The sequence below is a fragment of the Magnolia sinica genome, chromosome 16, assembly GCF_029962835.1.
Source record: "Magnolia sinica isolate HGM2019 chromosome 16, MsV1, whole genome shotgun sequence".
NCBI lineage: Eukaryota > Viridiplantae > Streptophyta > Magnoliopsida > Magnoliales > Magnoliaceae > Magnolia > Magnolia sinica.
The window spans coordinates 70,624,053-70,696,141 of record NC_080588.1 but is presented as its reverse complement, the minus strand read 5'-3'; the positions used below and the strand labels follow the sequence as shown (position 1 = coordinate 70,696,141).

General features: G+C 41.5%; 4 protein-coding genes across 4 annotated transcripts in view; 2 read left to right on the top strand and 2 right to left on the bottom strand.

Annotated features, from left to right (window-relative positions):
- Positions 1–4,931: 4,931 nt before the first annotated feature.
- On the bottom strand, positions 4,932–10,685 carry LOC131229014 (cold-regulated 413 plasma membrane protein 2-like). The gene is made up of 4 exons (XM_058224867.1): positions 10,336–10,685; positions 6,851–6,958; positions 6,682–6,752; positions 4,932–5,324 (listed from the first exon to the last, which is right to left on the bottom strand). The coding sequence occupies exons 1-4, from the start codon at positions 10,500–10,502 to the stop codon at positions 5,071–5,073; spliced, it is 600 nt and encodes a 199-aa protein (XP_058080850.1). The 5' UTR covers positions 10,503–10,685; the 3' UTR covers positions 4,932–5,070.
- A 5,337-nt stretch (positions 10,686–16,022) lies between these two features.
- LOC131229131 (pentatricopeptide repeat-containing protein At4g32450, mitochondrial-like) lies at positions 16,023–18,949 on the top strand. Its single transcript, XM_058225005.1, has one exon. It carries the CDS (start codon positions 16,136–16,138, stop codon positions 18,629–18,631), a length of 2,496 nt encoding a protein of 831 aa, XP_058080988.1. The 5' UTR covers positions 16,023–16,135; the 3' UTR covers positions 18,632–18,949.
- Positions 18,950–31,299: 12,350 nt separating this feature from the next.
- On the bottom strand, positions 31,300–34,784 carry LOC131229169 (BTB/POZ domain-containing protein At5g66560). The gene is made up of 4 exons (XM_058225059.1): positions 34,349–34,784; positions 34,174–34,243; positions 32,779–34,077; positions 31,300–32,056 (listed from the first exon to the last, which is right to left on the bottom strand). Exons 1-4 carry the CDS (start codon positions 34,384–34,386, stop codon positions 31,493–31,495), a joined length of 1,971 nt encoding a protein of 656 aa, XP_058081042.1. The 5' UTR covers positions 34,387–34,784; the 3' UTR covers positions 31,300–31,492.
- Positions 34,785–65,203: 30,419 nt separating this feature from the next.
- LOC131229216 (thioredoxin-like protein HCF164, chloroplastic) overlaps positions 65,204–72,089 on the top strand; it is a 9,053-nt gene continuing 2,167 nt past the window's right edge. Inside the window, exons 1-2 of the mRNA XM_058225109.1 lie at positions 65,204–65,433; positions 68,356–68,583. Of these exons, the coding sequence (XP_058081092.1) occupies positions 65,257–65,433; positions 68,356–68,583 (405 nt within the window). The 5' untranslated portion in view covers positions 65,204–65,256. The remainder of the gene's footprint in view (positions 65,434–68,355; positions 68,584–72,089) is intronic.

The window sequence follows — 72,089 nt, the reverse complement described above, 5'->3', positions numbered from 1 at the left end:
CATATGGACTCGTCCGTTCCACTAATTATTTCAGGGAATGATCTGAAAAAGTTTTTCTAGCTTGTTTAGGGAATGGTCTTAAAAAAAATAAGTAGATCGAAATCTCAATTAGACCACAACAGCAATGCCTGACATAATTTTTATTTGCCGTTCAACTTATTGTTAAAGTCAAATAGACGGATGAAAGGAAAACACAAATACTAGCTTGAACCAAAACTTTTGTAGCCTATAATAAGGTTTCAATCATTAATTATTATAATTTACTCTCATGTGGTATACCCGAGATTTGGAATTGCTTCATTTGTGAGCCCATTCCATAAAATGAACTGAAAAAAACATATGATGTAGGGATGAATATGATGAGATCGAGCACCGTCCCCCTCAAGAGGGTAACTGTTCAGAATTCACGGAACTTCTTTCGACTCCTCACAGACGCTTTTTGAATCCATGAGAAAGAAAACAAACAAAATAAAAAATAAATTCTATAAAATTCAAAATTAATTAACGAATCAAATAAATGAGTTCACAACTCTTTAAATAGGAATATCAAGCAATAAGAGAGAAATCAGAAGCAAACTATAACTAAAACTCCTAAAAATTTATAACTTACTATAAATAGTAAATTTACTTTTTATAGTAAGTTTTCTATGGGCTTAACCATATTATTCTCCTAATTATTCTAAGCACTTTTTATGTTGGACACAACTCTTAAAGTCCAATGGATGAAGAATTATAACCAAACTAAAACTTACTATTTATAATAAAAACGAAATTAAATATGGAATTCAACCGTCGATATGATGGAATCTCGCAAATTAGGCGTGGGCAACCCAATTACGTCGGGTTGGTTGGCTTAGGTAGCTCGTCCTACCCCAAAATCACATATGATACATTGAGTAATTCATTCTGATTTGCGAGATATGTCTGCTTTAAGGGTCCGACAATCTTGATAACTTCTACCTTTGATGGGGCCTTCAGTTCGCTAAAGTAACTTAGTCCTACTCCAAAATCATATATGGTATATTGAGTAATTCATTTTGATTTGTGAGATATGTCGGTTAGACAGTCTTGATAACTTCTACCTTTGACGGGCCTTCTCTTAATCCATCTTGGACATAAAAGTGTCTGAGACCCGCTATACATCAATGTATAAAGAGCATAGATGTACAACACATCAATCAAGGCAGGCCCAAGGTAATAACTCATTGATTAAGCTGTGTATCCATACTCCCCAGCTCGAAAGATGGTGGCTTCTCACTTACAAGTGTATGGCAGGCCAAAGAAATGATACCACATGACGGTTGGAGTTGCTTTGGCTTGGCCTAGCCGAATGGAGAGGAAGAACCACATCCAAGCCATTGATTCTGATGGGCTGCCCCCTACATTCGTGCGTCGTGACCCATCGATTGGGGTCAAGGATATGAGAAATGCCATGTGTACTCACGTCATGGTGGAATTGTGGCACACGGGTTTGATACGTCGATCCACTCGTTAGACGGCCGTAGTCACCTCTGAGAAATCAGGATGATCTGATCATCAAACAGGCTACACTTGCACGGAGTATTAGTGTAGTTGGTCAGTTACTCTCAGCCGTTCATTGGTTTAGTTCAAGTGTGGCCATCAAGATGATTGTGTTTGCGTGATTTTGACGAACGGGAGATCCTATAAAATGACAAGCGTTTCATATCAATCAGTCCATATGATGGGCGGCTCCTTCTCGAACATGCACCGTACCTCAACCACAAAATGCACTCCAGCTGAAGCAAATATCCAACGGTCGTGATCTCCCAATTTCGCCCATGTTGTGTCAAACACGGTTAAGGAGAAAGGACCATGAGTCCCACATGTATAAATCTTGTGCATCTAATACGTTCATGGGATCCACACCGTCCATCAGGTGAGCCAACACGAGCCTGGCCCATCCGGCCGATCCAAGACTCACGAAACAACAGGGAACGGTTGGGTTGGGTCTAAGTTAAAACTGGGGTCCATCGTCAGGAGGAAGGCCCCGCGGAAAAATCAGACCATTCACGAACTTGTGGGGGCCACACCACGTCACCGTGGAGGTTCGGGGCATGATTATACACTATTTCTTGTGCTGAGCCCAACTGAATCTTGGACGGGCCTGAGTTTTGGGATCTAGCGCTAAATCAGTCCGTGCACCTGATGAACGGTGTGGATCTTCCAATCAGGGAGGCTCTCTCAGTCAGCCCCACAACAATGATCCTAGATGTACGGATCAGTGCGCAAGGACAAACACCGTCTCAGGTCCACCAATCGCCGAAGATGGCAAATGCGAATGTAATTCGTACGGACACACTTGCTGACTAAGGAGGAACACCATCTCCAATCACAACCGCAGGAATACCATCTTACTTCCTGGAGTTTCAACTCCGGCAGGTGGCCCCATGGCTTAGCGGTCCATGTCATTGCTTCGCTGGAAGTGGACACTAATTGCCTCTGACTAATGTTATCGGAAGGGGATTGCCTGTATCCACTTGCCAGAGTTTGCCGAATCCCATGTAACCCTTGGCATGGTCCATTAAAAGAAGTATCCTATACATGTGGGTCTGCAATAAAATGTCAAAAAAAAAAAAAAAAAAACATTATTTCATCTAAAGTAGACATGAAATAAATGCTTATGACCTGGTTGGAATCTACTGTAAGCTTAACATGACTAAGTGAAAAAGTATTATATGCGAGTGTAAGAGGTGAGGCCTGCATTAAAAAGCAAAATTCATTTTAATAAAATTGATGATTTACTTCTTTTTTTTTTCACACGACACTTCACCTCTATGGACTTACATCCGACAAGCACAAAACTTTTTTATTAAGTCAAGTCAATCACAACAAATTTACAGCAATCCACTCTAACAAGTACATGACACTTTTTCAATGGGCCATTGATGTAGAGCGGGTCGCAGACAGTTTCATGGCCAAGATGGATAAGAAAAGTCCCGGTCGACAACAGAAGTGATTCAGACCATCAGATCTTAGATCCGGCGTATCTCGCAATCCGGAATGAGTTATTGGGGTAGAACGAGCTACTTTAGCCACTCAACCCGCTATGCCAGGTTGCGCAAGCTGGATTTGCGAAATACTCCTTGATCGATGGTCATTTTCCTGTTTTAATTCCGTTTTTACTATAAATAGTAAGTTTTAGTTTGATTATAACTTTTCATCCATTGGGCTTTGAGTTGCGCCTAACGTGAAAAGAGGTTAGAATAATTCGGAGAACAGCTTGGTGAAGCCAACTACAACACTTACTATTTTTGGCCACTAGTAGACATCACGATCATTTATTTAGTTTATTATTTATAGTAAGTTGTGAATTCTAGGAGTTTTAGTTGTAGTTTGCTCTTATTTTTCTCTCATTGCTTGGTATCCCTATTTAAAGGGTTATAAATTCATTTATTTCATTCATCTATCAAATTACGAATTTATTAGAATTTATTTCTATTCTTCTTGCTTTCTTTCCTCGTGGATCCGAGAAGTCTCTGTGAGGAGAGGTGATCAACCTCATCACATTCATCCCTGCGTCAGCCATAATAGAAGTTGTGGAGATTCCTGTAACCCATAGTTACAGCCAATTCATGTTCATGATCTCCCAATGTGCAAACTGCAAACCATGCGCCAAAGCCTCTATGCTATTTTCTGCCCACACAAAGAGGTGTAGAAGAGATACAACAACAGTGCACATTCAACCGAAAAATGTCCCAAGATTAGTTAATGGGATCGTCCATCCTGTGAGATTTTTGGAGACACCGGGACACAGCACACAGAAAGTTATGGATACATACCAACATTCTAGATCACAGGCCGCAGTCATTAACGATCCTATGATTCCTCCATACCAAGTACAAACGACCATGCCCACCAGGATATCTATGAAATACAACCCACTGAGTTTAATCTGCTATTAGTCACAGACCAAGGCCCATTGTGATGTGTGTGTGCCATCAAAGCTGTCCATTAAATTGACACCGCTTGTTTGGCCTAGATCCCACATTCCCACAGACCTATAGCTCAGGTGGGCAGCAAGAAAGGGGAGAAAGGAGAACATTGGGGAGGAGAACTCCCCCATAAAAACTTCCACATGCACAAAGAGAATAAAAGAGATCACCATCTCTTCCTTCAAGTGTCATTGAATCCACAATAATAATAATGAAAAACTTCTCCAAAATGGGAACTAAAGGCTGATATTTTTTTAATTGAATTGTAAACATTGCATGGATCCTGAAATCATAATCAAAATTCCAAAATTAATATACTAACGCAAGCAATCACACTAACATGTGTAAAGAAATGAAAGCCGCAGAACTTACTAAAAATAGTTAAGCACCACACGATAGGGGTTAGGACTATGGCCCACTGTGGATATTCATCGAACTGGTTACCCCGACATGTCCAACCCAAGAAAATCAGATTCGTATATGAAATTTGCATCCAAATTAAAAAATTTAAACAATAATCCAATCAGCCAGTTGCCCCACTTTTTAGTAGGTTAGATAAGGTAATACCAGATATTACTGCACCCACTTACCAAATTACCCATAGGCATTTTCATAATTTATCTAAAAAATAATAGTTTTAACTAAAATATTAAATAACAATAGGAACAGACCAGGTGGATAGATTTGATAGACTTAGCAAAGTGTTTACCCATACTATATCTATAGTGAGGCCCATCATATCAATAGTGTAGATCAGCATACCACAGGTCTTGGAGCATATCTGAGAAAATTGGATTTGGATATTGGATCTTTTACCCAAGTACCAGACATCTAAGCAGGTTGAATGTGTACATTGCAGTATCAGACTTACAACACTCTTCAGGACCCTTAAGGTTGCAAGTTGCACGTTGAGATCATGTGCAACATACAACAATCTGTTGGGCTACATCCCACATGGCCATTGGCATGAATCTCAAATGCAAGTAGGAAAAGGTACCATAACAAACTTCAATGTCTTTAACCAACAAATGAAACATACAAGGCAATCAAATCAAGTGACGGTTTTTGAGCCATAAAACCATTGGAGCTAAATAACAGAGCTGTTGTAGAAATGGTCTTAGAGGAAGTGCAGTACCAGGTGCCAAATGGGATAGACCAGCAAAACAATGATGCCGAGCGTGTTGGAGATCCCATGGCTCAGAGTGAAAGAGTTTCGGAATCCACCTGATGCTCGGATATGCTCTTGGAGGAGGTAGCAACCAATAACCAGGCATATGACAACACCCATCCAACTGTCCTTGAACGTGTGGGCAAAGAGATGAGGAGCACAAACCACCAGAAGAATCAACGACCCAGGAATGTCTAACCAGTCTGCAGCCATAGACAATGGAATCTAAATCAGCAATCAGTGCAAGCATGTTCATGCATAAGAAAATCTTGTCCATGCATATAACATGCATGTCTACAGTGCATGAATAGGAGTTTGTACACGCCATTTTTTAATTAAGATTTCAGGTAACACATGCCGAACAAGCAACAGCTTCTAAACAAATAAGATTTCACCCAAAACATTCATCAATGCTTCATGCTGAAGAGAGCTAGATGCCAAAATGGAGCTTCTATAGGCATTAAACTAGGGTTGCAACTAGGGTGGGATGGGTCTGGTTGAGGGTCAACGCGAACTCAACCTGACCTCAAGAGGATCCAACCTGCAACCGACCTGACTCAAATTGCAACCCAAAGTGACCAACCTGAATCCAACCCGAAGTAATCTATACTTGACCCAACAGCCTGACCCTATAGGCATTAAACTAGGGTTGCAAATAAGATTTCGCTCAAAACATTCATCAATACTTCATGCTGAAGAGAGCTAGATGCCAAAATGGAGCTTCTATAGGCATTAAACTAGGGTTGCAACTAGGGTGGGATGGGGTCAGGTAGAGGGTCAACGTGAACTCAACCCGACCTCAAGAGGATCCAACCCGCAACCGACCTGACTCAAATTGCAACCCAAAGTGCCCAACCTGAATTCAACCCAAAGTAATCTATACTTGACCCAACAACCTGACCCTGCCTGACCTCAACATGACCCAATACATACGATTATTACCCAAATTTTCTCTACCAAACCCTACCAGAACTCAAATTGGGTTGGCATTTTCCAACTCAAACCCAACCCGAGGACCTTGACAACCCTTCGTGAACTTGGGCTAGATCAGTTGGGTACTGGTTGACCCAAACCCAAGTTGTAGCCATACATCAAACAAATGCTAAAACCCTATTGCAACTAGAAATGACAGAAATCCCCTTTAATACTATCCTTTTTTTGTTTTGAGTGAGGATAATTGTCTTTTTCATTTTATTTTAAAGCAATGGACACATCATAAGTAACTACACACAAACTCCTTCTCTCATGTGAGTCCCTTGTGGGGTTAACCCATGACCATGAGGAATCCACATGCGTGCTCAAGTGGGTTACGCACATAGGGTTGGAGATCTACTTGCATTGGATTGTGAGATGCAGACTACAAGCATTGCTTGCATTGCAATGGATGAACAAGCAAATTGTATTGCAAAGATTCATTTTAATCAAAAGGAAATAATACAAGCAATTGTTAGCATTAAAAAGGTGAAAAAAAAGTAATGGTGTTTCCTTGTATTCATGATTAGCAAGTAGCCCTCAAATTACAGTTACATCGAATTTATGGGAAAATGCTAGAATGTGCACCTGGGAAATGTCGAGGAAAGAAGAGCCGTAAAACAACATGGATGAAGGTGATCCATTTCCCAACATCTCCTCTGCACCATTATCAAACACATCTTACAACAGATAATATGAAAAAGAGCTTCATCAAAAAGAATAGAAAAGAAAAGGTATTTGTGGTATTGTTAATCACCTTAAAAAATCGAAAAATGCCGAAGGAAGACTCAAGAAAATGTAAGGAACCAAGAGTGATGTCAGCATGTTTGTCCTCCAGTTCGTTCGATCTAAGATCAACAAATATCTGCAAGTTGGGACTCACGGAAACATACAAAGCAAAATCAAGCAAAGTAATCGCAATCTCACAAACAAAACCCACAAGAAGACAATCCTAATTTTACATGGAAAAACCCTTGCGAGAAAAAAACCACGGCACAAAGCGATGAGTAATGCACTATGAAAAGAAAATTATAAGAGATAGTAAATCTTACCGATTCGAACAACCCTTAAGTCTCCTTAGAAACCCTAGCTATGCCCTTGAACCCTTTTGAACACCTTAGAAAGCCCAAATCTTCTCTAATCCTTATCTTAATCCCGATTACACCTGGTATATATACTACCTAACCGAAATAGGAAACAAATCCCGCACTTAAACAACTTTGCGCGCGCATTTGATAGGACCTTTGATTACATCGATAGACATTGAAGCCTCGTCGATGACATCGAAGAACCTTCGATGCCATCGAGTAGCAACTTCCAAAACTGTCCATCAATCAAATAGGATTTTTTCAGATTTTCTCGATGGCTCGATGGAGTTGAGCAGACTGCTAATGGCATTGACATCATCCACATCTGCTCTATGGGATCGAGTGGTTTGTCGATGGTATCGATAGACCCTATTATAGGCAGATTTAAGACAATTTCCTTCTTTATACTTAGTGGGCCTTATTGATCAACGGTCTGAATTGTCCTAAGGGTTGGATAATGTGATCGGGTGCACCAGTAGGCCCCACTAAGTTGTGATACATCCAATTAGTGTAAGGAGTGGTGTGCTACTACTGTGATACACACGTAATGTCTTGATAGAACTGGGATTACAAATTCGCATGGAGCCTTTAGGGAGAGGAGTTCTGATGGGTTTCAAATTCCTCTACCCTCTGCATTATAAATTAGACCTGGGTCCCCAATCCAACACCATCGACAGAAGTTACAGTCCCATCACAGCTTCTCTAAAAAGTGTAGAAAGAGGAAGATCTCGGCAATTCGATTTCACAGCAATGGCAACATAATAAGGTACACCCTACAGTTCTTCAGATCTCCATATCGGAAGCACAATAAGGTCCTTTGGCAATTCCGCATATAGTTCTTACAATTAATACACATCAGCATCTTCTTTGCACCATGGCAGTTCCAAAAGATTCCTTCGCTGATCTTCATTGAATGCATTTGAAACCTCCAGCATATACTGCTACTAACAAAGTTGTGCTAGTCCCACAGGGATTAGATCCTTTAAGGAATGGAATCCCATGTAATAAAGGATTTATACAGTTAGAAACAACGACTTATACCAAGCAAATGTTGTAATAGGATATGTTTTGTTTGGAAATTTAATATGATTTCATGTTGATGGCGCACATCTCTAAGTATAGAAATTTGTCAACTATGCTACAAGTACACAGGACCTGTTATTGAACATAAGTCAAAACTCTTCAATTGGGGTCCTTACTCATGCCTCAGTGGTAGACTCACATGAGTATCAACATGAGGTCATGAGTTTGAGTACCCATTATGGTGAAATCGCACTGTGGTGTGTGTGTGAGTGCCTGGGTTAAAAAGAAAAAAGAAAAAAAGAGAGGAGTCAAAATTCTTCAATTGGCTTGAACTCATCCAATTAAGACAAGAAAATAGATGCTGAATGACATGCTTCCATCATTTACTTTTTGTGATCCTTGTAGCATGCCAAACTGCATATCTTCCATTAAACTCCATTGTGTTTGTGCTTATGCCTAGGTGGTTACAATCTTCCCTAGTAACTTACGAGTGGGCCACACAACACTAATTGAAAAGAAGCTCATCTAGATGAACTTAAGACGTGGTAAGAAAATGGTCCTCACCATGTTTCCAGAAAAAGATCATCTGGGGGAGGTGTTTATATACTACCTCCCACACATACAAATACATGCCGGTACGTGAGATTGAAACCATATATGGGACACACCATCACAAGAAAGGGCCATCCTTTAAAAATCAGGTCTCTTATATAAAAAAGAGGGCTAGAGTTGTTGACACAATCTTAGCGATCGATACAGGTTCCATTGACACCACCCGTTGCACTATCGGAGAACACTCATTAAAATCACTTTTCAGTGGCACCCAAACACATCCTTAATTTATTGATGGCTGGGTTCCACCATCTCTCCAAAGAGATAAAAGGGTCCTGAGATATGGAAAAAATGACTATTCACACTGTCCACACCGAGCACGTCGATCATTGAAAAGAACAAAAGAAATCAACACATTCACATAAAGCAGAATTTTACTTGCTCACATCCATGTATGTGAGCATCTTTCCAAGACCATCCAACGGCGTGCACCAAAAATCAGACCGGCAAGATCCCAACCATTCAAATTTCCTGTTGAACATGGACAATTGACAGTTCCTTTCTTTCCAAATTTCATTTTACAGCTATGGATAAGTTCATCAAGCCACGTTAATTCCTTGGCCATCCTCCATCAAAAATAGTAGCCATGATTTAGATGGTCTAGATGGACATGCACAAACATGTCCCGGCTCAACAAATGGGCCATCAATAGTGATGTAGAGTGGGTCGCAGACATTTTCATAGCAAAGATGGACCAGAAAAGGCCTGATCGGAGGCAGAAATGATCCAGACCATCAGAACCTTAAAACAGTCATATTTTGCAAATCAGGATGAATTTTTTAACATATCATATATGATTTTGGGGTAGGAGAAGCTACTTTAGCCAACCAACCCCGCTAAGTTAGGTTACCCATGCCAGATTTGCGAGATTCCACCAGATCAATGGTCAAAAGTCCTTTTTATTTTCTTTTTTTTACTATAAATAGTAAGTTTTAGTTCGATTATAACCTTTGATCCTTTAAATTGAGGAAATGTGCCCAACATGAAAATGGTTTAGAAAAATTAGGAGAATAACGTGATTCGGACAAATTGGACACTTACTATTTTTGGCTGAAAACCGTGAAGTCTAGTAGAAATGATGACAGTCTATAAACAGTACGTTTACTATTTATAGTAAGTCACGTTTGTAGGGAGTTTGAGTGAAAACTATGTCCTAGGCTTGAGCTCATTATTCAAAGGATTGTAATTTCGTTTTTATCATCAATTAATTTATTTTCGAATTTATTAGAAATTATATCTATTTTTTATCCTCATGGATTTGGGGAAGCTATGTGACGATTCAGAGTAGTTATTCCTTGAGGAAGACGGTGATCAACCTCATCACGTCCCTCCCTGTGTCAAATAGATATCTCTACTGTTTCAATTCATCAAATCAAAATTGTAACATTTTAATTGATCTTTATCGATAAAAGAAAAACGTAGAATCAAAGAGCAATGCCTTATGCAATTAGTCATCTAATTATCTTGAATGCTGTAGAAAACAGAGTAATGAAGAAGAAAAGGCACTGAAAGAACTCACATTGCTGCGATCGATGCCACCCATTTGAGGAGGGTCGTGCCGAATCCGAGCTTGGTGGCGTGACTGGCGAGCTTCTTCACAGCATTCCCAAGCTCTTTCAGATCAGATGCGATCAACTCGCTGCTTGTTTGGTCTGTCTTCAACGCCAAATACTCCATTCTCCCCATTCTCTCAGATCTTCAGACAAAATAGTAGAAAATCGACAAAGAAAGAGAAAGAGAAAATCTCTCTGTTTTGTTTTTGTTTTAGCCGATTTCAGCTCTTTCTTTCTTATACTAAAAGGGAGTGTCCTGAAATCAGTTGCATTCGGTCCTGATTGTTAGTTACTGACAGTTGACACGTGCCCGCCACGTGGGAGAGGACGCGTGCTCTCCGCCGTTGCTAATGGCTTGCGCTTACTGTTTCTTCTCGCACGTGTACGAGCTGGATGGAAGGTTAGTCGATATGTCCAGTACTTGGTCAAAGTGACTTCGATGCCCTTGACGATTTTTGTAATGACGAGATTGCCATTGACTCGTGTGGCCGTTTCTTCTGCATACGTGTGGCCGGTCTGATGATTAGAACGACCTGAGTTTTGTGCTTAGGCATCTAACCACGGAGACCCGGATGATTAGCAGCTTGGATCTCTTCCACGTATGCCTTGGAGTCAAGTGTGAAATGAGAGTACGGACAATGCACTCGCGCGAGGAACGGACTAGAAAATAGTTTTAAAACACGTGTTGTTAAGCGCGTGCAATATCAGAGGTTTTGGGGATCCACTGAGAAGTTTATCGAGCATCCACTCCGTCTATCAGTTGTAACACATCATATTCACTGTATCTAATATAATTAAGATTTTTCAAAATTTTATATAGGCCACGCCATAGGAAAAATGTAAAATCATGCATAAAACCTTTAATTTGACATGCAGTGGCATAAATAAATTCTTTTCTAGGATTATTTTTTGTCTACCTCTTCATCCTGGTGGTAATCACATAAGGAACGGCTTGGATGGCGTAAAAACTATACTCTGGGCCCAGGAAGATTTCTGTGGTGGGGCGTCCCATTCCCACTGTTCCCATTAGTGTGGCCCACCTGAGATTTGGATCATCATGTTAATTACGATCACGTCATAACCTTAGGTATCGAAACTGATGCACGGAACAGATGTCAACAGAACATAAAGGTGGGCCTACAGAGCTCCGGTGTGTTACAGGATTCCAGTCCCAGACGAGAGGAGACACGTACGTGAGAGATCCGGGCCATTCATCCGCTATGTCTCACTTGGTAATTGGAATGTATGGTGCAAATCAGCCTAATTCAATCAACCTTTAGACAGGGAAAACATTTGGCTTTGGGATATAAACTGTCGCCCACGAAATGAACCGCCCGGATCCTACGCAGCCGTAATCGGGAGAGCAGGGTCCGATAATCTTGCTTTTGCGTAAAACGGAGAGAACCTGACTGCCTAACAATCAAGCCATTCTAGTCATCAGGTGGCATGCATTGTACCAAAAAAAGGTTCGGTGGAGGCAGTAGAAGCGAAAAATGGGGTAGGAGCAACGAGAGGGGGCTATGTTTCAATCTGGAACGTCCAATTAGTGGGCCCACCATGGATTGTTCTATATTATATTTACATCCAATCCATGTGGATATTTGGCACACTGTTGGTGGGCTTACAGAACCCAGACCTAGCCCTTGAGATATGATATCAAGTTCATACCCAGCCCATCAAGAGCCTGACCTTCCCATCCCTTCGGGCTTCCCAAGTCCGTTGATTTAATAGTACCAGTTTGATGGCTTGTTCTTACTGGGCCGGTGTGGGAGGGAAGTATCGTATTGGGATCAAAGTTTTGGTGGGCCCACTAGAAAAATACTCAATTCGTTATTGATAAATAAGCTGTGCCAGACAGTGCTGAAATGCGTGGCCCAAAGCACATCAATTCCTGGTTCCATCCCATCCATTTATTTACAGGGCCCATCTTGGGACTATAGGCTCAACCCGAACTTGGGCCAGCCTGATTACGAACGCTTTGTCATTCCAAAGAGAGAAATGCGAAGGAAAGGGTGGCAATGGGCCAGGCAGCCCTCCTAACCTCACGTGGCTGACCAGACTCTGGGATGAACTTGGATTTACTAGCTTGGCCCGTAGGCCAGGCAGGGGAACCACTTGTATGGCCTGATCAATTTTTGAGTAGGGCTTGGGCTCAAGTCATTTTAGCCAGACCCGGCCTGGCCCAAGTTTATCTGTACATGCGTTGTATTCGACATAGATGCCATTCCCACCCTCGGTATTGGCTGGATTCCTCTAAAATGTCTATTTCTCTTGGCATGTGTGACCCACCTGATTAGTGGATGGATTAGGAATATTACAGCCAGACATAGGATTTTTTTTTTTTTTTTAATTTAAATTTTCAGGCTATTTTGAATGGGTCAGGCCTGGCCTGTGTCCCGGGCACTGGCCATGGGTTTTGGCCAGCGCGGGTCTACCTGTCCAGCCGAAACACAGCCCATTGACACCCCCTATGCCAAGGTACTTACCTGCAAACTTGTCACTGTAGGGCACACGTGAAAGATCTGGCCGTTCATCCGGGGCCTCTTGTCATGCACCTTCGGTGACTTGGCAAAACCATAAAGCTTATTTGATTATCTGGATACCGGATTGGTGGACATATATTGGACGGTTAAAAATGAAAAATATCCAGTGGTCCTATTTCTAAATCAAGTGTCCACGAATAGAAGGTATTGCTCGGCCAATTGATTTTTGGACTGTGCAGTGACAGTCGTCCCCGCAAGGCCGCATATACTCCGTTTAATCTGAGCTACCGTTCTCCACCCATAATTTCTGAGTGCCGAATATCAAGCGTCATACTCTTTCATAGTATCAAATAACTCCCCGCCGGAGGCGGATTGCCTACACCCTTTCGTAGTATCAAATAACTGCCCGCCGGACGTGGATTGCCTACCGACGCTGCCAGTAACGAGGTGGCTACTGACGGAAACGGATTGGCTACTCCCTTGCCACCAGCCGATGGCTGGTGGTCGGTGCTCTGTGGGCTCCACCATGATATATGTGTTTCATCCATGCCGTTCACTTATTTTTCTAGATCATTTTATGGTATGAGACCAAAAATGAATTACATAACAATCTCGCTGGACCACATTACAGGAAACAGTGTTGAATGAGCGTCAACCATTAAAAACTTTTTGGGGGCCATAAAATTTTTGGATCAAGCTGATCTTTGTTTTTTTTTCACTTCATCCGGGTCTGTATGACCTAATCAAGAGATTGGATGTCAAATAAACAGTACGGTGGCCCTTAGGAGGATTTTAATGGTGGATATCCAATCACTCTTGTTTTCCTGTAGTGTGGTACACCTGAGATTTATATCCCTCTCATGTTTGCTATCAAGCGTAAAATTATCTGTAAAAATGGATGAAACACATACATCATAGTGGGTCCCACTGTGAGTAGTCAATCCGTTTCCGCCACTGACGGTGCTATGTATACTCCACCACGATATATCCATTTTATCAACACGGTTCACTTTCTTGTTAGGACATGATCCAAAAAATTATATATATCCAAATCTCAAGTAAACCACGCCACTATAAAAGAGCAGTGATTGAACATTCATAGTTAAAAACTTCTCAAGGCCACCAAAAAGTTTTAGATCAAGTCGATATTTGTGTTTTCTCTCTACGTGTGTCTATGTGAACTCATGATGAGCTTAGGAAGATTTCAGTGGTCGGTCTTGCGGTCCCCACTGTTTTCTATAATGGGTCCACTTGAGCTTTTGATATGCTTCATCTTTGGACTCGTGCCCTAAAAAGATATCTCGAAACGATGGACATGTGGATATAACACATATATCGCGGTAAGACTCACAGAACTTGTGAGGTACCTTCAGCAGTGAGACTCGCAACCAGTACCTAATCTTCATCTCTCTTTACCTAAGAAACCCCATATTAGCTACCTAACCTGACAGTAGCGAGACTCAGCCTCCGAAGTGATGCCATCACGCTCTTTGGGCCCCATCATTATGTAGATGTTGTATTCCATCATGATGTACATGTTGTATTCATATCAACCGTCCATTTGAAGTGATCATTTTAGAGTATGAGACAAAGGATGAGGCAAATCCAAAGTTCCAAGTGGACCTCACCATGGAAAACAGTGGAGACAGTGACGCCCCGCTGAGCCATGATGTTTATTTGAGATTTAAGCTGTTTATGAGTTAACATAGGCATGGAATAAGGGAAAACACAAGTATAACATTGATAGGAAACTTCCATGGCCCAAAGAGGTTTTTAACGCTAGGCATTCAATCCCCACTGTTTCTTGTCGTGGGGTCACTTAAGCTTTGGATCTGCCTCATTCTCATACTTATTCCGCTCAACTCGGCCAAGCGACATTGGTACCACTCTTTGGGATTGAGTTCGACGCGAGGATGAACGTGATGAGGATAACAACTCCAAATCCACGGAGCCTCACAGAGACTTTTCGAATCTACGAGGAAAGAAAACAGAAAATAAAAATAAATTCTAATAAATTCGAAATTGATTAATCGATCTATAAAAACAAGTTCACAACCCTTTAAATAGGGGTACCAAGCAATAGGAAAGAAATCAGAATCAAATTACAACTCAAACTCTTATAATCCGCGACTTAGTAAACTTACTATATATAAACAGTAGTGATGTCCACTAGTGCACAAGGTTTTCAATCAAAAATAGTAAGTGTCCTATTTGGCTTCACCAAACCGTTCTCCTAATTATTCTAAGCTTTTTTCACTTGGCGCAACTCCTAAAGACCGACAGATGAAGAGTTATAATCAAACTAAAACTTACTATTTATAGTAAAAAGGAAATTAAAACAGGGAAACAACAGTCGATCCAGGGGTTTTTCGCAATTCCAGGCTGTGTAACCCGATAGCCGGGTTGGTTGGCTAAAGTAACTCCTTCTACCCCAAAATCATATATTTTACTTCAGATAACTCATTCCAGGATTGTGAGATACACCCGATCTAAGGTCCGATGGTCCGGATCACTCCTGTCGTCGACGGGCCTTTTCTGATCTATCTTGGCCATGAAAGCTCCACGACCCACTCTACATCAAGTTGGAACTAACCTGACAGTAGCGAGACTCAGCCTCCGAAGTGATGCCATCACGCTCTTTGGGCCCCATCATTATGTAGATGTTGTATTCCATCATGATGTACATGTTGTATTCATATCAACCGTCCATTTGAAGTGATCATTTTAGAGTATGAGCCTAAGGATGAGGCAAATGCAAAGTTCCAAGTGGACCTCACCATGGAAAACAGTGGAGACAGTGACGCCCCGCTGAGCCATGATGTTTATTTGAGATTTAAGCTGTTTATGAGTTAACATAGGCATGGAACAAGGGAAAACACAAGTACAACATTGATAGGAAACTTCCATGGCCAAAAGAGGTTTTTAACGCTAGGCATTCAATCCCCACTGTTTCTTGTCGTGGGGTCACTTAAGCTTTGGATCTGCCTCATTCTTTGGCTCATGCCTTTAAATGATTTCTCCAAATGGATGGACGGTGTGGATACAACACATACATCATGGTGGGCCCACAGAACGCGGTGATGTCACTTGAGTAGCGAGACTCGCTACAGCGAGTTGAGTAGCTAATCCGCGTCCAGAAACCCTCTTCCCCTTGCTCCCAAGACAGAGAGAGAGAGAGAGAGAGAGAGAGAGGCTTTGTAGCTTTGGATGAATTTATCTTCCTCTTTCTTTGTCTCACCCAACTCTCTGAACTTGTAGTCTGATCAACGGTCCTGATTAAATAATGTACAGAAAGAGGGCCGCCCTTCTTACCGCCAAATCGATTGCAGCTTTCTCTCAGGTAAGCCCTTCTCCATTCTTCCATCATCCTAGACGTCTGATCTCTTCAAAGAACTATCTAGATTCTATTAAAACCCTAGCTTTAGTCAGACACATTAGCACTGCTGCTGAAAGAACAGATTTTCAAATAGATCCTCACGTTACAAAAGAAAACCATAGATTAGAATCCCAACACAGCCCAAACGGGTTTCAAGTAGAAAATCCCATAGATTCCCCTAGAAATGGATTTCAGCAGAACCTCGATGGTTTTTACAGAGAAAACCCTAGGCAGCTAGAATTTCAGCAGAATCCTAATTGGTTTTACAGAGGAAACCCTAGGCAACATGAATTTCAGCAGTACCCAAATGGGGTTTACGGAGAAAACCCTAGGCAGCCAGAATTTCAGCAGAGTTCCAATGGGTTTTACGAAGAAAACCCTAGACAACCAAAACTTCAGCAGAACCCAAATGGATTTTACAGAGAAAACCCTGGGCAGCAAGCATTTCAGCAGAAGCCAAATGGGTTTTACAGAGAAAACCCTGGACAGCAAGAATTTCAGCAGAACCCAAATGGGTTTTATGCTGAAAGACCAGAATTTCAACCAAGAGAAAATATTATTTACAAGGAAAATCCTAGGCAAGAATTTCGGCAAAACCCGAATGGGATTTATGGAGAAATTCCAAGGCAAGAATTTCCGCAGAATCCGCAGAACCCCTGTGGACTTTATGGACCGACTCTTGTAAATACTCCACAAGCCCGTTCATATGGGTGTTATGGAGAAAACCAAGGAGAGTTTCAGCAAAATACAAATGGGTATTATGGAGATAGCCCTAGGGATTTTCACCAAAATCCAGATGGGTACTGCAGAGAAAACCCTAGAGCAAATTTCCAGCAGAGTCCACGTAGGGTTTATTGCGGAAATCCCAGGGAAAATCAGCAGAGTTCAAATGGGTTTTATGAACCGAAGCCTGCAGAGTTTCAGCAGAATTCAAATGGGTTTTATGAACCGAAGCCTGCAGAGTTTCAACAGAATTCAAATGGGTTTTATGAACCGAAGCCTGCTGAGTTTCAGCAGAGTTCAAATGGGTTTTATGAACCGAAGCCTGCAAAGTTTCAGCATAACCCAAATGGGAATTGGAGGGAGAGTCCGATAGAATTTCAGCAAAACCGAAATGGATTTCAGAGAGAAATGGGTGGGTCTCTTGTGGCAGGTGATGGCAGACCTGATAAAAAAGCAGTTGAAACGGATGGAAGTAATGGGTTTAAGGGCACGGTCAATGAACTGGATGATTTTTGCAAGGAGGGTAAAGTGAAGGAAGCTGTGGAAGTTTTGGGTTTGCTAGAGCAACAAGGCACTTTTGTGGATTTGCCGACATATATGCATTTATTAGAGACGTGCGGTGATGCTAAATCTCTAGAACAAGCGAAGATTGTCCATGACCACATCTCAAGATCTATGGTTCAAGTTGAACTCTGGGTTTATAACAAGATCTTAGAGATGTACTCCAAATGCGGTTCGATGGATGACGCTTACCATCTCTTCGAGAAAATGCCTGAGCGGAACTTCACCTCTTGGGACACTATGATAACGGGACTTGCAAACAATGGTCTTGGTGAGGATGCCATTGATATGTTCAGCCGGTTCAAGCAGGCAGGTCAGAGGCCAGACGGGCGTATGTTTCTTGGGGTCTTTTCTGCATGTAGTGTTCTGCATGCAATCGATGAGGGAATGCTGCATTTTGAATCAATGAGCAAGGACTATGGTATTGTCCCTGCCATGGAGCATTATGTGGGTGTTGTAGATATGCTTGGGAAAGCGGGTTATTTGGATGAAGCCATGGAATTCATCGAAAAGATGCCTGTTGAACCAAGTGTGGATGTTTGGGAAACTTTGATGAACCTTAGTAGGGTCCATGGAAACATGGAACTTGGTGATCTCTGTGCTCAGCTTGTTGAGAACCTGGACTCCTCCAGGCTAACAGAACAATCAAAGGCAGGTCTTTTGCCCGTTAAAGCTTCTGATCTGGCAAAGGAGAAAGAGAAGAAGAAATTGTCGGCGCAAAAACTTCTAGAGGTCAGAAGTAGGGTGCATGAGTATAGGGCAGGAGACACGTCCCACCCTGAAAAAGACAAGATTTATGAACAGTTGAGGGGCCTGAGTGGTCAAATGAGGGAGTCAGGATATGTGCCAGATACAAGATTTGTCTTGCATGACATAGACCAAGAAGCGAAGGAGGAAGCTTTGCTCTATCACAGTGAGAGGCTGGCTATTGCCTATGGCCTCATCAGCAGTCCGACTCGTTCTCCGATTCGGATAATTAAGAATCTTCGTATTTGCGGTGATTGCCACAATGCATTGAAGATAATATCAAAGATTGTTGGTCGGGAACTCATCGTGCGAGATGCAAAGCGGTTTCACCATTTCAAGGATGGGCTGTGTTCCTGTAGGGATTACTGGTAGAGAGAGAACATATCCATACTTCTGTGACCAGATTTTCCCAATTCTTTTGCGAGAATAGGCTTGATGAATGTTAGAATTTTTTATAGAACATTCATGGTTTGCATACCATGCATAAATTATTAATGATGCTAGACTCATGTACTAATGAGAAATTATTCACGATGCTAGGCTTATATATCAGTGAGATTGACATGAGTAGTGATCCAGGTTGAAACAACACCATCCATTCTTGTTAAGCATACATTGTAAGGCTTGGCTTACCCTAGCTTTGAAAGGATTATTTGCATTGATAAATGTTCACTTCAAAAGCTCTGTTTATCAGCAGAAGATTTTGAGGATGTCAAACAGATTGGCTTATTTAGAACATTTCTTGATGGTTGCTGTTTGAAGCCAGGTCTCAGGATGCATACCAAGCATAAGATCCCTTCTTGTGCCGACTTGGAAGGCACGTGAGAGATCTCAGACTTTCATCTATCTGGGTAAAGTATCCTAACCTGAAAATTAGGCCCTTTGTCTGATCTTGGCTTGATTTTCATCAAATGTGGATCATTCACCATCCTTTTTTTGCCCATCTTGTGGTGTGGAGCCCACTTGATGAGTGGATCACCTGGGTTTTTTGGGCAAAGCAACATTCGTTGTGCAGGATGGATCTCGTGCATGTGTGTTATGTTGGCATGTGTATGCGCTTGTGATTGGCACATTCAGATGCACGTCTGCAAATGGCATTCTTTAATTAATTTATTTATTTTTATCAGGCAGGAAGGTTCATGTCAAATGTTGGATGTTCTGGCAGTGTAACTGTTGACTGTTGTTCTGAACTGCTGGTAATTTCAAATGAGTCCTGCAAGAGTTGCATGTGAGATTGTGGAATCTTCTTATTCCATCATTTCGTGTTGCTTCTATTTCAGTGATCTGCTTTTAAACTTGCCATTTCATGTGGTAGATCATGGATCAGATCTTGCTCCTCATGCAACTGTGCAGTGAGCACAGAGCAAACTATTCTTTTGCCTTTTACTAACACAGTGGCATACACCTATATTTGGAGGGCTCCTCTCATCTCATTGAGTGGGCCCATGAAGAAGAAAAAAAAGATGTTGCTCCTCATGAGGCCATGGGTCATGTACATCATTGATGCACAAAGACCAATTTGGTTGAGGGAAACTAAGAAAACCAACTTTGTCCACATAACTGTAAACGAATACATGGTTGTAGGTCATCTTGGTCATTGTCTCCAACCGCTACTTGGGTGGAGGTCATGTAGGTCACTTTATTCACACACCCCCACCACCAACACAACTCACACAGACATGCTTAAGGGTTGGGCTCAGTATCTGAAGGAAAGAACTTCACCACACAGTGGGATTTCACCACCTATGGGTATCTAACCCAAGACCTTGTGTCGAAACTCCTCAGAGTCTGCCACTGGGGTAAGGACTCAAACCCAACCCTTGAACTAACATTAAAATACAGTGCTGAAGTGTAATGCTAATTCGAGATAACACATCTGCAAATGCCAAACACAAACGTGTCACATATGCCAGCATGTTACATGTGCCGGATCTGGGATGTTCATCAAACACTCACATGTATCATATCCTCAAATCAGGCTGGCCCACTCATCAGGTGAGCAGCACATGCATGTTGAATTTAGGCCTGCTTGTTGGTTATCATTATCCCAATTGTCCATGCCTTTGTGCATGTGTGGTCTACCTGTTAAATTTTCCGGCCCATTTTCAAGGTTGGGAACATTCACCATGTCGACCACCATTCAAGTGCTCTATATCTGACACATGTGCCATGTTGGCATGTGTGGTGCTTTGCTATTTATTGCTTGAAGATGTGGCATCTTAAACATTAGTATTCGACAGTGGGAAATCTTCACCGTATAATTCCTCTTAGTTGTATGCCATAGTATTTTCATTATCGGGAATAATCACGTGTTTGAATGTACCGTCATTACCATTTGCAAGCTGTCTGGGGCCCACCATGATGTGAGATCTATCCAACCCGTCCGACCATTAGATGTGCACCGCAATGGTAAGCCTAGATCCCAAAATCTAGCCTGGTTGGTCCATAGTTCAGGGGCCACACGAAAGGAAACGTTAACATAGGTTGAGAAGGAGGACGCCCACCATAGAAACTTTTAGAGGAAATGTAGGTTCCATGGCGTTTTTTTATATCTATGTGTATTAAACCACACAAGACTACAATGTGGAATTCGTATCTTGTTTATTTCTCTAAGAATAATAGGTATGTATAAAAGAGTTGAAAGTCTTAACAAAAAAGGAAATATCTTAATCTATGAATATTATCCTAATTTATCTCATAGCCCAGGTTCCACGTCCTATGGGTTAGGTCCTCGGCCAAACCCCCTCGTGGGCCCCACAACACATCGGTTAGGTCCTTGGCCGAACCCCCTTGTGGGCCCCACATCACATGGGTTCCACTTCACACGGGTGGGGCTCACCTCACACGGGCTGCCCACCTCGAGTGTGCCCCTGCATTCCACAGGCCACCCCACTTGAGCCCGATGTGAAAATGCCCCTACATTACGGGTTCAGTCCAAACACCCAACATAAATAACAAGTCAGGTCCAAGTGTCTGGCATATAAAAAACATATCTTATCAAAATGCCTGGTATGGGAAAGATAAAAACATTCGGAGGTATACGGAGTAGATGACCGATCAAGGCCTATGAGGTTAAGGAGATAGATGAAGCAATTGCACTTATCTGTGTGCACCCACTGCTCAGGAAAAAAGAAATGAAAAGAAGAGTGGTGTTGGTGAGAGGAGATCCGGGTAGCGACGAAGAAGATGATGGTTGGTGGATTTGGGGGCGATGTATTTTGTCAGTGGTGGGTATTAGAAAGCATATGTCCAAATTTGATGGTCTAAATCTAAGATTTGGTGGCAAATCATAGAAGATAGATGTGCAGATCGAGGTGCATCGGTAGACTCATCCACCGAAGATGGTGGCGGGTTGGGTTCAACAAAACAAAGATGGCTGAAGAATGGTGCAACTCATCAATGGCAGATGGCATATGGCTGGCAATAGAGAAGAAGACGCATATGGCTTGGTTAAGAAATAGGCATTGAGGATGGGGTTGCATGCCGTGATCAATGGATGTTTTGGCAGCAAGATCCAATGATAGGGGTCATGGAGTGTTGGTGCGGGGACACAACAAGGTGGTCGTGCTTGAGTTAGTGGGTGCTAGGGCGTGTTCCGAGGTGGTGAAAGATGATGAAGACCACCTAATATGGTTGATTGTCTAGCGATTGGAAATGGAGATGATGTTGAAAGATTTGGCTTCAACAATGGGTTTTGGCCTACAAGATGGCGAGGATTCCGATGGTGGGAGCAAGTAGAGAAGATAGATAGTGGGAACAAGGACAAGTTTGGACAATGATGGAAACGGTTGATGCCTGTCGTCTCTCGGTTTGTTTTTAGTCATGTGTGGTGCGTGTCCGTGCCAAAATCGATTGTGCGACTGTATTCAAACCGAACAAATTTGACCCCAAGCGCCAAGATAAGCATATACATCAAATGTGATCGTATGTGACGAAGACTTGAGAAGATCAACCGCCTATTCGGCCACTCAGCCACTCGCACAAGATTGTTACAAGATGATCAGGTGATGATCTTCATCTGAAAATGGTTACATGTTGGCTTCCGTAAGAAAGGACTTTTGGTATGGCAGGGAATCACACAGAAAATGAGTTCTTACAATTGACCATAGGGCAAGACTACAAGGAGTCTTTCTGAATAAAGAACAGTTGGTATTGGAATGAAAATAGTTCAGTGTAAGAGCGTAGACTTGGATAGCTAAATATTACCGCTAAAGATTATTGTTACTCCCAAAATAGAGCTAGAACTATGATAAGGAAAGATAAAGTGATTGGTTTGTTTGGTTGGTATGAGAGGATTTGTTCTGATGATTTTGCCCTTATATTTATAAGTTTTCCTGCTAGGCAGATACTTTGCATATGTTTCTGTTCTTTGACTCTAGCCGTTGTGGCAGCCGAATTGTTGCCACGTCAATCTTCCAGATCCTTCTGGCTCTTTGTATTCCTCTAACCGTTCCTCTCATCTCGACCGCTTTATGTCCCTTGAACTTTTCGGCTGTGCCCTGTCATCAGATAACATGTACTATTCAGCTCAACACCAATTGTGCTTACATAAAAAGTGCTCCAAATATCTTCGAAGATGTTTCCACATGCTTTATCCTCTTTGTGCAACAACACTGTCATTCCCTAAGTAGTGGCTATTCCAGGAATGGCCAGAAATAGATTACAACAATGCCACGGGTTCCAACGGTGAAACTGTATGGTGCCGATGCTAAGTGCTACTGTAGATCCGAAAGAGGTTGCGTGAGTCACATGAGGGATTGCTGTAGGGACGTATGGCAGTGATGGCGGATGGGAATGATGGAGATGCAGAGGTTGAATGGCTTTGGAAATTTCAAATTTGCTAGATCTGGAGTAAGATCCAGCACTGGATTGCATAGTAGATGTGTTCGGCGAGAAAATCCAACGGAGAAGAGACAATTGTGATTGTGGCTGAAATCGTTGGGTTGCAGGCGGACAGCGGATGATGGTAGTGTACAACGCCCTATCGATGAGTGTGGTATATCAGAATCATATCTCTGATACCATATTAAATCACAAAGTGACTTTATTATGAAAATTGTTACTCACTTGAATAAGAATAATATGAGTTTATAAAAGAGGTGGGAGATTTGTGAGAAATCTTTAAAGATACATATCTTAACAAACAAAAAAGAAAAAAAGAAATAACATGATATAGGAAAATTACCTAATCTACTCTAACATAAAGCGTGTGTGTGGGGTGTGTGCGTGTGTAAAAAAAAAAAAAAAAACTAGTTGTTAGTGCGCCACACCACGCACCAGGATGAGTGAAAACACCTCGGCTCATGCCATTCCAAAATTTAGGTGGACCACAAAAGTGAATATAAGTTTTTAAGTGTGATTGTACATTGCTCTCTATCGTGTTCCCACCTGAGTTTTTTATAGTGATAATCCTTGTGATGGACGGGGGCTCACCAGATGGTGGTTCAGATTCCACATGCACATCACGGGTGGACCCCACACAGAATTTCTGTGTGACCAATGAGTGCTGTAGTTGGATTTGATTGCTTGGGGTTAGGTCAGGGGAGAATTTTTGTGTTAATCATCTCTGTTAAAAGTTGACAAAGGTGCTTTCCTGTGCTAAAAGCATGGAAGCTTTTCACCTTTGTTGACTAGATGAAGCTTTCTCTTCTTGCCATTTTTCTCCAAGGGTCTCGTACAATGCTCTGCCCTAGTGATTTTGGTTTTCAATTTGTACAATCAAGGCCGATGTTTCAGTAAATCCAAACGGTTGATAATGTACGGGTTCTGCGATCAATGGTCCATGTACCAAAAATCTCCCAGATGGACAAATCATAAACAATCTTTGAATAAGAGGCCTCTAAAGTACTTTTAAAAATCCATTCAACCAATAAAAGCCCAAATATTCTCTAGCTAGGATCATCCAGGCCATCCACGATGAGCCCCATGACGTCAATGTTTTCAATCATATTAAACCATGGGCCCCACCTGTACAGAACTAAAAGCTAGGACGTGCAGAAACATTGGGTGGGGCCATTCTATTATTTCTTTCTTTCTCATCAATCACACATTTGTTTGTGGGACTCTCAGGGGTTGACTTTCTTCCTTTCTAGGCCTACCAAAAAGCAGTAGCATCTTGATAATTTTCATCATACCAAGAAAATTTCTATCACTTTTTTAGAACTTGGAAAGGTTTCTAGGGAGACATGAGGATTGATTTGTTGAGAGATTTATCAATCGGACCTGAATTTGCAAGTGGAAAGAATCTACCTCTGTAATATTTTTTTTTGTAGTTGTATTAAGCAGAAATGGTCTTTTATCATGATAAAAGGTAGGATTTTGTCCTGTCCAATGTAAAAGTTACAAAGTGAAAAGCATCCATCGATTTAGACCCTGAGTAGCAATTGATCTGATGGTCGAGTTTCCAAGACAGATATTTTCTAGTAACAGCTTTGGTCTAATCAATAGAGCTGTTTGTGCTTGACACTACCGAAAATCGGCTATGGTTACAAACATGTCATTCTATCCTTACTGGGTATGAAAACATTCTGGTGTTTGGCGTTTTCTCCTGACAAGCACTTGCAATTTCATCATAATAGGCTTTCTGTGATCGTGAGTTTGGTGAACGGTTTAGATTTTCAAACACATGGCACATGTGAACATGTGCGTGAGATATGGTCCCATCTCCCGAACTTCATTTTCTTTTTAGAAATAGAAGAAGTATAGAAGCAATGAGATAATGAAAAGTGGGTGGTCCCCGAACACATCCCCAAATTTTAGCATTGTTTGGTGCTGCAATCCATTCCCTTTCATAATGAATGGATGGCTGTAATTGTGCAATCAGGGCCATCTTTTTGGGCTGTAACATGTCCTCATGATGACCCACCAACCGTTGCTGATCACCACACACAAATGCTGAGGGTACGGTAGTGATGCTTTTAAACCATATTGCTTAAAATGGACGGTGATAGGCAGAGAGCTGTAGAAAACAGACCCTACATGCCTTGTGAGAGAAGCGTGTCTAATTGAAATTCCAAGGAGAGACTCGCGTTCATGAGCGTGTATGGAGATGGGAGAGAAGAGATGTGAAAGCGCAACCTGACATTGCGTGTACGAATGGCAAACAACAGCGACCCTACCCTTTCATTTATTGTCTACCATAAAGACCTCACGTGCCTTCATTTATGTCTATACGCGCCCTGACCTTCATACGTTTGTTTGGAGGGTTTTGCTAGAATATTTAAGGGCCTGTTTGGCCGGACCGATCCCACGGTATTAGGTGGGATGGGATTCAAAAAACATCATTATTAAGGATGTACTGTAGCTTTGGACCGAGGTCCTTTTCAATGGTCCACACTGTAAGATCGAATACTTCATATTGCTAAAGTGTCAGATGATGAATGGGTTACATATTCCAATTTATTTTTCTTTATATCCCCCTCTTTAATGAGACCTGTTGTCTTAATGGTTTGGATCATCGAAAGCTTTCGATAAATCCAAAGGCTAGAGTCCTATTGTATCCTTATAGTAAGCATCACACGGGCATGTTGGGATTGATTATCTTTGGGTATGTTTGATTTGTCAGGGTAAATTAAAGGAATTGAGTCATCATTGTGATTTTATAATGAACATTGACTAATGCAAATGTATTCAAGAGATAAGTAAAAAAAAATTATAATTATTTTTCATTTTTATGTAATTATTGTGAAAATTTTAAAATAAATAACGGCTTCAATAATTTTTTGTAATGATTTAGTATTATAAGTAATATAAAAATATCATCATTATAATTTTATTATGAATAAATCAAATACGAAAATCGGTGGTCAAATGCCGCTGTTAGCAAATAGGTCAAATCAAATTGAATCAAACAGGCTGTGAATTCCAATTTCTTTCCATTGTTTGTTTGTGGCAAAATTCAAGATAGCAAAATAAATTTCATCTAACTCATCCAAACTACATAATAAACTAACAAATTCTATAATTAAAAATTAAAAATAACAAAATCAAGAACTCCATACACCTTGATTTGTAGTCCTTTCTAAATGGGCCTTGCTCTTTTAAACAGATGTTGCAATTCAAATCAGGCCTCTCTTTTCCTTTAATTTAAAAAAAAAAAAAAAACTTATTATGACAAAATTTGATAGTCCCAAATGAACGGTGTAGATATAACCATGTGGCATGCATGATATTATCATGTGAGTGGTTGAATATACAAAACACAACTCATTGTTGAGTAAGTTTTCAAAGAAGTGTGTTGAGTATGTAACTTACAGATAAAGGTTCATAACCGTTAACACTACGCCGGCATGAGAATATGCAAGAGGTTCTTAATGAAATAAGAATGTATTCAACAAAGGGCAAGCATAATTAAATGGAGGTAGCATGTGAAATTGCCGAGTACACAATGGTTATTTTCATGACTATGTTAAGAGTTCTATAAATAGTAGAAGAATATACAGAGAAACATCCATGATCAATTAAACCAACACAAATAAATTAGCTCTAATGTAATGTTGTCTATCCCGTTCTCCGGAATATTTAGCTTAACTCTCTCCACTGCTTAGCAGATATGGAAACCCTAGCTTAAGAGTAGCTCCATCCGTCCCTACGATCACACCGAATTGACTTAGTAATAGTTAGTAATTGTAATATACTTTTATCTACCACTGTGTGCTGGATTTGGAAAAAAAAACAAAAAAAACTGTGGTTCTAAGAATTGTTCACCTATACTCTTATGATAGATTGGCAATAGATTGTAACTCTAGCATTACTTAGCCCCTGCTCATCAGCACAATGATTTGTGAAGCACTCCGCTACTCTTAGGTAAGTTGGTGATCCCAATTTAGTGGTAAGTTTTTGCCTTCATTACATTCATCTTTCAACTTATTTATGCTCAACCCTGCAATTGCTGCGCTTTCAAAGGTTCTTGATTTTCAAGGTTAAAAAATAAAAAATAAAAAAAAATCATTAGATGAGTATCCCTAACCTAGATAAATTGCCCAATAGCGCACTCAATAGTTGATTGAATAGATGGCTGGTCACTCCTGACCAAGCTCTGCTCTGTCTCGATGACAGGGGTAGGTGATTTTGGTTTGAGTCAAACCTAATTGATTCTAGTACGCCTGCGAATCTCACAAATATGTGGCTAAATTTCAGACTAACCCAACTCCTTGGTGAGCGCCGTTGGCTCGACTCAAAATTCACTTCCGATCTTAAAGTTATTCATGACTCAGGCTCTCCACCGAGTTTCCCAATGTTCAAACCTATCCAGTCAGGTTCAACACGGCAGACTTCTGACTTTAGGCACCCAGTCTTAGAACCATGCTAAATACCCTCACAGGTCACCTGACGTCTTTATCAGTCGGCGACTCCACATTTATTAACACCTAGCTCCCTCTCCTTCAAGGAGAATTCAATTTCCACGCATTTTTAATATCCATAGTTACGTTTTTATTTTTATTTTTGGGGGTTCTCTCGTAGTAAAAACTATAAGGCTGTGAAAGGAAAGATGATTTTCTTTCCAGAATTTTGCACCAATCCCAACAAGCCGTACACCTTTGTTGCCCACCAGATGGATGCTCTGGATTGCTACAATCTTTCTCCTGCATGTGCTGGAAAAAAGAGGGAGGTTCTCAATCAAGGTTCTACTTCAAGAGGCTCACCTGATCTGCTTGCCCATCTACCCCACCATATGATGATCCGGACCATTCATCCAGAGAACTATACCATAAGATCAGCATGGAAAGGAACACATTGATCAGAAATCATCACCGTTCATATCAATACAATTAGAAAATGCTTACCTGGGCCAAAACTCATTTATATGGATTAGATCCCTGAAGAGAGAATTTTTCCAAGTGGACCATCCCGAGGAAGAGTCTGGATTAAGATTGATGGACGTCTCATGCACTAATCTAGCTGCACCATACATCGTGTGACAAACATCTTCAACCGTTCTTGATTGTGGAGGAATCCCAATACACATTCACTTCCTTTTTCGAAAAAAACAAAAAAGGTTGGCGGGAAGCTAAATCTGAATACATCTACCCCACTTTCCTACAAATGGTCATTTGGTCCCTGTAGCGGTTATTAAAATACTGGTACAAAAAGCTTACTATGACTGTATTAGCCCATGGAAATATCGCTATCAATAGTGGAAATAAAATAACATTCCCCCGTATGATGGACCCAGTGGATAAACTTCCTGCAGTCTGCAGAGCAGGTGAATGGACAGTCTTGACCAATGTGGCACACGTGTGTGAGATCAAGACCATTCACACTATGTGAGGTTACATTCAATGGGAACGGTTCACTTATCATGCGTGCTACACGAGTATTAAAAATCAAACGATAGGACCAAAGATCTGTATACAACTGACACATGTGGCCCACATGGTGAATGGACGTTCTCGATCATCATCTAGCCATGGCATTTTGGGAGCATGTTTGGATACGTTGAATCCAACAGGAAAGAAGAAGGATACGTATTTAGTACATAAACTCAACCTAAGCCGTTAATATTGTGGGGCCCACTGTAGATAGGTAACCATATATACAAAACTTTGATTGAACAATCACACGGTGCATTCACAAACATGTGCGGTAATCAAATCGTTGGTCTGGTGGGGTGATGTGTGGATGGGATATGCGCAAAAAAGTTGAGCTGATTGAACATCCAATTGTAAGTTTTGCTGGTCAAATGTGGACCGTTGCTCTAATCGTTATTTCTGAGGCCACTAACCGTATCGCTATCATAATCCAATCTGTTGCTTCTGGACATCGCTTATTCATGTGGTGACCCACAAGATCAACGGTTCTGATCATCACACATTGGTAAAGAGGAGCTACACGTAATTACGAAGTGAGCTACGAAAAAATTGGAAGAGTTGGTCAACTTCTATTAACCGCTAGAAACGTGTATCACGTGAGCCAGACAAAAGCCGCTCACCAGACACGGTGTCCTGTCTCAAAATCATGCCGAACCGATCAACCGTTCATTTATCTTTACACACATGCGGCCCATCCAATACCCATATCATCCTGACTTTTGATGCATGGCAAACAAGTCCGGATTTCGCACAGGTGCTTCTTATTCCCACGTGGGAGCTGTTCCAATTCGCACTCCTGCGAGTGCACGTAGCGTTCCTTCCATTTCCGAGTCAGATGCGCGCGCAATTCTAAAACGTACGTCACTTTCAAACAAGGTGCCTTGCAGCAATACGCGCAGGGTACAATGCGCACTCACTCCCCTGTTTTGCGCTTGTATCAATGTATTGCAGGCAGTAGCACCATGTGCATTGCTTATACTTTTACTGTGGTACGCCCAAGAGTCACCATCAATCTAAAAGAAAACTTATAGATATATAAAAAATCATTTCACAACCAATGGTTCGGCTTTCATGTGTCATGTGTTACACCACCATGTCTACACCGAATTATTCGGTACGTTGACCGCATGTGGTGTGGCAATCCAGACCGTTGTTTTGTTGGGTAACTTGAGTCCCACGGTGGATGGAGAATGCCTCAAGAATGTCTCAGATTACGGTATCCCTGGGACCAAACATTGACCTTTTTCGGTTGTATTACTCTTCCTAACCATCTATCTGTAGGGTGGAAAATCAATAGGTCAAGATTGTCCTGTCAAGGAAATCTCTGAGTCTCAATCTGTCTGAATTAGGACAAAATAAAATAATGGTCTGGATTACCAAACCATGGGCCCCACTTGTGCTGATTGAAAAAATGCTGGCCACTTATATCATACAATTCCTCCCGGACTTTCTGAAATTACAACCGTCGTCTAAAATAGATTGGTACGAAAATATCGAATGATGAAAAGATAAAAGAAGAAATGATGAGAAGTAGGCAGGGCCGTGCAGTCATTATATGGGCTTTGACTTGGACCATCATCCATCCATTGATTTCCATGGTATGGAACCCAATATGTGTAGACCATCCTGATTTTTGTCCCATGGGATCTTTCTGGTGTGGCCCTCGTTCAAACGGCTTGGATTTCCCACCCAAATGAGTGGCGGGAAAGATGGGGCCGTGTTTGAAAGTTCACGTACTCCAAGTCTTCAACAAAGAACGTAAAACGCGGGAAGCATGAACAAAGAATTCCAATTTAAAACAAAGGATTCCAACGGTTTCTCAGCAACTCGTCCATTGCACAGCGGCCGACCCACTATGTAAGTTCGAACGGCTGACTACTTCCTTTCAAACAGAGTACACGATGGCCCATAATTGAACGGCTAGGATTGACTTATCGGCGCAATTCCCTGGCTACCACTGTGGATGAGCTGCCACAACTCGCGATTGTTGCAAGCAAAAATTGTAGCAAGTAGTAACCAGTGACCTGAGTTTTGCTAATTACACACGCGTGGGGCCTGCCCATTCGCATTCATGTACACGTGCCAATAAGGAACACACGCATGGAAGCAAATCTTTTCATGAGTTGTGGTACACTGTTTAGATCTTCTGGCCTAAAAATCAAGGACACGGCTTCGGTGGTTTCGTAATTGTGGGGACCACCGTGATGTATTCGTTTTATATCCATGCCGTCCATCTGTTTTGCCAGCTTATTAAATCTCAATTGGACCACACGACGAGTGGTGATTCATCGCCCACTATTAAAAACTTCTCAGGGGCCACAAAAAAGTTTTGAATCTAGCTGATATTTGTGTTTTCCCTTCTTCTAGCTCGGTCTGGTCTAACCTTATCAATAAGTTGTGATGCAAATAAACAATACGGTGCCGTAGGATGTTTTTAACGGTGGGCGTTCAGTCACCACTCTTTCCTATCGTATGGTCCACTTGAGATTTGGATCTACTTCATTTTGGGTTCATGCCCTAAAATGAGCAGGCAAAACGGATGGACGGCGTGGATATAAAACACATACAACACGGTGGGTCCCACTGTAACGGATCCACAACACCGAAGCTGCGTAAAAAAAAAAAAAAAACAAAAAAAAGGCCATTCACACCTAAGATGTGGCCTACCTACTTGATTTTTGTGACCGAAGATCTGAGCAACATTTCCAACCAGATGAGAAGCCCTGATCGAGTACACACGTTCCGCGTTAGCACGTATTGAATTACGTTCATTTCTACTAACCTTCCCAATCCTATACAAAAATCATCAAACAAGCAACACAAGAACCAATTCAAACCTCCTAGATGAATCAAAACCACTCACCTCAAAGAAAGAAGAGACAAGGAAAAAAAAAGAAGACCAGAGCAGAGATGAAAGATAGAGCTACAAGCTTTGCTGCCGTTCCTGCAGCTGCTGCTGTCTTACTTTTCTAGCTTCCACAACTGCTCTTTCATGCGAATCACAGACCTGGGTCTTGAACTTACACCCGAATTTCTTCGTGAACGAGCTCCACCCTCCGGCATTTCCTCCGCCCACAACTCCCTTGTCTATCTTCTCTATCGCCTTCCTCATCGTTGTGCACTCGCGCTCCAGCTCCTGCACGCGCGACCGCATGCTGTCCATGTCCAGCCGCAGGACCTGGTTCTCCCGAATCGCCGCCTGCCATGTATCCCCGCCGTCTCCCGGCAGCGCCACAGCGCCGGCCCCCACGCCGGACGAACGAGCCGAGTCGAGGGGCAGCGGCGGCCCTGCGGCATCGGTGGCGAGGATGGAGCCGGCGATGGCGTGACGGAGCTGAAGCTGCTCGAAGAAGAGGACCTGCACCACAGCGCGCAGGGGCAGGCGCTCGTTCTGGGCTGCATGAGTGCACGCCTCTAACGTGAGCTTCTGGCAGTCCATCACCCCGCAGAGCTTCTCCCTGTCTTCCTGCGAAATCCACGGATGTGCCTGCACGAAAATTACCGAATTGCCAGCATAGACCCGATCAGTCCGCGGACTTTTGTGGGGTATTTTAGGAACTCGAAAAAAACTTTCAGTGAAACCAGCATGGGAGTTATTTGATACTCTGGCTGCGAAAAGCTTGATACGCAGGCACCATGTAGACCGACAAAATTGTGGAACTTCACTGTGTCGTAGACGCATGGTTACTGAAATAAGACCATAAGATGTTTTTTCATTTAGGACCGTGAAATTAATGTCCATCAATCTAATGGTCATATAATCAACCAAGCCTAATTATTTGTTTATGTTTTACCTAAACTGGTATCCAAAATGTTGACGGTTTATTTGGAATTACTTGTATTCCAAGCATCCAATTTCCAAGTGCCTGCGTATCATCATCACACTCTGCCAGAGTATCAGAGTTTTTCTCATCCAACCAGAATGATGGAACAGACGCGTCCGGCCAATTTGAAATATTTCATTGGCTGTGAGCAGATTCGCTGAAAGGACGCTTCCGAAACAGATGAAGTTACTTATGTACGAGTCCACGTAAATAGCCAACGAAATGGCTTCCTTTTGTTGTCTTTTTATCAGACGCGTCTAACCAAAATGCTGAACTAAGCTACTGCATCCGCTCCGTACAACAATTCCGCCCATCCCAGATCATAGCCGATGAAATAAATTATTTTTCTTTTTAACGGTCAGATGCGTCTGATCAAAGCTCATACCTTGAGATAAACGTCAATGGCCCGATAGAGCCCATCGTCGAAGAGCCTCGCATGATCAGGAAGCGCGAACGCAAGATCGTAGAACTTCTCCGGCTTCAGATTCGCATCGGAAGCGATCTCCGACAGGTAGCCGTCGATCAGCTTGCCCACCAACATCACTGGATTTATCGGTGGCGGTGATCTGCCGCTCTCTTCATGGTCGCCGTGCCGATTGCTGATCCCGACCGTTGATCTTTCATCCAAACCTTCAAGAAAATGCATCAAGATCCTCTCCACGCAATCGACATCGTAGAGTGTCTCAATCAGGTACGAATAGCTCGGCAGAAGGAGATCGTCCAACGTCGCCTGCTCCAGCTGCTGCCCAATTCTCCTCTCCAACGTGGCCCGGCAATCCTCCGAAGCTCTCAGTATATTCGCAGTCCTCAACAGTCCAAACAGAAATCTCGTAGTCGTCGGTGCCGCGCTCCCCGTCGCTGTTCTCCTCTTCAATGGCAGATTCATAATTACAGTCTCCAAGAGCTCTCTCTGTTCGAATTCCGACGCCATGGAGCCAGATGACTGCTTCCTACTCGACCTCGAGAGACCGGGAATCAATCTCTTCGCGTAAGAAACCAAAGCTCCTTCGATGACATCCGAGCTAAGATCTCGAGCTTTCATCGCTGAAATCAGCTGCTTGTAGAGCGGCAAGCTCAGGCCCGTCAGATCTTCGAACCAGGAATCGCTTGCAGACGAACGGACCAGGTTCTTAGGTCGGATTCCAGTGTCTATCCCATTCCACAGGATCTGGCTCGTGAGTTTCTGGTCGCCCCTGGCCTCATCGTTCACCGGCCAGCCGAACAGCGCCGACGACGGCAGATCGGACGAAGAGGCCCTTGTTGCAATCGACTCGATGCACCGCTGTGGGATGCTCAGTGCTTCAGCCAGCGGCATCAGATTGTCGCAGGATTTCAATGTCTCGATGCAATCTCTGAGGTTCCGGAAAACTGATTGCGTGAGGAACCGCTCCGTCTTTGAGATGAGATTGTCCTCGGAGAATTCCTCCGTCATCTCGAGGTATTCACCGGCGCATCGGAGCGGAGCTACGTTCGACGGAGTCAGTTCGATCTTGACGCCGTAGCAGAACTTCGCTGCGGCCTCAAAGGCTTCAGAGCCGCCGGGGAATTCCGATAAAGAAATGCAGCAGATTTCTTCTTCTCCTTCTTCTTCAATTCCTTCAGCTGAGATTTTCTTTCTCTCAGGATTCGATTCTTGCTCTGTCATAAGCTCATGGAGCTTCTGACTCTTCGCCATCAATGGAAACTGAGAAAGGAGAATCCAAGAAATCCAAGGAATTAGGAATTCCAGATCCAGCAAATGAGAAAGGAAGAGAAATAGGGAGAATTGCATTTGGATTACCTTATGGAGATGAAATGTCATTTCATCTACTTCGATTACAATGTCGCTTGGTAGTCCTGTGGTACAGAACCTGAAAAATGTGGTTTGAAAATGTTCGTTTCCACATGAGAGAGAGAGAGAGAGAGAGAGAGAGAGAGAGAGAGAGAGAGAGAGAGAGAGAGAGAGAGAGACTCACCATGCCTGGCCTTTAGAGCCGAGCTTCTCCGTGGCCATTACGTTCGGAAAAGAACAGATCTTACCCCGCTTGTTTTGATCAAAATCCACAGTCCATTTCTTCTCTCCAAGCCCTAGCTCTGGGATTTCTTTAGATCTGGTAGAAGGGTTCTAAGACATGGAAGAGATTATTGAGAAGGTTTGGGGAATACAGCAATGGAAAATAAGGAAAAGGGGAGCAAGAAATGTGCGAACGATTTGTTTTTAAAGAGGGATTCCAACGGCAGATCAGACAAATAGCATTTGAACAAATAACAAAAAGCAAGGGATTTGTTTTGCTTTTTTAATTAAAATGAGAATCTCACTCCAGCAGTCAATGCAATGGGAAAGCAGTCGTGTTTTTTAATTTCTTTCTGGGCGCATCCATCTGCTTGCCAACTGGTTTTCTTGCCTTTCTCGTTTTCATTTCCTTCGATAATAAAATTCTTGGGTTTCTCTTTTGGGCAGAAGTCCGTTAGTCCGCGGGCTACTAAAATGTGTATGACCCACCTGAGAAGGTAGGCCCCACCATGGATGGGCCATGAATTGTGATGAACTTGAATGTACGCTTGTCATCATTCTATGATTTTCTATGTTTAAATCGAATGAGTAAGTTTATTAGTTGTAAAACACTTGCCTACTTGGCCTGGGCACCCATGATTTAACATGCATGAAATCCAACCGTCCATCAGTTACGTGACCCCTTGTCTGGCCTTGATTCCAAAATCAGAATGATTCAAAACTCCGCTGATCCACCCATAAAAATATGATTAAAACTCTCAATTTACATGATATGGCCCACCTAAGTATTGGCATACTGTGATTTTTTGGTAGTGTTAAGCCATATCAAATGAATGGATTAGATTGCACACAAACATCACTGGTGAATTCTTACTTGGATGTGTCCTGACATTGAGATTGTCAAGATCTATGATTTCTAAACAGAGGCAATGTACCTGATGGACGGTGTGGATTTCTTGAAAGTTCCACCCACGTGGTTCTCGGTGCTGAGGTACTTAGTGCAGAGTTACGGAAGGGCAGCCCTTAATCAGGTTATGTTTTGACATGTTCCATTGATGGTGGGACCTGTCTCTTGAACGGTTCCATTATCCATATGCTTGGCCTAACCAGTGGGCTACGAATTTACTTTAGTGGTCCGCGGACTACAAGACCTGTACCCTCTTCACTGGGCTCGAATGTCATGAGGTTTTCGCGGGCATCCCTGCCCCTGATCAATGACACGCAACTACTCCTTCGTACCTGCATTTAAGAAGAGAGCACGGAGGGGAGGCATTTTCGTAATTTGAGATACAGGAGAGGGACAGAGGGTATTCGAAGTCGTATTACCGAAGGCAGGAATAGCCCTGGACGGACTCGGAGTCGATAGTGACCCGTCCAGTACCAAAGTCCGTACTGTAAAAGTTCCGTGGGTCCCACCATGATGTATATGCTTTATCTACGCCGTCCATCTATTTTTTCAGCTCATTTTATGGCATGATCCCAAAAATAATTTAGATCCAAATCTCAGGTGGATCACACTACAGGAAATAGTGGTGATTGACCGGCCACCATTAAAAACTTCTTGAGGGTAAAAAAGCTCTGGATCAAGATGATATTTGTTTTTTCCACTTCATCCTTATTTTTTTGACCTAATAAACAGTTTGGATGGCAAATAAACATGACGGTGGGCCCTGGGAAGTTTTTAACGGTGGACGTTTCAATCACCTTTTTTTTTTTCCTATTGTGTTGTGCGCCTAGATTTGGATCTGAATCATTTTCGCATTGATGCCTTAAAATGATCTCGAAAAATGGATGGATGGAGTGGATGAAAACATGCAACATGGTGGGGCCCACACAGCTTTTCCAGCACCGCGTCGACGCGTCTGGGCTAGTGAGACATCCCAGCCTGGCACAAGTGAGCGAGATCTGAGCTATTCATCAAGTGGGCCACATTTGCATGGTTACACTCATCCATAATTTGGGCGTTCTGGATTCACGTAGAAGTTCCACAATTTTCAGGCACAAACCGCGTTGATAACAGAATTAGCTAAATCGTGTCCGCTCATCGTTCACGTTCAATACAGAAATGTCAATCTAGGCCGTCAAAATCATGGATTCCATTCCATGTGGAGCTCAAACAGAACTCGACGGTTCAAAGTTCAAACCGTCGGTTTGTGGGGGCATGAAATGTATGATTAGAGAAAGAGATGGCCCACATAAAATCAGGACAAACGACAATAGAGAAGGAAGCTGACGGAGGGTTGGTAGGATATCCCTTTTAAGAGATTTGTTTTCTTTGAAAATGGTGATGTTGGAGTAGTGATCAAACCAGCCCACCTTAGTTCTGTATTAGTATATGTTTTTTAAGACTTCGGGTTTCGAGGGGTAATGATTTCTTTATAGACTTTGGGAGAGGGCTGTGACTGGAATTGGTCCTGAGAGGGAGCTAACTACAAGACGGAGGAGGAAAACTTTGTTACTCTGGCAGAGTCTAATAGATGATGCACACGCACTCAGAAATTTTCTAGTTGCATACAATTAATTCAAATTGAGTTGGCCAGATTATGGGTCTCAGTTTCGATGTATCCTAATTGCTCGAAGAATATTTATTGGACAGTTGAAATGAAAAATATATATATATTAAACGGTCCTGTTTTTAAAAAATAAGTGTCCAGGAATCAAAAGATATGAGTGTTCAACCCGTCTGATTTTGGGATCATGAATTAGTTATCGTGGGATCCATAATTTAAACGGTTCATTTTGAGTCAATTTATGCAGTGTTAGAATGTCTGAGGGAGCCGTGTATCTAGACATGTTACGCTGCCAGCGTATCAAATCTCCGGTGAGAAGCTGAGACGAAGCTCACGAAAAGCATGGCTTGATAAACGCAGATTCGCTACTGAACTTGACAGAAGCGAGTCTGGATACTGAAGTGACGTCACCACGTTATGTGGGCCCCATCATGAAGTATGTATTGTATCCGCACCGTCCATACATTTCGAGAGATCATTTTAAGGAATGATCCAAAGAATGAGGCAGATCCAAAGTCTCAAGTGGACCCCACTACAGAAAAAAGTGGGGACAGTGACACCCACCATTAAAAACTTCCTAGGGCCCACCATGATGTTTATTTGAGATCCAACCTGTTTATAAGTTAACACAGACATGGAATAAGCGAAAACACAAATACCAGCTTGATCGAAAACTTCTATGGCCCAAAGAAGTTTTTAATGGTAAGCGTTCAATCCCCACGTTTTTATGTAGTGGTGTCCCCTTGAGATTTAGATCTACCTCAATCTGTGCATGATGCCATAAAATGATCTCTCCAAATGTATGGACGGTGTGGATAAAACACATACTTCATGATTGGGCCCACAGAATGTAGTGACGTCACTTCAGTGGCCACACTCGCAACTGTTCAGTAGCTAATCCGCTGTCGTGACTTGAAATGGCTATTATTGGAGGCTGCGGACACTGAGACCGACAGTAGGACACAAGTTTAAGTATGAGTCTCTCCCTCGTAGCACGCAGCACCAATGTGGTACTTTGTGCTACTGGAAAAGGTCTACGGGTCCCACCATGATGTATGTTTTATCCATCCCATCCGTCCATTTTCCAGCTCATTTTCAGCGCTTGATACCAAAATTGAGGCAGATCCAAATATCAGATGAACCACATCATAGAAAACAAAGATTGAATGTCCACCATTAGTAACTTACTAGGGTCCGCTGTAATGCTAATTTTCCATCTAACCTATTGATTAGTTAACACAAACATGGATGAAAGTTAAACAAATATCAGCTTGATCCAAAACTTTAGTATTCCCCAAGAAATTTTCAATGGTGGGCGCTCTATCACCATTTTTCCCGATGGTGTTATCTAGTTTAGATTTGGATCTGCTTCAATGGATGGACGGATGAAACACATACATCATAGAGCGCCTAGATCTCTGAACGTGTACCCTAGTGGAAGCAGATCCACATGATAACGGTGGGCCACCAACGTGTACCCCAGTGGAACGACTGCCGGAAATCACTCAATTCTTGAAATTAGACAAAAGGCAGAGAAAGATATGGAAATCACCCTATTCACCTTCTCATGAAAAGCTTTGATACTCTGAAGAGTGTGAGGGATGATACACGAGCATTTAGAACTTGTACACGTGGAATGCAAGTAACTCAAATTAATCTATTCAAATTATGGTTCTTAGTTTAGGTGTATAATAAACAAAAAAACAAAATTGATTATCTGAGTATTGTATTGGTAGCATTTATTGGACTGTTAAAAAGGCAAAATATCCAACGGTCATATTTCTACAAACATTCATCCACGGATCAGAGGTTAGGATTGCTCAACCAATCTGATTTTGTGCTTATGACTGAGCAACTGTAAGTTCCACAGTTTAGTCAGTTTAATTTGAGTTAATGTATGCCATGTGTACAATCTTTAGTTCTGGCAAGTGGACCCATGGTAAGTAATCTAGATCAGTGATGTATTGCGGTCGATATTAGGAGCATGGTCCATCAACGGTTGGTTTAAACGGATCAATTGTCTCGAAGATTAAGTTGTATTATATTAACCCTTAAATTATAAAAAAAAGAAAAAGAAAGTGATAGCAATTTCACATTGATACAGCTAGGAAACAGTACAAATGAAGGAAATAAAAATAACATGATGAAGACATGGTCCCTGTCTTCATGCTCGCCCTTGCAAGAATCTCAGGGTCTGTGAGTACACAAACCTTGACCACAAGACGAGGGATTGGAAACGTCTCCAACACGTTTTAAAAAAGATACACGCCATAGTGGCCACACAAACCTATATACGGTTTGCACCTCATCTCCATTGTTCCATATTTATTGTGGCCCACATGAGTTGTGGACCGCTGATTTTACCTTCCTGAGCCTAGAATCTAGGATAGAACCTATTGACAGATGGGATTTTAAATATTAAACATGGTGGGCCCCACATACTTGGGTGTTTTTGTATGCTGCGTAAAATAGGTGTTGTTAAAATTCCACTTGGAAAGTGCATGGCCCGAGCCCAAGCCAGACATGGCCCACTGGCCCAATATTTCAATCAAAGCTCAGTCCGAGTAGGCCAGCCCGACTCGTTGACAGCTCTCAAATCATGTGAGAAAGATCCTATGAGTTGTATCCATGCGTCAGGGACTCTGGAAGCCAGGTACACCTCAGGAAGAAAGTCCTGTTTATCATTGATGAAGAACCATAGGTTCTGCATACATCAGGTGTACAATGTCCTAGCATGCCCACTCTTTAGAAATGGACCCATGGTTCATTGATCTGGTCAGAACGGTTTATCTGTACGGTATTGACTGAAGGACTAGGATATTCCAATCGGGGATGTTTTTGAGCCATCACCTCATCCACATTGAATCCAATCGTGTCAACGGTTTCAATGATTGAATCATGGCCCAGTTTGTATGGATTGGGTGCATCAGGGTTCCATACACGACCAGCTCCTAATTTAGAATGACCAATAAAGGTCTCCCATGGACCAAAAATAGAAAGATTTAAGAGTGTATTACAGACATTGGTCCACGTACTTTGATAGTCTGCTACTTCTACAACTGACCGAATTAAACTATACTTCAAAACGTACTAATAAGGTGGTAATCAACTAAAAAATTTCTGAAGGTCTTATTGTTTCCATTTCATCATGAGTCGTATAACAAATTATTTTAAAGCATATCCATGAAATACAGCCGTCTATTGTGGTCGATCACATCATCATCATAAACTAATCTTTATCCCAAATATCCTCCTTTGAATTATAGGTGTCAAGTCTTGTTTTATTACTAGCCACATGTCCTTGTAGGCCTTTCTTGTGCCTTTTAATAGCCTTCCATTTGAACCAACTCACTCTTAACTGGATGCTGCGTGTTTATTTTTTTTTATTTTTTATTTTATATATATATATTTTTTAAAAATAATTTTCAGTCTCCTTTGAGCATTGCCAAATCAACTGTAGCTTGTTTGGATAGTAGATTGTCACTATAGTGAATTATAAAAGTATACTAATTATAAATTACAATATTTATCTTCCAAACAACAACTGCTTTGACTAAGAATTCATATGGTGGTATAAATATCGTAAAATTACAAAGATATTAATACTTTCATATCATTGAAATATCAAATTAACATACATTAATTTTTGTGTTTCAATAGAAGATTTATACAACAACTAATTTATGTGTCTATATAAGCATTGTAAAATTGTAATGAGAATATTTTTATGTTATAATACCATCATAATTACTATACAAACAGGCTTTTAAGTTTATTTTCTTTTATTTTATCATTTATTAGTGCTACTTTTGAATTTTCTTAGAAGTACCTATTTTAAACTTTTAAATCTTTTAGTCTTATTACTCATTCATCTCAACATCCTCATTCTAACTGCGTATGCAAATCCTGTGAACAAGTTTTCTTTAGCTAACCAACATTTTGTACCATCCAACATTGTGTGGTCCATCATATCAATGGTCTGAAATGTCACTCCGGATTCAATGCCAAGGACATGTGGCACACGTGGGTGCATGCGCATGTGAGAATGTGAGAGAGATTGGGGTTCAAAAATACACTCGGAACATGGCTTGAGAACCTTTTAACAAGAACTATCTTTTGTTTTTAACCTTAGAACAGAGGATACCATAAAGAAATACAAGTGGTCAATATAAAAATCATATTAAATAAACAAGACTTTAAGTTGGCATTATCTTTTAATCATGTTTTAATAATGGTGACGGTACCATATTATTTTTCTTTTTCTTTTCTAATATTTGTTTCTTTGACGTCATCAGAGGATCACACACAAGGGCTCACACATGAGAGGATATTCTTCACCATTACTTGAGACCAACGCTCCTGATTGTCACTCGGTTGAAGTCTGGTGGGCCACCCTGGCATATACAGCTTTTCCTCACTCTTGAGAGAAATGATCAGGTACTGCCCCGAGACCCAAGCCTACCAAAGTGCACCTTTTTCCCGATCAATGCATTTCATGAGTAGGAAATCTGAGCCATCCAAAAGGTAAGCCTTTCCAATCATCAGCAGGCCACACCATTCAAATGAATGTGCATATCTGTTTTTAAGCTGCTTAATATTTATGATGCAGCCAATCATTGGCAGGGATTGAACTGTCCCAAACACCTGACACGTTGGCTAGAAAAAAATGTCCAGTATGCGGACGCAGTTTGGCTAGTTACCCCAACACCAGCCAGTTAGCTGATGTCAAAGTTCTGTGGGCTCCATCATGATGTATCTGTTTTATCCATGTGGTCCATCAATTTTTTCAGCTCATTTTAGAGCATGAGCCCAAAAATGAGGCAGATCCAATTCTCAGGTGGACCACGCTATAGGAAAACAGTGTTGACTGAACGTCCACCATTAAAAGCTTCCTAGGGCCCACTGTAATGTTTATTTTCCATCCAATCTGTTGATAAGGTCACACAAATTTAGATGAAAGGAAACACAAATATCAGCTTCATATCCAAAACTTCCATGGCCCGAAAATGTTTTCAACGATAGGCCTTCAAAGTTTCCTGTAGTCTAGTGCCCCTGAGTTTTGTATCTGCCTCAGTTTTAGGATCACGCCCTAAAATTAGCTGGCAAACTGGTTGGATGGCATGGATAGAACACATACATCATGGTGTGGCCCAAAGAGCTTTGACACCCACTAGTTGGATGGTGTTGGGGTCACCAGCCAAATCGCGTCCACGCAGTGGGGGTAAGATCATGGTCGGGGAACAGTACCTGATCACTTCATTAGGAGAGAAAACCGTTTAATACTCTTGAAGAGTGTGCTCACATTTATGCATGCGCTCTGATACAGTACATATGGCATATGTGTAAATTGAATTAAATCGCCCAAATGATGAAACCCAGTTCAGATGGGCCATGAATCAAAAGTTTCACTTATCTGATATCCTTGCACGCATGTAGCCCACACCCTCTCTCCTTCCCATCCACATTCTTTCTAGATGTAACCCAAAGCTCTGATCCCTCCTTTCACCATTCACCATCTAGGCAGTTGATATGGGAGTAAATCTTTCCTTTAAGTCAATGGCTTTTATTAATAGATGGAGAAACAATTATTTCCTAGTCAATGGCTTCTATTTAATAGATGGGGCAGCAATTATTTTATAGATGATGGTTTGGAGAATCATACATTGATGAGCATGGATTCCATTATCTTTTATTCCAAATTCCTTTATTCAATGCTGGAGTTAAGAGCGATGATTAATAATGTTATTAAAGTCACTGAATGACAAGCATATTCATGGTAATTCACAATCATTAAAAGAGCTTTAAAAGAGCTTGCAGCTGAGTCTAACAAGAACAACATCCATGTCAAATCATAAGCTATAACTTTACAAAGGCAAGCTATTTTAATGAGGCATGCATAGGTGTAACTACAACACCCAGTCTCGAGGAAGCAGATGAGATACTGACAGGTGAGACTCGCTCTAAGTGACGTCACCAAGTTATGTGGGACCACCATGATATATGTGTCTTATCCACACCATCCATCCATTTGGAGAGATCATTTTAGGGTATGAGACAAATAATGAGTCCGATCCAAATTTGGAATGAACCTCACCACCCACCATGATATATGTGTCTTATCCACACCATCCATCCATTTGGAGAGATCATTTTAGGGTATGAGACAAATAATGAGTCCGATCCAAATTTGGAATGAACCTCACCACAGAAAACAGTGGAAAGAGTGACGCCCAACCAACGTTGAAACCTTCCTAAGGTCAATTATGATGTTTATCTAAGATCCTATGTGTTCTTAAGATAAGACAAACAGGAAATAAGGGAAAACAGAAATATCAGCTAGATCGAAGACTTTTGTGGCCCTTGGAAATTTTTAATGGTGGGCGCCACTCTCTCCACTGTTTTCTGCGGTGGCAACTGACCCGAGATGGTTTTTCAAAATAAAATTATTTTAAAAGTTAATTTAATATATAAAATTAGAATATACTATCTTTTAGTAAATTAAAATTTTGTTTTGCTAATTTTAGACTGTTTTAGAGTTTAATAAGTCCTCACATACTTAAACTCTTGTTTGAATCATGGAAAAGAGTTTGAATATGTTTAGAAGTACTTTTCTTAATTAAATAAGCTTATTATTTTAAAAAAGTTTATTTATTTTTGAAAAGTTACAAATTGAAGGGTGAAGGCTGTATGAGCCATATCAATTGCTTTGTAAGAAAAATCTATTCCATTTTATATAATTTTCTACTCGTGGATGCAAGGTTCTTCATGGATTCAAGGTTTAAGGTAGAGGAAGATGCATTGATTTTTTTCTCTCCGTTTCCATCATAGATCCACCATGCCACCTTCTCAATCCATGCCAGACTTTTCTCTTGAACTTGGGATAGGTTGACTATATATTGCTCCAAATTTATGTCCTTGGGATTAGGGGTGAGAAAGGTCAAAGTTCTGGGTTTGAAATGAGCTGATTTGAATGGGCCATTTATTAGCGGAGCGCTAAACACCTGGCCCATCTACTAGTAGAGCGATTTCAGAAACTAGTAGTCCTGTACTCAGGTTCGATAGCCTCAATGAGTTTGTCCTACTCACCTAGGACTGGTTCGCTTGGACGTTGGGGTTAAAGTGCAGCCCAGTCCATCTTGTTGCGTGTTACTGCATAACCCATGGTACAGCTCAGCATGTCCCCAGTTCTAGAAAGGACGTGGTCCAGGTCTGTAATTTCCTGCTGTACAGCAAAGAGCTCCATTGAGCCCACGATGGGTGGGTGGACGTCACTTCATCCACCATTTGAGCCAGCACATGTCAGGATCATAGCCCAAAACTCAGGCCGATCCAAACTCAAGTGGGCCATGTCACAGGGTACGGTGGGGATGGAGACCGTCATGGGGACCACTGTAATATTAATTGCCATCCATCTTCATAAGTGAGCTCCCACTAATGCCTACGTACAGAAATTCGGGTTGGACTAGTAACCAGAATAATGGAGGTTTGCTAAGCCAACATGTGTTTATAAGGGAAATCAGGATGGTCCACTCATCAGGTGGGCCATGATGTTATAAACGAGTAGATGGCCTAGAAACTTCAGCCAAATTCTTTTTTTAATTTTAATTTTATTTTAAAAGCAGTAGTACATTTTGGTAAGCTGTGACCCACCTGATTAATGGACCTGTCCGATTCTTTCGCCAAGGCATCTACGTAAGTGGAACCCCGTGAATGGCTTGGATCTTCTAGCTGCTATATGCCATGCTGGCACATCTGGTGGTGTGTGCATGAACTGAGGGTAGCAAAGCTCACACGACTAAAGTGACTCTGTGGATGTGCAAAGTGTACTTTGGTTTTTAGTTCTGACAGGTGGGGCCCATGTTTCGGCAATCCAGGTCATGGGACAGTTACATCTCGTTTGTGGATCGACCAAGCCACAATAATCTCCAGATTCAAAGATCAGGGTCACAATGGACTGGGCTTGGATATATTATATGTGCGTGGCTTGTGGTCTGGGTTTGGCTAGACATGGCCCATCAGTTTTTGGGCTTCTCTTGGGCTGAATTCATTGAAATTGGACCTGGACGGCCAGCCGTCTCAACCTGGCTTTTTTCTTATAACTGAGAAATATGTCATCCTAATCCTTGATTAGGAAAACCATGCATTATTAATGTAGACCGTTTATTTCATTTATTTTAAGTGTATATTTCCTTGTGCATTGATCAACTGATAGATTAGGAAGATTCAAGTAAAATAGGGATTTATCAATTTTTGTTTTGTATCGGGTTGGGCTACGGGCTTGGATCTAAAGTGTTGGTGCGAAATGGGGCTAGCCCAGCCCAGCCCAAGCCCGGCCCATTGCTATCCCCATTAGGACTCTTTTCTGTCGATTCAAGTCCATTCTTTTATTTCTCTTCTTAACCCTCTATCTCTGTGGGTTCAGATGATAATTAGATCATGGCCTCCCCACCATGAGTTTCCACTGGATGAATGGTCTGGATCACCAGGCTAATGCCCTTCCTGACCAATTTTTAATGGGGGCCTACGGTTAAGTGGCTAGTAATTTCCAAAGAGAATCCTCCCTCGGAAACCATAGGAAACATAAGCTTGAGCAGATCCAGACTGTTGGTTCTGTTACTACATGCAGGCAATCGATCATAAACATGCTCGTGCACACACCAAACTTATAACAGGGCATAGCATAAGCATAAGATGGAGATGATCCAAAATACAAGTACATTAATAGTAAAGAATTAGGGAAATAGAGAGAACAAGGAGTTCTCATCATATCTCATTGGAGGATTGCATTAAAAGAGGAGAAATGAAGAAGGAGTTCTCTTTCATTTCTTTTTATTTATTTTTATTCATGTTCCACCTACCATTGAGTAGCCTCCTTCATCAAGATTTCACTTTACCTGAAATCAACAACCACAAATTATCAAACATGTCATGTTAGCAAGAGATACCGACCATGGTATAAAGACTCAGTGACTCGACCCGACTCATTTCGTCTGCTTAGGGTGTGGCCAACGGTTACGTGTGTTAGACATCCAAACCGTTCATACCAGCTGCCATAGCCTTGGGATGCTCGAAAAATGAGTTGGATCCAGAAGTCAGGTTGGCTACACCGTTAGGAACACTGTAAAATCCGCGCATAAACCACCAAATCGCGTGATGTGGCCCACCTGAATTCTGAAATGACCTAAGTTTTGGGTTGTCTCTTCATCGATGTGAGGTGCACCGAATGAATGAGTTGGAAGGTGTATAAATAACATGGTGGGCTCCACATGAAAGCTGACTATGGTGTGGCCTACCTGAGATTGGATCGGGGCCATTTTTGGGCCAGGCTTAAAATTGCAGGCTGCACCTGATGGACGGCTTGGATTTCAAGAACACATCACAGTGGGCCCACAGAGGTAGGTCGGATCATTCTCAATATTCTAGGCACTGAGAAAGTTCACCTATGACACATAGCATGGATACTTTCCATGCATACTAGGCCCATAACAAGAGATAGAGAATTTTCAAAGGGAAATGGATCTTGAAAGCTGGTGTTTTAAATGAAAGAGACAAGCTAACAGTCCTAGGGGACGGAAGGGGGTGAATAAGACTATGCCAAATAAAAACTTAAAGTACTGAAATAATAAATAATTTAGAACAATTCACAGATTTCAATTGTAATAGTATTGAGAAATTGATTTAAACTTAGTTCATAGGATAACCTTACACCAAAAACTAAAGTTTTATGTATGACAATATGATTTCATGAACTTAATAAAGATCAAGATCACAAACTAAAACAAGGAAAAAATGAGCTATCTATTACAAGCATTCACCATGTATGCATAAATAAATTACAACCATTCACCACATATACATCACATAAATCATTCACCACAAACACCAGGAGTTATAGTGGTTCGGTGTGTACACCAACTGTTCTCAAACTGCCACACCTACTCCACTCCCAATAATCACAACTTACGTGATATTGGCGTTCACTAATAAACAAGGTTTTCAAAGATTCACCTTAAAACCTATACAGTTGTGATTTTTGAATGACTATCACGATTAAAACCCCATGCTAAGATTTTCTGGCAATTTCAGTCAAAACCAATACAAGAAATTTCCTGGATATCTCAAATAAACCAAAAGAAATATAGAATAATATTTATCTTCTTCTTGAAGACGTTCTTGATGTAGCCCGTAGAACCGCTTCGCTTGATGTAGAATGTTCAATGTCCAGTAACACAATCAAGGGTTTTAGGTTGTAAATTGATTTTAAATTAATTCAAACCTTAGGCTACTTGTTTAAATTCCTTATATTTTAAAAGTGGAGTAAGTACTCTCTTTAAAATATATGATTCATAAAAATAGATCAAGGAATTGCAAAATAAAAGCTATATAAACAAAATATAAAATACCATGCAATAGCTTGATAATAGTGGAGACTTCACTCATTCTAAATGAAGCGTTTTCTTAGCTTAGTTGAGTAATTTCGGATTGAGAGGTCTCTATTTATAGACCGAAAAGTTGTTGCTTCGACTCGTTTAAGGTTTCCTTCGACTCGTATAAGATCCAACCAAATTTTAAATTTTGGATGCGATCCGATAAAACCGTTCTTCGACTGGTCGAGGGTGCCATAAATTGGTTGCTAGACTTCGAGTCTAGCACCCTTTGACTCATGGAAGGTGTCTCTTCAACTAGTCGAGAAACCAACAGAAATATCCGTTTTTAAGTTTGAATCTTGGACTGTTCGAAGATATTCTTAGATTAGTCAAACCATAGCTTAGACTAATCGAACTAAGGCTTAGACTAGTCGAATTAAAGCCTAACCAAAGTATAAAAACCCGTATAAGTTTAACATTTGAAAACACATGAGCCTACGGTCTTTCTAGGGTCAATTATACCTGAGAAAACTAGACATTGAAGTGTAATGCTTGAATCTTCAATAGCGCCCAGTTGATCTTCTACTTGAAGTGCACTTGAAGATGGAACATGATCTTCTACTTGAACTATCCATCTTCATGACTTGTGCTTATGCTTGCACTATCCAACTTCATGGTTTGATCTTGAAGGTAAACTTTCCATCTGGATTCACTTGAAGAAACTTTTCATCACTTTGTGTGAACCACTTCATAAGTTATTTTGTCTCATCGAAATTTGACAAACAAGAGCGTTTTATACATTACAACACTTAAACTAAAGCTGGGCCAGCTAGGATGCATGGCAAGCAACCATGCAAAAAGTTGTAGATGAAACGTGCTGTTTAAATATCACGTGTATGATTCACGAATTAACATATAAATGAAGCAAAGGAGCGTTTTATAAGAAATTTGACTAAAATTTTCAGTTGACTCAGTGAGTTTGAGTCAACATTAAATATGCTCTAGTTGAGTTGACTTAGCCGAGTTTTGAGAAGACTTGAATGTGTGTCAAAGTCCAACCACGTTAACTGACTCAAGAAGTCGAGTCTATATTTTAACTACAAAGAATGTTCACCTACAATGCATAGCATGGACGACTCGACTCAGTAGACTTGACATGTCTAAATTGTTCAGACCCAACTCGACCTGAACCGAATGGATGAGTCGATTCGAACCGAGTAGACTTCATCCAATCTGAACTCAAATCGAGTCGAGTTCGAGTCACCTAGTAACTCGACTTAACTTGACCCGAAATCTAACTCGGTACTGACTCGACTCAATCTGAGACTCATACATGTATAAAAAAAACCCCATATTTGACATTTCAGATTTAAGATGCCTTGTGGCTGATGGAGAGGTTGCAATTTTGACAAGTGCACCTAGGTTCTGAGTTGTGATTTCAGCCCGTGGATACTCGTTACACTCAACCCGACTCGGTGTCGACTCAACCTGACTCGGTGTCGACTCAACCTGACTCGGTACTTGTGACTATTTCGGACTCGGTCCGGATTAGTCTATCCTAGACCCGAACTCGGATCGAGTCAGGCATGCTACACTCAGTACCAAGTCGGGTCCAGTTCGGGTAAGGTCTATTTCAAAACTGGGTCGAGTCAGCTCAACCCTATCTCGGTCCGACTAGACTCGATGCTCAGCTCTACATACCAGCCTCACAACATAAAAGCTAATTAGAGATTTTGAGGGGAACTAGATTTTAAAAGACAATAATCCAAGCCAGAGTAGCATGCATGGGAAGTTACTGTACGTGCAAAGGGTTGTAGCCTATAGATGAAAAGTTCACTTTAAATATTATGTATATATTCATTTAACCAACATATGAATGGAGAAAAAAGAGTATTTTGATTCAAAATTCAACCAAGTTGTTGAGTTGACTCAGTGAGTCAACCCAAAGTCTATTCTAGTTTAGTTGACTGGGTTAATTTTCACGTAGACTTACTGTTAGAGAGAGAGAGAGAGAGAGAGAGAGAGAGAGAGAGAGAGAGAGAGAGAGAGATAATTACTTGAGTTGGACGATCCCGATTGTTCCTTGTTCGACGTCTCGGTCGTCGTCACAACGTCGGGCCATGAGTGGCACATGTAATGCTTTCCTTTCTCAATGTTAGCATGCACGAAGGCCACATGCATTCCACAACCAGACCATGTATACTTAGAGGTGGGCATCGAGTTGAGTCGGACCGAATTAGGTCCAACTCGACTCAATTCGATTTTTCAAGAACCTAACTCGAACTCGATCCGATCCGGGACCGAGTCCAGCAGGGCTGACTCGATCCGACCCGAATCCTTGCTAGCCTGACCCGAACCGAGTTCGACTCGGTTTGGAAAACCGAATCAAGTCGGATTGAGTTGAGTCTAGGGAGAGAGGGAGAGAAAGGAGGAGATGTAGGAAACCGAGAGAGAAAGAAGGAGAGAAAGGAGGAGAGAAAGAAGGAGAGGAGGGAAATCGGGAGAGAAAGAGGGAGAAAGGAGGAGAGATGGGTGGGTGCGGTGCCTCCTTCAGGTAGAGAAAGAGGGGTTAGGGTTCGTTTGGTTTGGGACGGGTAGAGAGATGGGTAGTAGAAAGTAAAAAAATATATGTAAAAAACTTATATATAAGACCTGACTAGATCGGGTCGGATTGGTTTCGATCGGATCCATTCGGATCGAATTTCGAATTGAATCGGTCCGGATTGACCACGATCCGAACTCAATCTGCACCAATCTAGACCTTCGATTCCGTTCGGATCGGGTCAGATTCGCCAAATCAAGTTGGATTCTGCCCAGCTTTATGTATACTTACCACATTGCTTGCAATCTACCTTAAAACACATCTTTCTCAACTTAAAGCTCTTAAGCCCAATTCCTTCCTTCGTCTCTTTGGAAGCTGTTGGGCCGAGTTGATTGGCTCATTTCCTTTCTCCTTTTGCTTTTTATAACAATCACAAACTCACAACCTCTTTGGTATCATCGAGCCTCCTTGTCCTACCTATCTTGGGTTAGTGATATCCGTTTCCGCGATGAAATCGAAATGTATGGTCGTGATTATCGGAAGATATACCACATCCACCCAAAGGACTAACACACGTTCCAGTCACGTGCCTCAGGCACAACCATCTAGATCATGGGCCTCATTACATCAGTGTATACTCCAAAGAAATCACATTGGATGGATGATTCTGACTATAATTATGAATTTTAATTTGAACCGTAGAATCTTTTGGTTTTTACGCCTCATTTGATAGACGCTGATTTGGATCATCAATAGGGTGTGATTATTGTGATAGACCCAATTGATAGTGGTTTAGATAATCTGGACGGTTTAGATTGAGGTATATGTATGTGATGTGACAAATGCTGTATGTATGTTGTATATTATACTAAGAAATATTCATAGAATGGTACGATGCTTCTTATTCAAGTGGTCCAAATATTTGCTGTCACCTTGTATTGTTTCAATTGTCCCGTATACAATGATCTTTGAGAGATTTTCTCAATTATTTTATTTTATTTTTGTCTTATATTCTTTCCTGAGCCAGGTACTCTTTGAGTCCTTTTAGACAAGCTCATTCTCTCATAATTACCATACAAACAGGCTTTTAAGCTTATTTTCTTTTACCTTATCATTTATTAGTGCTACTCTTAAATTTTCTTGAAAGTATTTATTTTAAAATTTTAAGTCTTTTAATCTTGCTACTCATTCATCTCAACATCCTCATTTTAGCTGTGTATCCTGAACAAGTTTTCTTTAGCTAACCAACATTTTGTACCGTACAACAATTTGTGGTCCATCAAATCAATGGTCTGAAATGTCACTCCGGATTCAATGCCAAGGACATGTGGCACACGTGGGTGCATGCGCATGTGAGAATGTGAGAGAGATTGGGGTTCAAAAATAGTACACTCAGAACATGGCTTGAGAACCTTTTAACGATCACTATCTTTTGTTACACCCAGATCCATAGCTCAACTGGCAGACTGCGGGGAGATACCTCGTTTCCACACTTGAGGTCTTGGTATCGATCCCGAGAGCGGGTTGGCTAACATGGAGTGTGTGTCCTGACTTGGGAATGCACTAACAAGATAACCCCAAAAAAAAAGAAAAAAAAAAAAGAACTATCGTTTGTTTTTAATCTTAGAATAGAGGATACCTTAAAGAAATACAAGTGGTCAACACAAAAATCACATTAAATAAACAAGACCTTAAGTTGGCATTATCTCTTAATCATGTTTTAATAATGGTGACGGTACCATATTATTTTTCTTTTTCTTTTATAATATTTATTTCTTTGACCTCATCAGAGGATCACACGCAAGGGCTCACACATGAGAGGATATTCTTCACCTTTACTTGAGACCAACGCTCCTGATTGTCACTCGGTTGAAGTCTGGTGGGCCACCCTGGCATATACAACTTTTCCTCACTCTTGAGAGAAATGATCAGGTACTGCCCCGGGACCCGACCCTCCCAAAGTGCATCTTTTTCCCAATAAATGCATTTCATGAGTATGACATCTGAGCCATCCAAAAGGTAGGCCTTTCAATGGCATGAAAATCGAGCCTTGCAATCATCAGCGGGCCACACCATCGAAATGAATGTGCATCTGTTTTTAAGCTGCTTAATATTTATGATGCACCCAATCTTTGGCAGGGATTGTACTGTCCCAAACACCTGACACATTGGCTAGAAAAAAAATGTCCAGTATGCGGACGCAGGTTGGCTAGTGATTCCAACACCAGCTAGATAGCTGATGTCAAAGTTATGTGGCCCTCACCATGATGTATCTGTTTTATGCATGTGGTCCATCAACTTTTTCAGCTCATTTTAGAGCATGAGCCCAAAAATGAGGCAGATCCAATTCTCAGGTGGACCACACCACAGGAAAACAGTGTTAACTGAATGTCCACCATTAAAAGCTTCCTAAGGTCCACTATAATTTTATTTTAAAAGCAGTAGTACATTTTGGTAAGCTGTGACCCACCTGATTAATGGACCTGTCCGATTCTTTCGCCAAGGCATCTACGTAAGTGGAACCCCGTGAATGGCTTGGATCTTCTAGCTGCTATATGCCATGCTGGTACATCTAGTGGTGTGTGCATGAACTGAGGGTAGCAAAGCTCACACGACTAAAATGACTCTGTGGATGTGCAAAGTGTACTTTGGTTTTTAGTTCTGACGGGTGGGGCCCATGTTTCGGCAATCCAGGTCATGGGACAGTTACATCTCGTTTGTCGTTCGACCAAACCTCAATAATCTTCAGATTCAAAGATCAGGTCACAATGGACTGGGCTTGGATATATTATATCTGCGTGGCTTGTGGTCTTGGCTTGGCTAGACATGGCCCTTCCCTTTCTTGGGCTGAATTCATTGAAGTTGGACCTGGAGGGCCAGCCCTTCTCAATCTGGCTTTTTCTTATAACTGAGAAATATGTCATCCTAATCCTTGATTAGGCAACTCATGCATCATTAATGTAGACCGTTGATTTCATTTATTTTAATAAGTGTATATTTCCTTGTGCATTGATCAACTGATAGAGAAGGAAGATTCAAGTAAAATCGGGATTTATCAATTTTTGTTTTTTATAGGGTTGGGTCAGGTAAGGCCCAGGCCTAACCACATTTTATTGGGCTACGGCCTTGGATCTTAAGTGTTGATACGAAATGGGGCTAGCCCAGCCCAGCCCAAACCCGGCCCATTGCTACCCCTATTAGGGTCTCTTTCTGTTGAGTCAAGTCCATTCTATTATTTCTCTTCTTAACCCTCTATCTCTGTGGGTTCAGATGATAATTAGATCATGGCCTCTGCACCATGAATTTCCACTGGATGAATGGTCTGGATCACTGGGCTAACGCCCTTCCTGACCAATTTTTAATGGGCGCCTACGGTTAAGTGGCATAGTAATTTCCAAAGAGAATCCTCCCTCGGAAGCCAAAGGAAACATAAGCTTGAGCAGATCCAGACCGTTGGTTCTGCTACTACATGCAGGCAATTGATCACAAACATGCTCGTGCACACACCAAACTTATAATAGGGCATAACATAAGCATGAGATGGTCCAAAATACAAGTACATTAATAGTAGATAATTAGAGAAATAGAGAGAACAAGGAGTTCTCATCGTATCTCATTGGAGGATTGCATCAAAAGAGGAGAAATGAAGAAGAAATAGAGTGAGAACGAGAAGTTCTCTTTCATTTCTTGTTATTTATTTTTATTCATGTCCCAACTGCCATTGAGTAGCCTCCTTCATCAAGATTTCACTGTACCTGAAATCAACAACCACAAATTATCAAACATGTCATGTTAGCAAGAGAGACAGACCATGGTTTAAAGACTCAGTGACTCGACCTAACTCATTTCGTTTATTTAGGGTGTGGCCAACGGTTATGTGTGCCAGACATCCAAACCGTTCATACGAACCGCCATAGCCTTCGATGCTAGAAAACATGAGTTGGATCCAGAAGTCAGGTTGGCTACACCGTTAGGAACACTGTAAAATCAGCGCATAAACCACTAAATTGCGTGGTGTGGCCCACCTGGATTCTGAAATGGCCTAAGTTTTGGGTTGTCTCTTCATCCATGTGAGGTGCACCGAATGAATGAGTTGGACGGTGTATAAATAACATGGTGGGCTCCACATGAAAACCGACTGTTGTGGCCTACCTGAGATTGGATCAGGACCATTTTTGGGTCGGGCTTAAAATTGCAGGCTGCACCTGATGGACGGCTTGGATTTCCAGAACACATCACAGTGGGCCCACAGTGGTAGAGTCAGACTGCATGGGATCATTCCCAATATTCTAGGCACTGAGAATGTTCACCTATGACACGTAGCATGGATACTTTCCATGCATACCAGGCCCATAACAGGAGAGAGAAATTTTCAAGGGAAATGGGTCTTGAAAGCCGATGGTATAGAGCTGGGCCAGCCAGGATGCATGGCAAGCAACCATGCAAAAAGTTGTAAGTGAAACGTGCTGTTTAAATATCATGTGTATGCTTCACGAATTAAGCAAAGGAGTGTTTTATAAGAAATTCGACTAAAATTTTCAGTTGACTCAGTGAGTCTGAGTCAACATTAATTCTGCTCTAGGTGAGTTGACTCAGCTGAGTTTCGAGTAGACTTGAATGTGGGTCAAAGTCCAACCACGTTAGCTGACTCAAGAAGTTGAGTTTATATTTTAACTACAAAGAATGTTCACCTACAATGCACAGCATAGCATGGATACTTTCCATGCATACCAGTAGAGCTCGGCATGGGACGACTCAGCAGACTCGACTCGTCCGACTCGTTCAGACCCGACTTGACCCAAACCGAGAACTGAGTAGAATTTGTCCAATCCAAACTCAAACTGAGTCAAGTATGGGTCACCCAATAACTCAACTTGACCCGAAATCCTGACTCGACTCGGTCCAAAACCCGACTTGTACATATATAAAAGGAAAAACCATATATTTCATGTTTCAGATTTGAGATGCTGTGTAGCTGATGGAAAGGCTGCAATGCCGGCAGGTGCACCTAGGATCTGAGTTGTGATTTCAGCTTGTGGTTACCAACTGCACCCAACCCGACTCGGTACCTATGACTCGGCCGGACTTGGTCCAGATTAGTTCAGGCCAGACCTGAACTCAGATCAGATCAGGCATGCTGGACTTGGTAACGAGTTGGATTGAGTTCAGGTAAGGTCTATTTCAAAACTGGGTCAAGTTGGGTCAGCTCTATCTCAATCTAACTCAACTCGATACCCAGCTCTACGTACCAGCCTCATAACATGAAAGCTAACTAGAGGTTTTGAGGGGAACTAGATTTTGAAAGTCAATAATCCAAGCCAGAGTAGCATGCATGGGAAGCTACGGTGCGTGCAAAGGGTTGTAGCCTGTAGATGAAAAGTTCACTTTAAATGTTACGTATATATTCATTAATTAACCAACATATTAATAGGGGAAAAAGAGTGTTTTGATCCGAAATTCAACTGAGTTGTTGAGTTGACTCAGTGAATTAACCCAAAGTCTATTCTAGTTTAGTTGACTGAGTAATTTTCATGTAGACTTACTGTTAAATAGACAGACAGGTAGGTAGATAGATAGATAGACAGAGAGAGAGAGAGGGAGAATTACTTGAGTTGGACGATCCCGATTGTTCCTTGTCCGACGTCTCAGTCGTCGTCGTCACAACGCCAGGCCACGAGCGGCACATGCAATGCTTTCCTTTCTCAATGTTGGCATGCACGGAGGCCACATGCATGCCACAGCCAGACCACGTATACTTGCCACATTGCTTGCACTCTACCTTAAAACACATCTTTCTCAACTTGAAAGCTCTTAAGCCCAATTCCTTCCTTTGACTCTTTGGAAGCTGTTGGGCCGAGTTGATCGGTTCATATCCTTTCTCCTTTGCTTTTTATAACACTCGTAAAGTCAGAACCTCTTTAATATCATCGACCCTCCTTGTCCTACCTATCTTGCGTTAGTGACATCCGTTTCCTCGATGAAATCGAAATGTATGGTCGTTATTATCCGAAGATATGCTACATCCACCCAAAGCACTAACACACGTGACAGTCACGTGCCTCAGGCACAACCATCCAGATCATGGGTCCCATTACATTAGTATATACACCAAAGAAATCACATTGGATGGATGATTCTGACTATATAATTACGAATTCGAATTCGAACCGTAGAATCTTTTGGTTTTTACACCTCATTTGATGGACGCTGATTTGGATGATCAATAGCGTGTGATTATTGCGATAGACCCAATTGATAGTGGTTTAGATAATCTGGACGGTTTAGATTGAGGTATATGTATGTGATGTGACAAATGCTGCATGTATGTGTATACTATACTATGAAATATTCATAGAATGGTACGATGCTTCTTATCCAAGTGGTCTACATATATGCTATCACCTTGTTTTGTTTCAATTGTCCCGTCTACAATGATCTTTGAGAGATTTTCTCAATTACTTTATTTTATTTTTGTCTCATATTCTTTCCTGAGCCGGGTACCCGTTGAGTCCTTTTAGACAAGCTTATTTGTAAGGAATGCAGGTGGGCCAATTGATGTAAGCATGATCAAGGGTCAAGAATGCATCAAGCTTAGGCCATCATCACAGGTCCATAAAGATTGAATTTAAACCTCATCTAAACTTTGATTTTGTTATATATTAATTGCTAGATTAGCCTGGGCTCCAAGATTCAATGCTGATTATTAAGGATTATATAGAGTTTGGTAAGATTAAAAGCCTATGAATTTTTATTAATAAGCTTAGACAAGAAAATTGAAAAAGAATAGGTTATTTAGGTAAGTGCATCTCTATCTTCCAGTATACATGGTAAAGGGAATTTACTGGGTCTTGTTGAGACACTCATGGATTTATCATTTTAAAGAGTTTTGGTTGAATTGTTGCTCGAGGCAGTTGCAGTCTTCGGTAGTAGATAAATTGAAGTCTAGTCTTTGTTGGATTTTGTATATATCTTTCTGCCTTTTCAACTATTTATTTAGATCTGCAGGAAAAGAATTTAAAACCCCCCGTTAACTTTATGCTGCGGAACAATATTGGAATTTATTATTATTTATTTTTTTACACACGCACACGCCCCCACACACTCACCAGTGGAATTTCACCACCTATGGATACTTGAACCCTTGACCGGTTGTTGGAACTCTTGAGAGTCTACCACTGGAGTAACAGTAAGGATCCAACAACCATGGGATTTGATCCCTCAAATCCCCTCCAACCCCCGGTTATATTATAGGTTAAGCTTAACCTCTGGATGATTTATTAGGTCCACTTTAATGGATATATGACATCTAATCAATCCATTGAGGACGTGAGGTCGAGCACCGTCTTCCTCAAGAAGATAACTATTTCGAATCCATGGAACTTCTCTGGACTCCTCACAGAGACTTCTCGAATCCACGAGGAAAGAAAGCAGAAAATAGAAATAAATTCTAATAAATTCGAAATTGATTGATGAATAATTAAAAACGAGTTCACAACCCTTTAAATAAGGGTACCAAGCAATGGGAAAGAAATCAGAATCAAACTACAACTCAAACTCCTAGAATCCGCGACTTACTATAAATAGTAAACTTACTATTTATAGACGGTCGTGATGTCTACTAGTGTGCAAGGTTTTCGGCCAAAAATAGCAAGTGTCCTATTTGGCTTCACCAAACCGTTCTCCTAATTATTCTAAGCTCTTTTCACGTTGGGCGCAACTCCTAAAGCCCGACGGATGAAGAGTTATAATCAAACTAAAACTTACTATTTATAGTAAAAACGGAATTAAAACAGGTAAACGACCATCGATCAAGGGGTTTTTCGCAATTCCGGGCTGCGTAACCCGGCGTAGCTAGGTTGGTTAGCTAAAGTAGCTCGTTCTACCCTAAAATCATATATTTTACGTCAGATAACTCATTCCAATTGCGAGATACGCCCAATCTAAGGTCCGATGGTCAGATCACTGCTTCAAATAGGCCTTCCTCGATCCATCTTGGCCATGAAACTGTCCGCGACCCGCTCTACATCAGTCCCCTCCACTTCAAAAGAACTCGTCCTCGAGTTCTCATCCTGCGCTGGTTCATGATACTCGGTCAGGTCCGCAATGTTGAAAGTCCGTGAGATTATCATGTCATCTGGAAGATCAACAACATAAGCATTGTCATTGATCTTTCGGATGATTGGTACCGGTCAAATCTTTTTATTCTTAAACTTGTTATACGTTCTGGTCGGAAATCGTTCTTTGCGCAGATGGACCATTACTTGATTGCCCACCTTGAACACTTTTTGTCGCTGATGCTTGTCCGCTTGCTCCTTGTACTTTTTGTTCGAGACATGTAGCTTGGTTTGTACCTCCGCATGAATGCCTGTAATCTTGTCAGTCATATGTTTCGCTACAATGCTTATGCCTAGGAGCTTGGACAGAGGGACCAAGTCTAGTGTGTAGCGAGGTACTCGTCCATAAATAACCTGGAACGGGGATTTCCCTGTCGAGCGGTTGACCATGTTGTTGAATACAAACTCCGCTTGAGACAAGGTCAAATCTCACTACTTCGGTGCTTCTCCTGAAATATATCGAAGGAGGTTTCCTAACGTGCGATTCACAACCTCAGTTTGACCGTCAGTCTGTGGGTGGTATGCGCTGCTGAACTGAAGTCGTGTATCGAATCGAGTCCACAAAGTCCGCCAAAAGTGGCTTATGAACTTCGTGTCATGGTCAGAAGTAATAGTCTTGGGAACCCCGTGTAGCCGCACAATTTCTCTGACGAATAGATTCACCACATGTGTTGCATCGAGAGTCTTCTTGCATGGAATAAAGTGCGCCATCTTGGAGAAACGATCTACTACCACGAACACCAAATCCATGCCGCGTTATGTTCGTGGGTGACCAAGCACGAAGTCCATAGATAAATCCTTCCAAGGGCCGTCAGGCACGAGTAATGGAATTTAGAGGCCCGTATTATGAGATTGCCCCTTAGAGGTCTGACAAATATAACAACGTTGAACTGCCTTTCCCACATCACGTACCAATTGCTGCTAGTAATACCGCTCTTCCACAAGAGCTTGCATCATGTTTCACCCAAGGTGCCTACTAAGGCCACCTCCATGTAGCTCTTGGATTATTTGTTCCCTTAACGAACTTTTGGGATTGCAAAGTCAATTTCCCTTGAAAAGGAACCCGTCTTGCATGTGTAAGTTACTGGGGTGATCTTCTTGGCATCTAACCCATGCGTCCTTAAAGTCGTTGTCGTCGACATATATGTCCTTGAGGTGCTCAAACCCCACAACCTCATTGCTCATAGTGACTAACAAAGTTGTATGGTGACTCGGTGCATTGGCTACTTTGTTCTGTTGCTCAGACTTATGTTTCAACACGAATGTAAATTCCTACAAAAAAGAAATCTACCTAATATGCACACGGTTAACGTTAGCTTGGCTATTAATGAATTTGAAAGCTTGATGGTCCGTGTAAAGTATGAATTCCCTTTGAATCAAATAATGTCGCTAGTGCCGCAGTGCCTGGACTACTACGTATAACTCGATCTCATATGTAGACCAATTCTTATGTGCATCGCTAAGTTTCTCGTTGTAGAAGGCTACCGGCCTACCTTCTTGAGACAAAACTCTCCCAATTTTGACATATGAGGCATCACATTCGACTTCAAACAGTATGTCGAAGTTGGGAAGTACAAGAATCGGAGTCGTGGATAATCTGTGCTTGATTTCAGCAAAGCTCCTGTCGGCTTCGTTCTGAAATTTTTCACGAACCGACGATAGAATGTCGTCAGTCCATGAAAACTTCGTACTTCGTGAATATTTGTAGGAACCGGCTATTCTTTGATTGCCTTCACCTTTTCCTCATCCACCCGAATGCCCGTGGATGTGACGACAAAACCCAGGAATAATAGGCTATCAGTCATGAAGCTACACTGTTTTAAATTGAGGTACAATTTATTTTTAGTGAGCACTTGAAGGACTTTCTTGAGGTGTTCCATATGGGTGGTTTGGTCTTGACTATATATCAAAATATCATCGAAGTAAACCACAACGAACCGTCCAATGAAAGGTTTCAGAACTTGGTTCATTAATCTCATAAATGTGCTAGGTGCATTTGAAAGACCGAAGGGCATGACCATCCATTCGTATAATCCTTCCTTGGTCTTAAAGGTCGTTTTTCACTCATCACCCGACCGTATTCGAATCTGATGGTAGCCGCTCCTTAGGTCCAATTTAGAGAATATTTTTACACCCTCTAGCATGTCCAGCATATCGTCCAACCGTGGTATATGAAACTTGTATTTTATGGTGATTTTGTTGATGGCTTGGCTGTCGACACACATGCACCAACTCCCATCTTTCTTTGGAGTTAATAGAGCTGGTACAGCACATGGACTCATGCTCTCTCGAATAAGCCCCTTACGGATCAACTCCTCTACTTGTCTCTGCAGAATCTCGCACTCATTCGGACTCATTCGATAATGAGGACGATTAGGTAAATTGGACCCAGGGACAAAGTCGATATGATGTTAGATATCCCGCATAGGGAGTAACCCATCGGGAAGGTCATCGGGCCAGATTTCTTTGAATTCATGTAGCAGGGGCTTTAGTCTTTTAGGGATGATAGTAGGCTCAAGTTCTTCACCCTTTACAATTAATGCATAAGTCTGTCCTGTTTCTTTAGATTCTTCCATGAAGTCCCATATGGTTAAGAGAAAACGGCCCTTCACTTTAGAAGTTTCAAGTGGTCCCTCTGGATTCATAGGGGCCAATATGGTCTTTCGGTCGTCCTTAATGAAGATATATATGTTATCTCGCCCTTTATGAGTGACGTCACGGTCAGATTGCCAAACCAACCAAGTAGTATGTGACATACTTCCATGTCAACGACATCACATACTACTTCATCCTTATAATGTTTGCCAATTGAAAAGGATATGGTGCACCATTTAGTTACCTTTGTTTCGATGACCTTCTTGATCGAACCAATTGTATATGGAGAGGGATGACGCTCCGTTTTCAATTATAATTTTTTCACCATGACCTTGGAGACGATGTTCTTACTGCTCCCACTATCAATGATCACGTTACAAACCTTTTGATTCACTATGCATCTAGTACGAAAGATGTTATGCCTCTGTAGATGGCGCATATAATAGTTGCCTCACGACGAGCGACTCATCGTGATCTTGCTGAACCCAACCTGAATCATCTGCCTTGTCCTCGGTGGCATGCTCCTGTTCTTCAATATCTGAATCTTCATAAGCGTTATCAGCACTACCATCATTGATGGCGAGGTTTGTCACTTTTCACTGGGGACAAGTATTTGATGGGTGGCCTGGTTGGCCACAACGATAGCAGTTATCAGGCCTTGGCTGAGCATAGGGGTTCGAGATTCTACTTGGACCAATAGCAGTCGATACGCCCCTTTAGGGTCTAGCTTGCCTTCTTCCCTGATCTCGGTTTTCAAACGTAGGAGGTTGAGTGCGTGCTCCTACGATCTCCTTCCCCTTAGGCTGTGCAGTTCCCTAGGGCGGACCTAACACAGGGATCCTTGCAGTAGGATAGGTCCATGTGTTAGGACATTCAAGTTGCGCTTCTACCTGAGTAGCCAGCTTCGTCGCATCATTCATCATCCAGACGGACTGCATCTGGACCCGATCCTAGATAGCCATATGCAATCCACCGTTGAATTAGGCGACTTGCTGTGATTTAGTCTCGACCAAATCGTTACGCGTCGCCAGGCGATAAAATTCTTCTGTGTATTCTCTCACCGACCGATTACTCTGTCGACAATTTTGGTTTTATTGGAATAATACCTGATCTTAATCACTAGGGAGGAATCAGGCACGTAGTAGCTGCTTCATCTGCTGCCAAGTGCGGATTGGTGCTTTCGTCTGCCTAGTTCACGCGAGTTGCAGTTGTTCCCACTAAGTTGAAGCTCCTCCTTTCAACTTGTAGGCCATAAGCTTGACCTTCTTTACCTCAGGAATGTCCATATAGTTGAAGAATTGCTCAACTTTCGAAAGCCAATGGAGGAAATCCTCAATGTGTAGTTGGCCATTGAAGATAGGAATATCAACCCGCATCTTGAATTCTCGACTTCCATGACGACGTCTCAGCTAGGTAAGCTATCTGAACCCCTGATCGCCATGTCCCATGCACAGACAGATCCGTGGGCCTATTCCGTATAAAGATTAAGTCCCACGGGGAGATGATTTGTCACGGACATGTCTATGAACCCGGGGTCATAGGAAATCCCATCATGCAATTCGCATCCAATACTTTTACACCCGCCCTTTTCAAATACGCATTTCCTGTTTTCATACCCACCGTGGGAAACTTCCTAGGGCCCACTTTGCTGTTTATCATGGCCATTAACACAGGGGAGGACGTGAGGTCGAGCACCATTTTCCTCAAGAGGATAACTATTCCGAATCCACAGAGCTTCTCTGGACTCCTCACAGAGACTTCTTGAATCCACGAGGAAAGAAAGCAGAAAATAGAAATAAATTCTAAGAAATTCGAAATTGATTAATTAATGAATAAAAACGAGTTCACAACCCTTTAAATAGGGTACCAAGCAATGAGAAAGAAATCAGAATCAAACTACAACTCAAACTCCTAGAATCCGCGACTTACTATAAATAGTAAACGGCAGTGATGTCTACTAGTGCACAAGGTTTTCGGCCAAAAATAGTAAGTGTCCTATTTGGCTTCACCAAACCGTTCTCCTAGTTATTCTAAGCTCTTTTCACGTTGGGCGCAACTCCTAAAGCCTGACGGATGAAGAGTTATAATCAAACTAAAACTAACTATTTATAGTAAAAACAAAATTAAAACAGGATAATGAACCCTTGACCGGTTGTTGAAACTCCCGAGAGTCTACCACCGGAGCAAGAGTAAGGATCCAACAACCATGGGACTTGATCCTTCAAATCCCCTCCAACCCCTGGTTGCAATATAGGTTAAGCTTAACCTCCAGATGATTTAGTAGGTCCACTTTAATGGATATATGACATCTAATCAATCCATTTACGAGTGGCTACTAAAATAATTAGGCCAATTCAAAACTTAGGGGAATAGTTGGGATAATTAGGCCAATTCAAAACTTCGGAGAATAGTTGGGATTAGGGCTGTACACGAACCGAATTAGCTCGGTTAGCTTGCTCGACTTGACTCTAAAAAGCTCGATTTGACTTGGTTTGAAACTGAGTACGAGTCGATTTTTTTATTTCAAAAAAATTTTGAACCGAGTTCGAGCTTGCCCAAGCTTGACTCGACTTGGATCGAACCCAACTCGAATCGAACTCGGATCGAACTAGGTCGGTGACTCGGTTACTTTGATGCTGATGTTGCTCACCAAGTATTTGATGAAATGACTCAATGAAGTGTGGCTAGGGGCAAAAAAGCTATGTATGTGAAACAAATATCTTCTTCTTCTTTTCTTTTTTTTTGATTTTTATGTTGTTTAGAAGGTATTTAATGTAAAACTATTGCTGTTGTTTTACATTCAATGAGATTTTGAAGGTGCAGTTTATGTATTTGTGAAAATGCTATACAGGTAAACTCAGCTCGATCTTGGTTTGAACTCGGCTCAGATTGACCTGAGCTGCTGACCGAACTAAGCCGAGCCGGCAAATTAAACTTAAGAACCAAGCCGAGCCGAGTTCAAGGTGGGGCCAACAAGTGTCCGAGCCAACTCGTGTTGTGCCCAGCTCAACTTGGTCAGACTCGTGTACACCTATAGTTGGGATGGAGACACCCACAGTTGAAAAAACTTTCAGATTGTGGGTGAAGCCACCGTGCTTTGTATATGCCATCGAATCCATTATGGACGGGCCAGATATGATCCGTACATCGTGGTGGAGTCCACACATATAAAATAAAAGAAAGAAGAATGAGCTTATTTTCCAATAGCTCCTTTTGTAAGAGGTGTTTGGAATAAACTCTTTGCGCGCAACCAAAATCTCTCTGTGGCCCACTAAAATGTCTATGGGACAGTGGCGCTTAACGCTTCAGATCCACTGAGGTCATTATAGAACCCACCATGATATATTTACGTTACATCCACGCCACCCATCTGTTTTGGCATATCATTTTAGATCATAATCCCAAAAATGAAGTAAATCTAAATCTCAAGTGGACCACAAATGGTGATTGACCATTAAAAATTCTTATTGGCCACAATAGTTTTGGATCAAGCTTATATTTGTCTGGTCCCTTCATCCATGTCTTTGTGACGTTATCAACAGGTTATACGTCCAGTGGCTTCCAAAAAATAAATAAAACGGTGGATATTCAATTAGCACAGTTTCTTGTGTTGGGATCTGCTTCATTTTTGGGATCACGTCCAAAACTGAACTATCAAAACGGATGGATGGCTTAGATGTAAGCCACATACACTACGGTGGGCCTCATAGCCAGGGATCCATTGAAGATGCTCCGGTGTGAAATCTACTTTATCCATTAGTTCAGTCATATCGTGTGAGGAAGTGAGCCGGGTCCTTACTCGTGTTCCGGTGGTGGACTCACAGGGGACGCAATTAGCTACTTACAGGTTTGATTAGCGAGAATCGCTACTGAAGTGACGTCTTCAAGTTATGTGAGACCCACAATGATGTATGTGTTGTATCCACACTGTCCATCCATTTGGTGATATAAATTTAGTGTATGAGCCAAATAATGAGTTAGATCCAAATCTCCAGTGGACCCCACAACAGAAAACAGTGGAGAGAGTGCCGTTCACCGTTAAAAATTTCCAAGAGGGACAAAAGTTTTCGATCAAGCTGAAATTTGTGTTTTACGTTCTTTTATATCTGTCTTAACTTATGAGCACGTTGGATCTCAGATAAACGTTTCAACAGTGGGCGTCACTCTTCTCTTCTCACTGTTTTATCTGGTGGGATCCACTCCAGGTTTGGATCTCACTCATTCTCTGTCTCATGCCTTAAAATGATATCTCCAAGTGGATGGATGGTGTGCTCACAATACATACATCATGGTGGGTCCCACAAAACTTGGTGACGTCACCTTAGTAGCGAGTCTCGCTGCTTACGAGTACCCATAGGCGGTGAAATTCCAGACTTGGAAATACGCAGACCATCAAGGGTTCGAGTACCCATAGGTGGTGAAATTACACTACCGCAAGAGTGTGTGTGCATGTTTAAAATAAATAAATAAATAAATAAGCGAGCCTAAAAATTCAGTACGGCGAGTCTCCGTATTCATGTTTTCATGTGGTGTGGCCCATTTAAGTTTTGTATCCGCTTCCCTAACATTATTCGACGAAACTGATAAACCGAACGGATGACACAAATACACTTGGGTCCCACCACAGGGGTTTTGTTGCACCGGCGGAAATTCGCGGCCCTTTTAAGTCAAAAGGGTGATAAATCAAATACAAATACAATACAAGTATCCAACGCAAGAGACTAGTGCCATACATTTCATCGATGGCGCGCGTAGCATCCAACCCGATCGGACTCGGCCTGCCCGAAATCGCACCGTATTTCCAGCCATCCAATCCTCTTCCCTTTCTCCGGCCTTCTCTCCGATTCCAGATCGGAACTCGTTCCTTTCCCAGGTTATATTGCCAGACGAATCCCAACCAGACCGAGTCTCCCACAACGGTTCGATCGTTATCCTATCTATCTTTCTCTCTATCTCCTTCAAAGTCTAGTTATAATACATGTTTATCTTTCAATACTTCAAAACCCCATTTGTTTTCTTCTTCTCTTGATTGATAAAACCCCATCAGATTAGATTTTGTTCGGATGACTGCTTTTGATACATTTGGGATTTTTGGATCCATAAACCTGTAATTTTTCGTTTATTCGTTATGGTGGTTGTCGTAGAAATCTGCTCTGTTCTCTGTGGACGCCACTTTCCTGTGCCCCGCCTACATGGAGCCCCGGCAGGCGGAAGCTCTGTGGGGCCCACTGCGATGTCCGTGAGAATTCCAATCCGTCCATCTGTTTCTCCAGCTCAAGTTAGGACACCGGCCCAGAAACGAGACAGAGTCAAATCTAAAAGTGGGCCACACAACGGGAAACGGTGCGGATGAAAACACCCACTGTTGATACATTCACGGGGCCCACCGTGATGTTTATGCGCCATCCAAGCCGTTCATAAGGTTACTCCCACTGGTGGGACTATTACCCAGATCGCGAACTTCTATGGCCCCACGAAGGTTTCAATATTAGGCGTTCAATCCCAACTATTTCCTATGGCGTGCCTCACTGATGTTTTGGATCTCTCTCATTTTTAGACTCGTGCGTTAAAATGAGCTGGTGAAACTGATGGATGGAGTGGATGTCACACGGACATCAGGGTGGGCCCCCACATCATGGTGAGGCTTCCTTTAGGTGGGGCACTGGAGTTGTTTTGCATCTGTTCATTTGTTTCTTTTACATGCAGTTTTCATTTTGGGTGTGTTTGCTTGCACTAAATATAATGAAATATTATGATATTTTCCACCGAATTAGACTGATTAATCATGAAATATTATGATACTTGGTTCAACCAAACGCTTATCGAGAGCAGAAAATGGAAGAGAAGAAGTATGTGGGGATTTTGGGGTTGGATAGTTTTTAGGAATTTGATTTGCCTCAACTCAGGATCCAGTGCGATTCGCCACCCACTGAGGCCCACACACTGAGATGGTTTGAGGATTTGAACTGTCCATATTCTCGTTAGCACCATTGATAAGCTATTTGCCCTTAATCTCTCTTCAGTGATGATTCTAACCTTTGATTTTTAGAATTGAATGTGAGCCATTAAAAAATTTCTTTTCATTCTTCCACATCCATCCACAGATAGTGGTGGTCACAGTCATCCAATCTGTGTAAGTTTCTTACTGTGGCGTGGATGGCATGGAGTCAACACAGACTGTTTTGATCTTCAGACCGCTCAACATGTAGATCCCAGTGGGTCATGGCACATGATGGATCCTAAGTTTTGACAAATGCAAAATGAACTCATGTTTTAGATGGGGTCATGCCTCTAATCTCCAGAAAGGCACCGGATTTCTTTTAGATGTGTAGATGTCATGGATATGAATATAGATATCGTATCAACCAATACGGTGGTATCGTATCTGTATCGGCACGGGATGATATGCGATATGGGGCTGTATCGACCCAATATGAAAAAAACTGACCTGTATCGTCTGATATGGGGTTGATACGACCAATACAGGCCAATACGCCCATAAAAGCCTGATTTTGATTATTATTTTTTTTTTTCAAAATTTCACTCATGTTTCCTCTTCTTCTTCTTCTTTTCAATTTAAACCATGGAAGAAGCTAAAAAACTCATTTTAGGTTAGATCTAGACCTATTTTGGGATCAAAACAAATAATTTGAATGAGATTTGACCAATCAAAGCGAAGTGGTCCATTTTGGGAAAAATCAGAAAGAAGGGTAAACCTTCACTTTCTTTTTGATATTTTCATATTCTTTTTGTTGTATTTTAATGTAATGGGCCCTCGTTTACCAAATCATGTTTGATTTGTGTTCAATTAGGGCCCATTTAGTTAACCTTCAACAAGTCAAACCGATTGACAACATTCTCATCAAGGAATGGTCCGATACACCATCATATGCATGTCCAAAATAATAATTAAAAAAATGATTGATTTTTGAATATTTATTCTTTTTTTATCCTAATACTTCCTTGATTCTTTGGCTTTTTTTTTTTTTTTCTTCCAACCGATACGGGCTGATATTGTCCGGTACAAACTGATATCAGTATGCGATGCCTGAATTGTATCGTTTTTTTGGCTGGGCCGATATGCCTTCCTATACTGATATTTAGAACCTAGGTTGATGCATTCAGTCTCAGCTGATGTGTAGAGATAAGGCTGAACCTGCACTGAGTATCATGGACGGCGGCATGATTCCATTATCAGTACTCCCAAAGACACCCTGCAACCTGACATGCAATCCCACAATTAGTTTTATTGTAATAATTGGGTCATTCAAACTCTTTTTCTGTTTAATCAAGAGTTAGTGTGGCATTTCTAAACTTGCTGTGGCTCATTGAAAACTGCTTGGTTTGATTCTGTTTATTGATTTAATGAGGAATTATAGGGTCTTGGCCATCAGCAAACATATAGTTTGTTTCACAATTCTTTACACACGGGGCCTGTGGTTTGGTTATCCGGATCATTAATCTGATGGGTCACTGCGGATAGGTTATGTCCCAAAAAACAGCTCAGGTTGGAAGATCCTAACCCCCTTTATTCAGTGGCCTACAAATAGACATTTAGTGAAAAGAGTGGAACTGTGGATAGCATGCAACCGAAAAGGGCCAAAAGATCGAATGGTTATGATCTTCTGACCTGGGAGATTTTTTGGCCATCCCCCTTCAGCGGTGGGCATATCAGATGGGTTGCCAAGTCATGGTCTGGTGTATATGTCATTGGGAGCCTCATCAAACTACACATTCGCTGAGGCTTTCTGATCTTGTAAAATTATTAGTCCTGTATAACAAGGACAGTGCAGTTCTCATGTAAATCCTTATAACTTGCTTCAGTTGTGTGTGTTTCACAGCCTCAGGAAGATCCACCTGTCGAGCCTGTTTTGGCCAAAGATAATAACGTTGAGCAAACTACAACTTCTACTCAAAATGTTGAATTGGTTAAATTTCCAAATAAAAGCATCAATAGGCGGATTGCCGTGGCATCTGCCGGAGCTGCTGTGGGACTTTTCCTATCGTCAAGGTTAGAGTTTGGCGTTTCTCTCAAGGACCTATCTGCTGCTGCCTTACCATATGAAGAGGTCAGCCTGTCTGTCATTCTCTGCTCTCCCTGTAAGTTTTGATTGGTTTTCTTATCACTTTGTTTAATGAGGATTTATAAGGTCTTGATGCATTGGGATGTATATTGTGGCTAGGTGTGTTTGGTCAATATAGGTAGGGCCCATGTTTACGTAATTAGTGATCTAGATCTTTAATCTGATATGTCCTACAATGATGACGATACCCCAAAATCTCCCTTATCATGATATTCTAACTCTTCATCTACATGTGTACAACAGTTGGTGAAAAAGGCCAAAGATTGGATGGCTAGGGTTTTCTAAGTAGAATTTTTTGTTGCCCCATCCATGGTGGGGCTCATGGTATCAAGTGGGCTGTTAGGATGCTTTGCACCTCTTGATTACTGATTGTTCCTTTTCTGACAGGAAGGCCAAAAACTCCCAATGTTATATCTCATCCCTAATTTATTCCAGTAACAATGTCAGTATGGAAAGCATTTGCATGTCCATAAGCACTCTGTAGCTGAAATTTGTGGTTTCAAAATCATTGATCACAAGCACTAGTGGCTGTTTTGTGGCCTTTCTGGTCATTGAATGCGGTAATGATTAAATAGGAGCAGATAGACAGAAGCATATGGCATCACTGTCAATTTGGAAGGTTGGGGAACTTTCAATCATGTTCATAGGTCCTTTGAAGATTATCGTAGCTGAGAGTGACTTTCCGATAAATTTTATTGTGTTGATGTTTCTGTTATTGCATAGTTTCTGACCCTCATGGATTTTGGTTATGAAACAGTTCCATCTGTATTCTTTTTGGAATAAAAAAATGAAGGAGAGAGAACAGGGGGGAGCTGTTGCGATAGCAGAACCAAAAAGGCTACAAGCCTAGAAACAGAAAATTAAAATCCCTAAGGTAAGAAACATTTGCTGCCCATTCAATTAGTAATTTTTTCGCCCTTAAGCCCACAACTTGAGCTGAAGATTGCATAGTTTCTGACCCTCATGGATTTTGGTTATGAAACAGTTCCATCTGTATTCTTTTTGGAAGCTGACAGTTACAACTGTGGGCTTCCTGCAGATGACAGAAATTCAAAATTCTCTAGAATGTTACTATTTAATTTTCTCTCTCTTGGTTACTTCTGTTTTTGTGTGGGTTTATTCCCAACTTGGTTAATGTGATGCACCGTATCTAGTTTCTTGTTCAAGGCTTTTCTGCCCAGGTTTGGGTAAGTCCATTCAAGATATAGATCTACTGTGGCTCTTTGGTCCTAGGCATGTCTGTCAAAGGCCATAGTATCCAACTATGTGGTATCCAACTATGTGGAGTAGCTCTCTCCATGGAGTCTCATTGCTATAGATATTCACCCACAACAAGAAAAAATAGTGCAACTAGATACAAGGAAGAAGCTGATTGCAATGAAGTTTAACGTACCAAATTGAAAGTTCAAATCACATAAGATAAAGGTGCAATGACTATGAGCAAGCTCAACAGTCCTCTACTATTATACTAGGGACCACTACCGTCACCCCCCTCCCCAAAACACAATACCACAGAGAAACAAGAGAATTTGCTCAAAGAAATATCATTTAACTATCTTATTCTAAAGGGCCTATGCCTTATTTATCATGAATGTTTATAAGGTTTCCTCCTTGAGAAAATCTCTAGCATAATCTAAAGAATCTAAAAATAAAATTCCATGCTAGTTAGGATCTTTAAAAGAAGAACACCCTTAAACATGAAAATTTAATCATACTTATTTCTTAGCATAGAATATTTTTCCTAACATAGAAATATGAAAAAAAGGAAATTAAAAACAAGTTGAAAAAGGAAATGGGCCTTTTCTTGCGTAAACGTGTGGAGTGTGCACGTGCAGGATATGGAGTGATTGCATCAATTCCCCCTGCTTGGAAAAACTTAGCCTTGTCGAGTTAATGGCATGTACTCCTCATAGAGCTCTGGGTTGATGCGCTTGAAATCGTCTGCTGAGATCCACGTGCTGATGGATCTTAGTTGGCGCTCCACTTCTGATGTTCTCCTTGGCAGGTGGAAACTATCTGATCGTCTAGCACAATGATTTCTTTGAATTGGCACGGTACCTCGGGTATTTGGATACTGCGTTCTTCCATGCTCTCATCTTCATGATGTCCAAGATAAAACATAAGGTCTTCCACATTGAAAATGGGGCTGATCTTCATTTCGGGTGGATGCTTGATCAAGTATACATTATCATCTAGCTTCTTCAAAATATTTTAAGGACTTCCCTTTTTGGAAACAGTTTGGTGTAAGAGTCTGTTAGAAACCTCTTAGGTTTGAGTCGTACTATGACCTTATCCTCTTTTGGAAATTGTGCAAAACGCCTTTGGATACACCATGAAGCTGCTGGCAGTAGGGTTGGTGGGTGTATAGCTCTTGGCTTAAGGGCTATTGCATCTTGCCACCAATTTCTACGCTTATACTTTTCGAGCCATTTGGTATGCTTTGTCCACATTGTTGCTTTGAATGTTGAACCTTAGTCTATTGTAATAACGCTTCACTTATTGCTTTTTCATTTCCATTAGGTGGCAACGGATCACCAATTCATAATAATGTTGTTTGTATTCCTCCACAGTCAGATTGCATGCCGTAGTGTGAGGTGCTCCTAGAAAGAAGTCATCCCACAATACAATGGGAGAAACGTCCGCTTCAATCTTGCCTTTATTTCCTCCCAATTGCTTCCGGGAGAAAAGCTACAACATTACAAGTCTTCTTTGATAGTGTACCACTAGTCTTGGACCGTGCCCTTATTTATTTTTATTTTTATTTTTATTTTTTGGGGGAAGATAAGCAAATTTTTTATTAATCCCAAAGGGCTAATGGCCCAAAACTTAGGCCAAGAGAAAAAGGAGAAACCCACACCCTGGGGCGGGGAAGAAAAAGGGAAAGAGAAAAGGAAACAGAAGAAAGCCCACAAGGTAGCAAAATTAGCTTTATGGCTTTATCCATTTCATACGAGCAGAAATACTACTTCATTTGACTTTAGCCGGTCATTGAAAACCTTGGGATCCAAATTATGATTGTAATATGGGATCTCAATCTTGACATGCTTAGCAGGATTTGTGGAGCAAACATTTTGCCACCATTTATGATAATTTTGATAATTCTATCGGGGGTTGTTCATTCTTCTTATTCCTAGCCGCATTTAGCAATGTTGTTGGATCGTATTCCTCGTGGAAATCACTGTTTTGGCTAGGATGACTTGGTTCACATTCCGGAATTCTAGGTCTCCCTCAAGGCCATCCATAAATATTTGACGATCTGAATTAATTCCTTTTCTTGCTTCTTCAAGAATAGTAATCTATCATTTAAGAGTATCTACTTTGGTCATGAAATAAGGCTTCATATCGTCCAACCCATTTCTTGATCAAATCGACCACTTGCTGCTAGGTCAATATAGTCCTATCCTGAGGTTCAGTAGCCATCCTACGATTGTAAGTCATCCCTCTTATTGTGTTCATGAATGGAAAGGTTTTGATAGGGTTGGGTTTTATTT

Excerpts from the sequence above, each read along its gene's own strand:
- LOC131229014 (XM_058224867.1), bottom strand. The coding sequence starts at position 10,502 with ATGGGGAGAATGGAGTATTTGGCGTTGAAGACAGACCAAACAAGCAGC. Across the intron at positions 6,753-6,850 it reads GCATTTTTCGATTTTTTAAG|AGGAGATGTTGGGAAATGGA; the intron begins GTGATTAACAAT and ends ATAATGGTGCAG. Across the intron at positions 5,325-6,681 it reads CTTTCCTCGACATTTCCCAG|ACTGGTTAGACATTCCTGGG; the intron begins GTGCACATTCTA and ends CTATGGCTGCAG.
- LOC131229131 (XM_058225005.1), top strand. The coding sequence starts at position 16,136 with ATGTACAGAAAGAGGGCCGCCCTTCTTACCGCCAAATCGATTGCAGCT.
- LOC131229169 (XM_058225059.1), bottom strand. The coding sequence starts at position 34,386 with ATGGCCACGGAGAAGCTCGGCTCTAAAGGCCAGGCATG. Across the intron at positions 34,244-34,348 it reads GGCTCTAAAGGCCAGGCATG|GTTCTGTACCACAGGACTAC; the intron begins GTGAGTCTCTCT and ends CACATTTTTCAG. Across the intron at positions 32,057-32,778 it reads CCATTGACGTTTATCTCAAG|GCACATCCGTGGATTTCGCA; the intron begins GTATGAGCTTTG and ends ATTTTCGTGCAG.